Source organism: Nyctereutes procyonoides, unplaced genomic scaffold (assembly GCF_905146905.1).
Source record: "Nyctereutes procyonoides isolate TBG_1078 unplaced genomic scaffold, NYPRO_anot_genome, whole genome shotgun sequence".
Classification (NCBI taxonomy): Eukaryota; Metazoa; Chordata; class Mammalia; order Carnivora; family Canidae; genus Nyctereutes; species Nyctereutes procyonoides.
In genome coordinates this window covers 58,576,784-58,648,872 of record NW_026575142.1, presented here as the reverse complement: position 1 = coordinate 58,648,872, position 72,089 = coordinate 58,576,784, and the positions used below count along the sequence as shown (strand labels likewise).

Sequence of the window (72,089 nt, the reverse complement as noted above, 5' to 3'; positions counted from 1 at the left end):
AGGCACGGAATCAGGGGGCCTCAGATGCTAACACACTAGGTGGCTTACATGGAAAATTCTTATACTGCCCTTTAGTCAGGTCCTCAGCAACCTTACACTGAAACCTTGCACATTATCTGCTAAATAGGCTTATCCCACCACTGCCTGGAAACACGTGTTGCCCCACATTTCCCAGATATGACATGCATAATTTCCAAGACTCCAAGAGATCCGAGATGTCATTGAAGAATGCATCCTCAAAGGACAGGACCTCAGAGTATTGATGAGTTGTGTTATGGCTTCATGCCACCTTATTATCTATTTTAGAACATTGATAAATATGTTTAAGCTCCTTTAGGAGTTAGTTCACAGAGTATTCTCAACATTTTTTAAAGACAAGAACCAAACTACAGACTTTTTCTCCCCTATATATGGAATTCTATTTTTGTAGACTCACAGAGAGAATTTTATTTCTCCTTCTACGGGGAAGTAAAATATTCAAAGATCTGAACATAAAAGAATAAGCAGTTAGGGGTGGACAGAGCAGGAATAGGAAGAACAAAGTGGATTTTTCTTTGCTTTGGGTTTTTGATTTGGGATGCTGCAGGCCTCAGAAACTTCTTATACAACAGCTCCACACCAGGGCCTTGCCTGGGATTACAGGCCGGCCTTTCCCAGTCCACTTAACTCCCTTTCCCATTCCCTCCTTGTGTCCCAGGCTGTAATGCAGGCAGCCAACCCATTGCAAAATATATTTTAATTTTAGCCCATTTCTTTCCCTTTTTTAAAGTATAAAGAATTTCAAAACAGTATGCTCAGATGTTTGAAAAAAATGTGATTTTATTATTAATTAAAAGGTGTTGTTCTATCTTTTAAATGGCTTGAGTCAACTACTAACTATGTGCTGCTGGGTAAGTTCCAGCGACCTCCTTGGGTCCCACTTTCCCATCCACAAAATGGACAGATTGGTCTATAAATAGACACTGACCAGTACAGTAGTTAGTAGTCACAATGGTCATTTAAATTCAAATTCGATTAAATAGAAGTTCTGCCCCTGGGCCCCCTTGGCCATATTCCGAATGCTCAGTGACCACCTGTGGCTAGTGGGGCCTGAAGGGCTCAGGACACAGAAAGAGCATTCGCTTCTTGACAGAAAGTTCGATTGGCTGCCCCGCGGAGCTAATATTTAGGCTTCCTTCAACTGAATCTGCAGGCTCAGGCCAAAGACACTTCAGAGACCCATTGGGTCACAGTGAACCATACAAATCACAACCTGAAAGGCAAGCCAGAGAGGACGAGAAAGGAAAAGGAAAAGGCAATGAAGACGGAATTTGGGTCCTCGGCTCCCTGCCACATTCACTGCTGCTACCCCCAGGTCTTCCCTGCAGTCTTCAAACCAACCAGCCTGCAAAATGAGGAGAAATGAAGGGCCTGCGACCACAGCCAACACCACCACCAAGGGAAGACCTAACGCCCAGCCTCATCCTCACTCTGGAAAGAGCTTGTGGACAGGGCACAGCCCGCACCAGGCTGCCTGGTTGTCCGAGGACATCGTGGGGATTTTCTTTAAGATTTTATTTATTTGAGAGAGTAGAGAGAGAGAGGAGGGAGGGAGGGAGAGGAGAGGAGAGAAGAGAGAGAGAGAAGAGAGAGAGAGAGGAGAGGAGAGAGAGGGGGGAGAGAGGAGAGGGAGAGGGCTACGTGAAGCTGCTTATCCAGGTGGGGGGCCGGGGGGCGCTGCGGGCAGGCGGGGGCTGCTGTGCAGGTGGCAGGCCAGGACCTGGGGGAGGATGGAGGCAGGGGAGAGATGGGGAGGAGAGAGAAGAGAAGAGAGGAGAGCAGGAGGAGAGAGAGAGGAGAGACAGAAGAGACAGAGAGGAGAGGAGAGAGAAAGAAGAGAGAGGAGAGACAGAGAGGAGAGAGAAAGAAGAGAGAGGGGAGAGAGAGAGGAGAGGAGAGAAGAGAGAGGAGAAAGAAATGAGAGAGAAGAGAGAGGAGAGGGAGAGAGAGAGAAAAGAGAGAGGAGAGAGAAAGAGAGAGAGAGAGGAAAGAGAAGAGAGGAGGGGTCTGGGCCGGGGCTCCTTCCCTGTTGGAAAGCCATGGAGGGGGGGTGGGGGAATCCCTGGGTGGCCCAGTGGTTTGGCACCGCCTTGGGCCCAGGGCCTGATCCTGGAGGCCCAGGATTGAGTCCCACCTCCGGCTCCCTGCATGGAGCCTGCTCCTCCCTCTGTCTGTCTGTCTCTCTCTCTGTGTGTGTCTCTCATGAAAAATAAATAAAATATTAAAAAAAAAAAAAAAGGAAAAGCAAGCCATCGGGCCGCTCCCTGGCCTTCCTGGATGCAGGCCGGCTGGACACCGAGCTCCCCGCAGCACCAGGCCGACGTCGGGAGCGCAGAAGACACACTTCAAGGACCCCAGGCACAACCTTGGCCACCACAGCAATCGGAGGGAGGGGAGAGGGAAGCCCTTTCCAGCAGAGGCCCACGGCTGGGCTCCCCCAGGGCAGAGCAGGGGCCCTGCACTGCGGGCCCGGTCCCCCCCACCCTCCTCCAGACATGGAAAGAGCAGAGTCAGCGGGTGTGTTAGCATCGTCTCTAACACAAAAGACAACAATAGCCATTGAGGCCTACACAGAACTCCCCCCTTCAGACGCGCCCAGCTGAAACCATGACCTGCTAAACAGGGCAGCAGGTTCTTCTGAGGTTTTGTGCTCATCACTTGTTACCCAGATATTCCAAATCCTCCCCATGGGGGGAAAAATGAGTACCCTGTCCCCAGTAGAAGGGATGGGGTGAGCAGAGAATTGCAATGAAAAACAGTAACAGAAATGAGCTCAGGCCAGGTCTGGGGAAGGGCTGAATGTACTCTGTAAGGTCGGAAATCGAGGCCTGGAACTCCCGCTCCCCCCTGACCACATGGTGATGTGCCTTTTCCTAGCCTCACCAAGAGAGGACATCTCCCTAGAGCTGGGTTACATATAAATACAGCTGGGGAGCCGATGCTGAAGCAAAGCCAACCCAGAGCATTTCTCATATTCATTTATCAGGGACTCAGGGTATTTTGTTTTCCAAAAAAAAAAAAAAAAGAGGGGAAGCGTGAGCCTGGAGAATGTGTACACACACGAACACATACAACTGTGCACCCTCCTAATGACAAGAATTATGCCCTGCCTGGGCAGCAGTGTGAGCGTGGGGGTTAAAGCAGTGCAAGTCATGGCCGAGGATAAAGAGATAAAGGCCTAACGACCCCATTTGTCCAGGCTACAAGTGAATTCCCCTGCCATGCCTTCGTCTTGACATATGCGAACAAAGCAGGGATCACACGGCTGAAAGGTCATAAAATAGCCTTTGCTCCTGGCTCCGTTTTCTAATTCAGTGAGGAGGAGATAATGCAGGGATGTTTCCTAAGGCTTCATCACTTGTTTACACAACTGGTTTTGACAGAAAGTTCTCCCGAAACCCACCAGATCACTGAACTCTGTGAAATTAAAACAAAACAGAGGGGCAGTGTATTTAACATAGCCATTGATCACTTACTTTGATCCCTTACACTGATTACTCTGGCAGTTCTTTTGGGTCATCATGGCCATAATGTTCCTTTCCTCGGCTCTCATCCTCTTCTCTTTTTAAAAACCCCAATACAACACGGGCAAATAGTCTTCAAGGAAAATACTAGTCCATCTTACACCATTAGAGAGCATCCGTTGGAACCAGAAGGTTGAGTAGGAAATAATCCTCTGTTTCCATCTTCTCTGTCTACATTTGCCCCCAGTCAGTTGAGTGCTCACCTGGGAATAAAGGCTGTTATCGGGTCGTGATACTGAGCTACACGCTATCTATCCTAAAGACCATCCTAAGTGGGGTCCAGTGTAGGGAGATAGATGATGTGGGGCAGACCATGTAGAGCAGGAGAGAATCAGACACAGAAAAGCAGGCGTCCCTAGACCTTTCTGGTCTGAGCGGATTGAGCAGGGCGGCAAAGACATCTGAGACATTGAGAGTGGGACTGGAGAAAACCAGTCCTGATCTCTCAAACAACCCAGCTGAGTCTGGGTTTGGGATGAACGTGGTGTCCACCTCTGCTGTGATCGTTAACTGACTCCTGTCTGACTCACCTGACAAGAGAAGGTTTTAGGATGAGGGTTCCTGGCCTCTACCCCCAGATGACTCCATGAGATGTCTCAGGATGTCCATTACAGAACCTTGTTCAAAATGGCAGAAAGTGAAAGGCCTTTATCTCCCTCAAATAAATCTCTCAGCTTGTGACAGTGACAATCCACAATCGCTGCTATTCAAGTAAAGACCAGTTTGGCAAAACGCTATGTTTTTCTTCAAAAAATATATTTAGGTGCTAATCTGACATTTCTCTGCGTGTCCCCCTGTTATGCTCTTCTTTATCCAAGTGTAACACACACTCCTTGATGTAGTCCTTTCAAGTCAATCTTCATCTCTCAGCTGTTTATCCCTTCATTTTCCTTAGGCAGATAATCAGAGTACCTGTCAATCCACTAGGCGGGAAATCATTCAGAAGAAACATTGAAAATAGAGGTGTTGTCTGTTCTCCTGAGGGATGTGAAGAACAAAGGTTAAACAATGCCACCCCCGCCGTCCAGGCGTCCTGGGCTCATCTGTCTCCGCTAGGAGGACTGTGCCTCTGAGTGGCATTTGTGAGGGCTTAAATTGTGGAGTAGCACTTCCCCTGACACGGTAAATCCCACCACCTTTTCTTTCCACAGGGAAATCTGTGCCCATCTGTATCTTAAAAGCTCTTCCCTCCTATGTACAGATGAATATGTAAGACGAATGTAGTCATCTTCTTCGTTAAAATAAGTACCAGCGAGGAGATTGACACATCTGTTTTATTCTACAAAGAATGTTATTTATAAGCACGTCCTTTCATTTCTTCAGCTCATTTCTTCATGATTAAATGTGGTGGGCCGGACCAGAGGGGGTGGCTGAAAGGGTACAGAAAAGCTGCAGAAGCACTTAGTGGAATGCATAGCTTTCTGATTGGAGATGTCCTCCATGGATTTAGAGCCCGACTTTACATCTACAGAGGATGATACAGGCGCATTAGCTGTGCCCAAACTGCCAAACCTTGGTTTGTGCTCCTGCTGAATCTTCCCAAGGAGCAAAAGGAGGGCAGCAGCCCAGGAGGGGTAGTGTAAGTCCCCACACACACACACACACACACACTGTGAGTTGTTCTTCCACACTTGCCATTTTTCTCCTCCTTTTGGAGCTGTGTAAGGACCAAACACCCTCTTGCTGACAGTTGTTTCTGCCCATAGTCTGGGACCACATATTCCGGGGAGGCCCAGGCATTTATTGGGGTGAATCTGCACAGAAGGCAGTTGTGTGCCGTCTATAGCTAACCAGAGAATCCGAGTGGGAAAATTCAGTTGGAGCTTGCTGTGAAAGTGCCAGGAATTCTCTTGAGCTAGTTCTTTGGAAAAGAATCAGAGTGAAGTGAATAAAGATACAGGAAGACGTACCCTGTGTCTTTACAGTGTCTTCTCTGTACCTGTCATCCGTAGGTGACTTGCCTCAAAACCCAGTGCCTTTGTTCTCTGTTTCTTTTAGAGTTAGGTTATAAAGGGCTTCATTGTTGGGGGTTTTACCCCCAAATACAGATGGCTCAGAGAATTTACATCAAAACAATACTCTCCCCTGGTTTGTTTTTTGTTTTTTTTGTTCTGTTTTGTTTTGTTTTAGTTTATGGGCCCCATCCTATTTCAAATTATTTTGTGGGTCCTGATGATTCAATGAAAACAAAGCTAGATAAGCCTGTTTCCCTTTAAGAGGATTATTTTTTGTTTCTTGTTTCTAAATTACAATTAAGGTCAGCACGCAATTTATTGAGCACGTACTATCAGCCAAGCAATGCGCTAGACAGCATAAATTTGCAGCTATATTTGGTGTTCATAACAATTCTGTAAGATGAGAATAATCAGTGCAACTTCACAGATGGAAAAGCTGAGGCTCCTAGAAATTAAATTAATTGCTGAAGACTTTAGAGTTTCCTGGTGGGTATGGAAATTGAAAGCAGGTTGTCTGAGCTCACTATCCTACACAACCTCACCAAAATAGACAGAACAGACCGCTTGGGAAGCATGGAATGCCCACCCAGTCTCCCTTTCCTTCATCTCACAGAGATGGGCAGAGCAGAAACACAGGACTAGCTGCTTCAAAGTTTCTTTGCTCAAAATACCAAGATAGAAGGTAACTAGATCAATATTTCCCCAAACATCTGTATCATCATCATCAGGAAGTGTGTGCATGTGTGTTACATATTCACATGAGGGTACGAGCTCATGAGATCATCTCGCTCTGTGTCCGTGAAAAATCCAACCAAGAAACGCCCAGGCTACTGTGTTTTTCTGTTCCTTCCTTTAAATTCCAGTGGAAGAGCAAAAACTTATTTCAAAGTGCCAGAAGTGGATAGATTACACACAATTCAGCCCTAAGAGTCAGTCTAATCAATGTACTGGCCCGTATTTTTCACATTTTATGGGACAGCAGGGAAAATTGTTGAGAAGAGCCAATTTGCAGCTGTGTTCTTAATTACGCCTTCTATGTGAAAGGAGGCGAATTTTTCAGCAAGAGACTGCAGCTGCATTCATAAGGCAGGAAGACCCAGTGTTTACCGCAGATAATTGAATGCCATAAGGGTCCCAGATCCCAAGGTGGACCGAGCAGCCGCCTCCCTGTGTGGCCCGGGCAAGCCACTTGACTCCTTTGTGCCTCAGTCAAGCCTGCTGCCAATGTGTGTTCAAGCAGCAGGAGCTGACTGAAAAACCAGATGCTCTATGTGGGTAGAACTATCCTGGCTAATTATATTCCCCCCAAGTCACTGTCACTTGCAAAATAGTGGAGTTCAAAAGTTCCTGCCTGCATTGAGTGTCTTTGAGCTGTTACACTGCTGAGTCAGAATGGTCCCTTTCACACATTGGGCAGTTTATTCGGGGCCGTCTGGAAAGAAAAGCATAAAACCCTGGTGTATCTGTACTGGTCAGTACTGGGTGTCGAGGGCAAGAACAGCAGACCACCAACTCAGATGCGCAAGAAATGTACCTTTATTTTTTCCATAACCGAACTTAATTTCTACTAAGATCCTCCTTCCCAGAGAGGATCCCCATTTTCCCTGGGATGGCATGTAGCTCTCAGATTGTTTGTAATGCTTACAGCGAGGCGTTGGGATGATCATTGTGGGTGAGTCATCATGTCTGTGGCTTGCCATCCCCTCAGACATTGTCATTCCGATCATGTGTTATAGGACATTGTTGAGTTGTCCCCTGTTCCCTAATGCAAGGCTCTTCATAATTCCCATGTCCTCTCTGGAAGAGAGGCAGTTCAAGGAGGCTGTCTGAGGCTTTTCACCTCCCCTGGGCATCTTTTAGGAACTAGGAAATCATTTCACTTCCACTATCAACGAAGCATGAGGGGAAACTGAGGGTCCCTCTGAGTAAGCAGGCACAAGTCCCCTCTCCTCTCAGGTCCCCCAATCCAATCTGAACTTCTGTCCTCTGCCCTACCCTTAGAGTAAGGTGGGATGGCAAAGAGCAGATGACTCATCTTTCAGGAACATGCCTCAGTCTAATATCATTTCATTTCCCTGCCTGTTCTCTTTCTCTCTCTTTTTTTTTTAAGATTTTATTTATTTATTCATGAGAGACACACAGAGAGAAAGAGGCAGAGACACAGGCAGAGGGAGCAGCAGGCTCCTGCAGGGAGCCCGACGTGGGACTCGATCCGGGGACTCCAGGATCACACCCTGGCCTAACGGCGGCTCTAAACCACTGAGCCACCTGGGCTGCCCTCTGTTCTCTTATTCTAAAGTTAGGAGCACTTTATCCAGACTTAGGTAGAAGAAAACTACTCAGAGTGTCATCTACGCCCTGAGGTCCATAAAAACCCGGGATTTCTTTGTTTCTGCTATAACCTTCCTAACAAAGGCAGTGGATGTCTCCTGACCAGATAGGAAGAAACAAGGAACAACAGCAAACACATGAGGTAATATCTCAAACGTTCCTATCCTAGCAGTAAGTTTATTGATTATTTACACCAAATATACTGAGTTTGTCTACTTCCTTCCTTTCCCAAACCCTGCCAAGTAAAAGGATTAATAATAATGTGTGTCTCAGCAAGTAGAAGATGGATTTCCATCCGGCCATGCTGATGGTTAGAATATTAACATTGCTCCATATTCATTGGTAAGTAATGACCGCAACTTTTGCCACTACTATCCCATAAGCTCCAGCCTCCCCATCAGCAATCTCCTGAACCTCCTAAGGAATAAAACCTGGCCCACGGTGGGTGGGGGAGCTGGATGAGTAGGGCAGGGGGGTCTAGAGGATTCTTGCTCTAGCACAATAACCAATGTCCATTCTTACTGGCCAGTCCTTGTACCTGACCAGTTGTTGAATGTTCTGATTTTCACTCTGAGCTATTTCCTTCAAATTTAAAGAAAGCAGGGTGATTGTCTCTGAGGTAATCCTGGCACTTGGGAGTATGTATCTGTCCTTCAAGCTGAGTTATCTAGACATATGTTACTGCCAAGCTGCTAGATGGAACCATTAATAAACTAGAGAACCCTGTTTCAATATCAGGGCAAATCCTAACATAAAGGCACTGGAGCTGGTATCAGAATGACCTAAATTTAGCTGGAGTTCCCAAAGTCATGACTTCAAGCAAACAATCTTGGTATGTCCTAAGCTCTGCAAGGTGTGGTAACAACTCCTATATCATAGAGAACAAATAAAAATATCAAAATAATGCTCTTCCTTCCATCATGGATGACTGAAACCAAAAAATATTTAGGCAGGGCAGGCCAAAGTGTGATGTGCAAAGTGGGGAGGAGTGGAAGTGAGCACAGCCCTATTCAGAGTGTCAGAGCCTGAGCAGTGTGGTGGGCAATCATGATGCCTGGCAGCCTGTGAACCAGTGTTCCAGCAGGTGATGGCAGTGGCCCACTCTGAGGTTTGGAGCCTGAATAGGGTGGGAAGTATATTCTGGCAGGGCTGAGAATGGGGGAGGGAGGACAATGATTCTATATAAGGGGCTGATCAAATTTTAAAGTTTATAATAAAGATGTGTCCATCGAAAGATTAATGGATAAAGAAGATGTGGTTTATGTATACAGTGGAATATTCCTCAGCCATTAGAAATGACAAATACCCACCATTTGCTTCGACGTGGATGGAACTGGACGGTATTATGCTGAGTGAAATAAGTCAATCAGAGAAGGACAAACATTATATGTTCTCATTCATTTGGGGAATATAAAAATAGTGAAAGAGAATAAAGGGGAAATGAGAAAAAATAAGTGGGAAATATTAGAAAGGGAGACAGAACATAAAGACTCCCAACTCTGGGAAACGAACTAGGGGTGGTGGAAGGGGAGGTGGGTGGGGGGTGGGGTGACTGAGTGACGGGCACTGAGGGGGGCACTTGATGGGATGAGCACTGGGTGTTATTCTATATGTTGGAAAATTGAACACCAATAAAAAATAAATTTATATAAATAAATAAATAAAGATCAATGGAAGTCCAATGTTTCAGTGATGGAGAACACAGTTGCAAAAATGGAAAGAGACAAAACTGGAATAAACCTCATAATGTTAGATCAGAATTGGAAATATAATTCATGGTTCTCAGTTACATTGATATAGAAATAAATACATGTGTATATATTCTCACATATCATCAAACACATATAAAATAGCTCTGTACAATGAGAGGTTCTAAGAGCAAGACACTCTAAGAGCACTGAGGACATTTAGTGCCAGATCTTGGTTTCTAAATACTGTTCTCTACTAAAAGAAAGCAAGGTTCCCTGGAGACATAGCTGAAGGAAGGAAAGTACAAAACAATCCCAGAATCCTGTGCCAAAAAGTTAAAAAAAAAAAAAAGGCTGGAAAAAAAAGGACAGAGACATTTTAAGATAACGGAGAAGTCAGCCTGAAGTAACCCCACTGACCAAAGCTGGGTCAATTTGAGCTTCAAAATAGTGATAGAAACAGTTTTCAACTCATCAAATAACATAGGAATTCAGGAGATTATTGCTGTAAATAAATAAATGGAGGGAAGGGAAAGGTTTTTCTTAGAATACCAACTGATAAACATAGAAAAAAATCATAGAGTTAGGAAAATCATCACTTGGTAATGTCATAGTAATAATCTAACTATGAATTGAATAGTAATAGATGTTGAACCAGTTGATGAAATTTAAGAAGTGGGATATTTGTAAAGTCTCAAAGAACCTGCCCACAAAATACATATTAACTACAAAGCAACAAAGAGCAACTCTACAGTGCGAGCATTTGACAATCACCACCTCAGTGAACTGATTAAGGGTAACATCGCAGGTAAAGGAGCAAACAGAAGTTGTGTAACACCTGACAGAAGGAACACAAAAATCATGTCTCTGATATCCCTACCAAAAATACATAAAATACACATAATGAACTTTTTTATTTTTTACAAACATCAAAAAATCCAAATGACTGAAACCACCTGTCTGAAATCTTGAAAAATGCAAGGTCAACATAGACTGAGGATTCCAGGTGAAAGTGAACTAAAGGAACATAATTAAATGCAATGTATGATTTTGAACTAGATCTTTTTGTTATAAAGGATGCTATTAGGACAAGTAATGAAACTTCGAAGGGGTCAGAGAATTAGATGGGAGTAATATATCAATGTCAATTTCCTGATCTTGTGATTACACTGTGGTTATGTAGAGGAATATCCTTCTTGTAGGAAATATAAACTACCTTAGGATGGTGAAGCATCATGTCAGCAACTTGCTCTGAAAATCGAGGGAAAAGGTTCCTTGATTCTTGCAGCCATTTCTATAAATTTGGAATTATTTTAAAATAAGAAAAACTAAGTAAAAGAGAAAAATAAGAATGTATATAATTAGCAGAACTATCCTGAGCATAGGAGAAAGCTAGAACTGGCCTATAAAAGACAAAGACAGATACTGTATGATCTCACTTTTATGTGGAATCCAAAAATAGGTAAACCTGTAGAAGCAGAGGGTCGGATGGTGGTTGCCAGGGGACAGGGGAGAGGGAATAGGAAGGTGAGGGTCCAAAGTACAAAGTTTCAATTACCTAAGATGAAGAAGTTCTGGAAATCTACCATGCAGGATAGTGCCTATAGTTAATACTTACTGCATAGATCTCATGTTAATTGTTCTAACCACCAAAATAACTCAAAAAATAAAGACAATAAAGGGGACATGAGAAAACTTTAGGAGGTGATGACTACGTCTATGCCCTTACGGGTGATGATGGTTTCCAGGGTGTATCCTTATCCCCAAAATCACCAAGTTGTACACATTAAATATGTACAGTGTTTTACATGTCAATTATATCTCAATAAAGTGGTTTAAAAAAAAAAACTAGAACTGCCCCTAGTTGTGAAAAGTCAATTGTCCCCTGCTGTTATGTAAGAATAGAAAGAGACTTAGGGGCATGTTGCCTGACCCAACTAAATATTAAAAAAAGAAAGATCTGGAGAACCAAGGACAAAAGAAAGTTATTGATAGTGCTTACGGGACACACCACTATATTATTTTAAATAGTTCTAATGGACCTACCCAGCACTGTGTATTATAAATACAAACCATGGAGATGTATCTTTAAATCTAAAATATTAAAATGTGCTCTAATAATGGCTCAAATCATTATCACTGTTAGCTCTCAACCAGAAACAAAATCAATTAAAAATGATTTTAATATCTCTCATTCCTTTAGCCAAATAAAAGCAACAAAATTAGTTATAATGGAGTTAATTACCTTTTTATCAAAGTACTGGCAGTGGCAACCTGACTTCTACTTACTTGTACAACCCCTGCGTCTGAAAGATTCCTTAATTACACACATAGCTTATGCAAGCCAAAACCCACCCCAATTCTCACATCTATTACCACAGAAAGAACTCCAAATTACTTTCTATGGCTGAATAGGGAAACTGCCTGAAAAATGCTGACCCAAACTTTTTTTTTTTTCCCCTAATGGTAAAGAAATTGAAACAAGATCCAGTAGAGTTGTCAAGGAGACAGGAAAATAAGTTACCAAAGGTTAGTGTAGTAGTTAGGAGCACAAAGCCTAGAGCCAGACTTCCTACCCACAAATCCTGCCTCTACCACTATAGACCTATGTGATCTTGGGGAAGTTTACTTAACGTCTCTGTGCTTCAGCCTTCTCATCTGCAAAATGAGAGTAACCATAGTGTCTACTTGATTAGCTGCTGCAGGATTTAATGGATTGGTTCATGCGAAGTGTTTCAAACATAACTGGTGCATGATAAGTGATCAGTGAGTGTCGGTCACTATTTAAATTATTACTATTTATCACTTTCTTTTATGGTAGGACCATTGGTCCTAAAACAGAGACTTAAGAGTTATTCAGATTCTTTCACACTTCGTTGCCAAGTATGTCAACAGATACAGTAAAACCAAATGATAACCCGAAGCAGGCCAATATCACTGCCTTAACTGATTCGACTAGTTGTGACAAAGCAAAGAAACCAAGTTGTTCTAGCTAGAGAAAAACATATACAAGTTGTTAAACTAAACCATTCAAATTACACTGTTATTACTAGCGAGTCTGACTACTGTCTGACTCGTTTGACCAATAAAGTCAGTAAAAACAGACTATTCCATCTGTACATACAGAAAAACAGCAGTAGTTTAAGTTTCCTGGAGCACTTTAACATTGATCTGAGATACTGGTGGGAACAACCATTTTACATTCAACAGCAGATACGCTCTCCCACACCACCACCTGAAAGGGACGTTGAGAGAATGAAAAGAATGACAGAAGCTTTTCTCCTTTTATTAACACAAGACTGTAATGACAACGTAGCCATTACTCTAAAAAATAAATTAATTAATTAAAAAGCAAAAATAAAAAACTAAACTAGGGGCACCTCGGAGGCTCAGTGGTTGAGCATCTGCTTTGGCTCACGTCATGATCCTGGGGTCCTAGGACCGAGTCTCATGTCGGGCTCCCCGCAGGGACCCTGCTTCTCCCTCTGCCTATGTCTTTGCCTCTCTCTGTGTGTCTCTCATGAATAAATAAAGTCTTAAAAATAAAAAAACTAAACTAAAAATAATCTTTAAGGTGAGTCTCTTTATTATGTCAATGAAAGCAAGAGAGGAAATCAAGAAATCAAAAGGAGACGAGGCAGTTTATTACAATAGAATTAAAATAATTTTCTGGGGCAAAATATTATTATTATTATTATTATTATTATTATTATTATTATTATAGAGGGGAAAAGGCAACAAAAAACTTTTAAAGGGAAAAGATAAACAGAAAAAAAATAGTTGTAACCCATAGAATAGGTTAAGGATCATCCCCAAAGTACATAGAGTTTCTATCAGTTTATAACAAAAGGTTAAGTTAGTGTTTAAAAAACTTAGTGGTCAAAAGTTCCTCTGCTTCTGTCATCATATCTTTTCTGATTTCTTGACTCCCTCTTATGAAAACTCTTAGCGATTACACTGGGCCCACCTGGATAATCCAGAATCATCTCCAGTAGCAAGATCATTACTTAATCGTGTCTGCAAAGTCTCTTTTACCATGTAAGAGAACATATTCACAGGTTTCAGAGATTAAGTTACAGATATCTTCGGAGGTCATTATTCTGCCTTCTATATTTATACACACACTCGCAATTCAGAAATTCTACTGGGCAATCAGCTCTCCATAAAAAAGAAATTAAAGTCAGACTCCTACCATACACCACAACCAAAAATAAATTCTGAAGAAATTGAATGCAGGAATGCAGAAAATAAAACTCTAAATCTATCAGGAAAAAGAGGGAAATACTGTAATAAAAATTTGTTTACAGAAGGGATTTTCAAGCCAGACACAAAATGATCCAACATTTGCACTTGGGAATAGATCCTAAAGGATTCTGACGTGTGTACAAGAGGACATTTGCCATTTTATTTATTGTGGCGAGATTTCTAGTGACCAAAAATTGTAAACAACCTAAAAATGCATTAATAGGGTGATGGATGAATCAAATGTGATATAGCATATGGTGAAACATACCTCGGCAACTACATTTTTTTAAAACTTTCTATAACTAGTCCTTGAAAACAATGTTGAATGACAAAACCATTTTATTCTTCTGCACAAAACCCAGAAATGATTCTCTGTTTAATTCAAAATAGCTGTAGACTCTGGTGGCCCATAAGGCCCTATGCAATCCAGTTCTCCTATCACTTCTCTGGACATATGTACCGTGCAAATATCCAGCCACACTGGCATCCTGGCTGCCTCAAGTACACTGGGCACACTCTGGCCGCAGGGCTTTTGGACTGGCCTGATCCCTCCATCCAAACTGTCCTCCCTCCACCCCATTTCCCTCATCTCCTTAAAATTTTGGTCAAACTCCTTCTAATCAAAGAGGCCTGTCTTAACTACCCAAACTAAAACTGCAACTCGATTTTTTAAAATAATAAAATTGCAACTCACTTCACCTCAACCCAAGATACTCCAAAATTCCTTTCAATGTTCCACTTTTTCTTTCTTCCTGAACACTTATCACTTCCTAATATTCCCCAAAATCTGGTTTTTATCGTGTTTATTGTTCACTGGCTGCCTCCCCTGGCTTTAACATAAGCTTCATGAGGACTGGGATTTTGTTTTGTCCATAAGTGTTTCCTAAGAGCTGGAACAGTACCTGACACATAGTAGATGCTCAATAAGTATGTGCCCAATAAGTGAATACAAGGCTATTTATTGCAGCATTGTTGTAGTGGTGGGCAGGGAGGACCTTGGAGAAACACTAAACACCAACAGAAGGGAGATAATAGAATAAATGCCTTATTATGGAATATCATACATCTATTTAAAAATCATGACTTAAACCTAGGTCTGCTGATTTCAAAGAGATTCATGATGGAGAAGGGATAGAATGACAAATACTAGTCTGCTTACATTGGTTACCTTGAGGAAGAGACGAGAAAAAATTTTAAATAATAAAAGATTAATAACAGAGGAACAAGTATGATGTAATATTAAGTAAAAATAAAAACTACAAAGTTCTATCTGTACTATTACTGTAGAATGTAAAAAATTGTAAACGGGTATGATCAACGAATAAAAAAATAACAGACCCAGAACAATGTTGACTGGGTTTCTACAGGCATTTTTTGTCTCCAATTTCTTGCTATTTGAATAGGTTTCATAATAAAGTGACATTTTTAAAAGAACATAAAGAAATCCTGACCTATCATATTTCCACAAAAAAAAAAAAAAACTTCTATAAGGAAGTATTTTCACTGATTTTTGAAGCAGAAAAGACTCCCCGGTTAATGAATCTTTTTCCACATACAAATTCCAGTCCTGGAATCTCATTCAGTCTTTCCCAGGCATTATTAAGAAATGAATATTTCCCAAAATAAATCTCTAATAAGCAGCATAAATCTGCCACTTAAACCTACTTAGCATTGGAAACAGTAAAAGTAAATTCACTGTTTTCTTTTCACTAATGTTATTATGCTACTTCACAGGAGCAGGATACTTTATAATTACTTTTCAAATTCCTTTCATGTCATTTTCTCTTATGATCGTTTAAAAAAAGAAGTGATAAGAAACTGGTGGAGGAGATATTCTTAGCCTGATCTTATAAATAAAAAGGAGAAAGTTTGAATGACTACCCAAGGTCACTCCGCTAGTTAAGTAGGAACAGTGCCCAGTTACCCTGACTTGACTTCAGTGTTTTTCCATTTTTATCAGTAAAAATCTGGCAGTCACATTCTCACAGTAGTTTCTTAAAGTACTAATGAAGTATTTTATCAAGTTTCTCCTGTCTTCAGCTGAGGTGATCACTCACCAATTGCTTTTCCTTTGGGATAGAAGAAAAATTGGATTTTATAACCACGGCTCATGGTTACCTCCCAAGAGTCACCAGGGAGAATAAAGATCAGATTATTTAGAATGGGATCTCCATCACCGCTTATAATTCATAACCACCAGGAGAAAGAAAGTTGATGGCAAACTAAATAAAATAACACAATATATGTTGTGAATAAGGGGGCCAAAATTAGTTATGATATTAAGTAAAAATTTTTACCAATGTAGGTTAAAGATGCCCAATTGCTTTTTCATTTATTTTTCAGTTGACAGAAATACATGCAATTGACATATAAATGTAATTTTTGTCCTTTTTCCCCAGAGGAAACTTACAGAAAGAACAGATCACTGGGAAAGGCTAGGAATAAAAGGATAGGAATACACAAAGAGAATGAACAAGTAGGGTTAGAAAATATTTTGCCCTTAGGGTTGTGTTGTCCTGATCCAACTAACCCAGTCCTTTTGGGTCACTTTTCCCTTTGGAAGGGAATGATTTGTGCTGATGCTTTATACCCTCTGTTTCTACCATTGAAGAACAGCCCACATTTGTAAGATGGACGACTTGTCATAGAACCACTCCCTGTGGTCATGTAAAGAATGAAGAAGCCTCCTCTTCTTGTGATAAAGCCTTCATTGTCGATTGACTTCATTACTACTGTTTGCTCCTGTGCCCACAAATTAAGGAGAAGAGGGGAAATAGAGACGGGAGGGAGAGAAGAGAGGAGAGCCTTGGACTACAGCAGGTGGGTGGCAGGAGTACTTAGAACTTCTCTCCTTATCTTCTACCGAGACCAAACAGAAATGTCACCCATGTTCCAGTGTTCCAAACAAAAAATTGGTTCCTTCTGGGAAATTAGGTTGGGGCATTTATAATAAACCTATGAGGGATAAAAAGACAGGGATGTGGAAACTAGAGGACAGAAAGCTCCAGCAAATCAAGAATGATGAAGTATATGTTAAAAGTATTCTTCCAAATGTAGATTTTTCAAGATGGCTATAAAATGGCACATCCCTGCTCCCCACAACACACGCACACTGAACAGCTGGTAGCTGCCTATGGTACAGTAGTGGTGACTGTTTTAGATGAGTTGGTTTATTCTGGTTTTGCTTTCATCTTGTATCAAGAGTTTTATATTTTTAGAGATTTTATTTATTTATTCATGAGAGACACAGAGAGAGGCAGAGACATAGGCAGAGGGAAAAACAGGTTCCCTGCACAGAGCCCAATGCGGGACTGGATCCCAGGACCCCGGGATCACGACCTGAGCTAAAGGCAGAGATACTCAACCACTGAACCACCCAGGCACCCCAAGAGCTGGAATTTTAAAACATCTTTAAACACCTTATGTTATTATGAACAAGATATTTAGGCAGATACATTATAAATATAACAAATATATTAAGTAGCTTTGAAAAGTAAACGTGATGGATTCTTGGGATATAGTCTGACACTGGTCAATGTTTTTGTATCACATGATTCCATATCACCAAAAATTCTCCAAAAAGTCTTCAGCTGAATAAAATAGGACATCTTGCAAAGGTGGCCCCTATTAAGGATTGTTCTGACAATTACTCTGAATAAACTTGAAATGAACACATAATAAGATCAATAAGCTACAGTGACTTCTCTGGAAAATGACCACACTGAGACTGGGGAGACAGAGGACACCATCCTAGCCCAGGAATAGCCGTGTCTGGCCATCCCCCCAGGCACTCTGCCGTCCTATCTGAACATTGATGTCTCCATTTGTCCAATGACAGAGTAACCAGACAGCACTCCTGGGAAGGCTGTAAGGTTAAAAATAAAAGAGTTTGGTAAAAATTGCTTAGAGATTTATGAATTTGTAGGTCACCATTTATTATTTATTAAAATTATTAAAGAGAAAAATCATTTTTAAGATCTGTAGGTTATTGAATACTAGAGAAAATAAAGGAGCAAGGACTGTCATTAGATGCTATGTTTTTATCATATTACCAGCTGTAAAATAAACTAAGACAAAGTACTCCGGTAAACTAGAGTGTTTCAGAAAATACAGTAATAACAAGAATAATAAGCTTGGCATCTGCCTGTATGCCAACTTGCAACTTAAAAACTCACTGAAACTTCTCAATGTGGATATTACTATTCCTGATTTAAAAAAAAAGCAACATTAAGTGACTAACCCAAAGTAACCCAGCTCAAAACCACAGAGCCAAGACTGAAATACAGCACCCTGCCTTCTCTTCATATGCTTTCACATAAGTGCTACTTAGCAAGCAGATTTGCTAATGAAGATAGATACTGCTGTTCAGTGATTGAATTCCAGTAAAAAGTCCTTGAGGAAAAATAACAGAAGGGGTGCCTGGGTCGCTCAGTCAGTTAAGGGTCTGCCTTCAGCTCAGGTCATGATCTCAGGGTCCTGGGATGGAGCCCCACATCAGGCTCAGCGAGGAGTCTGCTTCTCCCTCTCCCTTTGGCCCTCCCCCGCGCCCCCTGGCCCCAGCTCTTGCTTTCTCTCTCAAATAAAAAAAAAAAAAAAAACGGAAAACAGAAAACAGCACGTGTTGGCACGGATGTGGAGAAATTGGAACCCTCATGCACTGCTGGTGGGATGTAAATTGGTGCAGTTGCTGTGGAAAACAGTATGGAGGCTCCTCAAAAAATTAAACATAGAATTACATGTTCTGAGTAGTTTTGCCAGAAACATCTTTGCCTCAAGCATTTTTGCTACAAGCACTTTGACCACTAATTTTAACAAATATTTTCACCACCTAACTAATTCTATTTGGAAAAAAGGATAAAATCATGAAAGATAAAAGGAGATAATTAAATATGAAAATGAATTTAAAAATTAAAAAGACAATTTCAAAATAAAAATATTTGAATACATTCAAGATGTATAACAGATTCATGGCAATACTAGGCAAATAACAGATTTGATTTTGTGACTTATACCTAAGTACTTATCTTCAAAGTCTTTTATTCACATTATACATTTTTGTTTGTTTCCTTGTTCATTCATCTCATTTGGTATTGCACTTTTTTTTTTCATTTCTTTCATTAGGAGAAGTATCAGTTTCCATATACTAGGGTGCTTATTTGTAACTGAGCTTTGTATTGCACTATAAAGCCTTCTACATTGTTCTTTGTTCTTGGCATATTGTCACATTTATTAATACATGTTCCAAAATTATATAGGAAATGTGGGCTCAAAACTCTGTCACTGTACAGACCATTACGAGGCTAAGATTTATACAATATAAAAATCAGAATACTCCATCGATAGAAAAATAAAACCAAATGCAATCCCCACCACCACCACCACCACCACCAGCCTGGCCGCCTTTTCCCCAGCACCAAGGCTGCAGGCCGGTCCCTTCAAGCCTGGCTAGTTGGCCACCTCCAAGCCTGTGGGATTGGCAGAGGAGATCCAGCCCCTTGGGCACAGTGAGCCAGGCACCCCGCAAGTCAGGCACAGATGCAAGTGAGCAACGCTGAGAGTCTCCACCAGATGCACAGCTTGCACTTAGCAATGTTCTCCACATCTGTCTGGTCAGTGAGGATGTGCTACAGCCTCTCCATGAGTAGGAGAGCCTTGTGGTAACGTTGGACACAGTCCTCCCCACCGTGGAACATTTCATCCAAGGTGGTCAACTGCACTGCCCGGATGGCATGGCTGGAGATGAACTTCTCAGCATTGAATATTTTTATCTTTTATGGCAAAATTGCCTTACAGCCAAATAGCTACGTGGCAAAAACATGTGGCAAAAATGCTTGCAGCAATGATCTGTGGCAGAGACGCTTATGGTGAAAAATGCCAGATACAAGAATTACCATGTGAACCAAAAATATCATTTCTGAATTGAAAGCAGAGATGTGAACAGATATTTGCACACTCATATTCATAGGAGTGTTATTCACAATAGCTAAAGGTGAAAGCGACCTAAGTATCCACCAACAGATGACTGAATAAACCAAGTGTGGTCTGAACATCATAGGTTATTATTCAGCCCTAAAAAGGGAAGAAATCCTCACACATTCTACAACATGGGTAAATCTTGAAGACATTACGTTGAGTGAAATGAACCAGTCATGAAAGGCCAAATGCTGTGTGATTCCACTTCCATGAGCTGCCCAGTGTAGTCAAATTCAGAGAGACAAAGAATTGTGGTGACAAGTGACAAGATTGCATAGAGTTATACATATATGATGCCTATACAATAGATGAAATCTGAATAATCTTTATGGATTGTGTCAATGTCATATTCTTCATTATAATATTGTCCCATGGTTCTGTGGCATATTGGCATTAAAGAGTTAGGAAGGAATGCATGGGACTTCTTTGCACATTTCTTTGTAACTTTCTATGAATCTGTAATTATTTCAAAATAAAAAACTAAACAATTTCATTTTTAATATTAATGTGAACTTTATTTCTGTAGGTGATTAAACTATTCTAAATAAATTCTCTTATTCTAGATTTTTTAAATATTTTATTTATTCATATATAAATATTTATTTATTTATATATAAATATTTATTTATTTATATGAGAGCGCACACACGAGCATAAGCAGGGACCAGGGGCAGAGGGAGAGGGAGAAGCAGACTTCCTGCTGAGCAGGGAGCCAGACTCTGGACTTGACCTCCAAACCCTGAGATCATGTGCTGAAGGCAGACACTGAACCGACTAAGCCACCCAGGCACCACTAGAATTTCTTTAATAAAAATGCATTTTTTCCTGATCTACTCTAAGACCAATTTTTTTGCCCATTTCATTTGCCAATGATTTATTTCCCAAACAGTAAATGCCTGTGTAATGAAATAAAATTAAGAGGCAAACTTCCATCTATTAAGGCTGTTAACAGATTTGTGAAATGTAGCTACACAAAAGACATCAGGCCTAATGAACAAAATAGCCATTTCCACTCATATAAATGTGATGCTGTTATTTTAACAGTTTACGGCCCCCTGTAAGAGAAATAAGCTTTGAGATTAGGAATTCCAAAGGCTATTCCACCATCGGATATTTTTATCAACTGAGTTGGTGCCCTTTCAATACCAAATTGATGAGCAATCATGGAAGACTATCTTATTAAGGTAGTTTGCATATTTATGAAGACCCTGTAGCTTAATAAACTGTTATAGAGCAATGAAAGTTTATGGAGATCACTAGAAATGTCAGGATAGTACTCCAAAGACACAATAAAATTTAGTAATTCACATTTAAATCCCAACCCATCTAAAATAGAAACCAGTAGCTTTTTTTTTAATTATTATTAGCCCTGTCTCACTCATAACAAAACCCAATTTTCTTTTGTAGTGTACTTGTTTACCTAATAGTTAGTTGACCATATTGAAGTCCTACCATAGTCTAGAACGTAATAAATTTAAGGCATTTGAGTTTAATTTCATGAAGCTTGACTGCTATATTCCGTAGCTAAACATGTAAAAGTGGGATGAATAGAGAAAAGGAGAATGGTAGCTGAGATTATAAATAATACACCATATCAATAAAATTGCAACAGCACTACCACTAAAGCTAAAATATTCTACTAGTACACTGAAGTCTGGGACTGGAGGATGAATCACATGCTCTTGATAAAACAGAGCATTTATCAGCTTAAAGTTTATCTCCACAGTGGTGACGATTACTGTTCGAACTGGAATTATAGTTTTTATGTATTATATAAACTAAAAGCAATAGATCGTTTTATACTGACAATAGCCTTTAACAGCAGGATTCAGTACGTTACTTGTCAAAATCCAGTTCCAGCCCCAACCTTTTTCTCTCAGCTGCAGCACCCACCAACCTTCTCCTATTCCTAAGTCTGGACTCATTTTCATGGCTGGCTGAGAAAGATGCAACAGTGCCCAAAGCTATACTGTATATCCCAACCCACCAAAGCATATAGGATTACTAAAATGATTTCTACAAAAATCTAAGAAGAAATGTTTCTAAAATGTATTTGTTTAGGGGCACCTGGGTGGCTCAGTGGGTTAAGTATCTGCCTTTGATGCAGATCATGATCTTAGGGTCCTGGGATTGAACCCTGTGCCAATAGGGCTCCCTACTGAGCTTTTCCCTCTCCTTCTGCCTCTACCCCTCCGTGCCCCACTCATGTTCGTTCTCTCTCTGAAATAAAAATCGTTTTTAAAAAAGTATTTAATTTTAAGTAACTCACAGATTATTCCTGAGAAACTCCTAGAATTAAAATCCCTGACAAACCAAGCTTAGATGGTAAGTTTATCTTTTTTAACTAAGCTACTGAGTACTTTTTCAAAAAGATTCTCTGTATAGATCCAGCCAAAATTATCTATACTTATAAGCCAGACTCCAACTAGTATCTTTTCTACATCTCTATCAGTCAATGGGTGTTTGAGACAGCTAAGAGTAGAGAGAAAAAATCTGGATCACAACCAAACCAGAAAGAAAACGGGCACTAGATTTTGTGTCCTTTAATTTACAGCCAAATTAAGTAACTTTTGAGAAGATTCAGTTGACAGTTAATATTAGAGGGAAGCTTTTCTTCTCTGTGTCAAGGTTTCTTCACCAAACCATGAAATTGCATCAAATTGTCCTTAAAAGAGATTGTTCACAAAAAAAACCTTAACTTCACTTTCTTGCTGATACAGTTGTGTGGTTTTTGTTTTTTTGACTTAACACATTTCCATTTTCTTCTTTCTCCTTCAATCATTTCAAACAGAGTAAGCAAATTTAGTACCATATAAAGTTGAATGCACTGTTAAGATTAATAGTTCCCATTTAAATTCTACTTAAACAAGTTGGGCCCTTTAGACTCCATTAAATCCCTTTAAAATAATTATCGTAACACCTTTATAAGCTACACAGAGCCAATATCATTGTCTTCATTTTACAGATGAAGAAACTGAGGCTCATAAGGATTGATTTCCCCAAATCACACAACTAATTAACAAAAGAATTAATAATAAAGGCTTCCTTCCACTTTCACTTTGCTTACTCAGGAGTAGTTACAGTTTCCAAATATATTTTTAAATAAACTTCACTCTAATTTGAAAAAAAAATGTTTTTGGATTAAAACACAGAAATCCATAGCATACATCATTTACTTTCCTTTTAAATTTCAATTGGATAACCCCATATGCTGTTATTACTGTCAGTAACTGCAATATAATCTTAAATTTATCTTCAATTAATTCAAAGTAGGAAATCTTTGAACAGACACCTTTTTAATGACTTTAATTGATTCCGAAGCCAATTATGCCTTATTTTTAGTCTCCCGCAGAGACCAATTCTTAATAATCTTCCTTTTGCGCAACTTAATAATTTGCATGAATCTTTTCTGCCTTTTACGAAACTCAACATGCATGCTCAGTGGAGGGAGTTTAAGCACATAGCTACAGGAGACGCCACAAATATGGAGGTACCATTTACATACAGAAATGGGAGAGTTGAGTATTTATTAGAAAATATTTCTAAAAGATGGCATTCAAGTGGCTCACTCTAACAAAATCATTATGACTTGCTAATTTTCTACCAGATGGAAGTAAAATGTTTTGCAGAAGGATGACTTTTTTATTTCACAAAAAGATGTCTTATGGGCTAGCAGTGGTCCTACAGAAATCAAATATCTATAAAATATTAGCCAGGCAAGGCAACTATATAAGAATCTTTAAACGTCTCTAAAATGGGAGCTTTCAAAACTATAAGGAAAATGGGAAATGGGCAACAGATGTGACAAAGAGAGTTAATAGCTTTAATTTGAAAAAAAAAAGCACTTTTAAATGAATAAGAAAATAATTTTAAAAAGAAAACAAAGAATATAAATGGAAATTTTCTAGGAAAAATTATTAAATAGCACAAAGGTTCAACCTCATTAGTGTTCAAAGAATGTATGTTCAAAGTATCATAAAGGCATGCTGTGATGGCATTGTGAACCAGAAAGGTCTTCTGAAAAGAAATGTGCAAATACGTGGGATAAGAGAGAAAAAAGCCATAGCACCCTGACCTGATCATCCCCTTCTTGGGAGTGTACACCAGACATGACAGACTCTGTAGTCACTGACCTATCCTCAGCCCTTTTGTCCTGTGACAGCCCTTCTGCCCAGATGTGGCCACCTGTCATAGCAACAGTCAAGAGAATAAGAGTAACTCTGCTGGTATATTCCTTTTATTCTTCCTTCTTCCTGCTTTAAATGGGAAAGTGGTAGCTGCAGCTGTAGAAGCCCTGTTCTGAACATAAAAGACCAAAACTACTGCAGAAACATCGCCTTGAAATCAGCGAACCACCAGATCAACACCAACAATCACCATATAACCTCCAAACTTGTTATGTAGGAAAAACAGATCCTGGTTTATTTGAACCACTTGATGATACACAAAGGAATGAATTCAAAAGGAGAAAAAAAGTTATATGCTTATGAGAATTACAAGATTTTTCTCTAAGAGGGAGAAAAGGAAGGCAACCTATTACCTACTAGTTGGGAAAGATTTAGGAGTCATGATGCAAATGCATCAGATTTAAATGATCAACCTGAAGATCATGAGTGTGATAGATTGCTTATATTAGTGACCCCATTTTTTTTTACCTTTTCTTAGATTCATACTCTTTTTGCCATGAGACTTTGCAGTTATTCTCAACAGAAGCAAGTGTTTCTTCCAGCCCGATTCTGAATGTGGCCACAGGACTTGCCTTGGACAATGAGATGTGAGCGAACGTGGCCCAGGTGTTCTTGTCCCCACACTAGCATTATGGCCATCTCTATGAGAATAATTCCAGGTGTGCTTGCTGGAGGCCAGGCGTGTGGTGTGGAACTACGCATCCCCAGTTGTCTGAGGGTATTCTAAACTAATAGGCAGGCAACTCCCAAATACATGAGGAAGCCCAGCCAAGATCAGTGGAGCTGCCTACATGGCACACAGCTGCCACATGAGGATGCCCAGATGAGATCAGCTGAGCCTACTCAGACTAGCTGATTTCTACAGATTTGTGAAACAAGTATTTACTGTTGCTTGTCACACAGGTTTTATAGTTGTTACATAGTATTTATGTGGCAACAGATAACTGGTCAAATGGAAAAAACGAATTTTTTTTAAATATTTATTCATCCATTTAATATCCACTGCACATCTATAATATATCAGGCGTTATGTTCAACGAAGAGAGGCAGGACTCAGAATTGCATTACTCTATGAGGACAAAGTTATAAACAACATGACACATATGGAGAAAGACTCAGAAGAGTACTAATGCCATATGTGGTCTTTATTTTTTGTTGTTCGTTTTTACTTTCTTTAAAGTGGCCTTTCAAACACCATTTTTGTAGGTTGGTGGCATGCAAAGGATGAAGGAGTAAATGTGAATCGGAAGAGTGGAGAAGAGGAATGACAAGAATGATGTAGAAGTGGATGGGAAGGCTTTAGGATGAGGTGGAGAATATGAAAACATGTTAGCTCAAGCGAAAGCACTGTAAAAGATGGAGCATCGGAAAACGTGGGAGACAGGAAAACTGATGTGTACAGTCAGTGACAAGACAGGAGGACCAGGAAGCCCAGCACAGGTGAGGGCTTAGCTGAGGGGACAAGAGCTTCTCTCTCCCAAACAGTGAGAAAGGATGGACAGCTTTATGTGCTTGAACAGTAGTGGGGAAGAAAGGTGATAAAGCTTCGACCTCAACATCTCTATTTCCTTAAGCCCTGGTGCAGCAAAATTATGTACTAAGAGTAGAGACTGACATGAGGAGGGAGCAAAGGGTTTGAAAGAAATAGTAAACGACTGTGCAAAGGGGCTGAGTGTGGGTCACCCAAATGATTCCTGAATGATGTTCAAACTTATTGTTATCTATCTCATAACAGAAGTTATAGCTGACAAAAAAATTGAAAGGGATTTGGAAGTAACAGTAGAGAAAAACCCATATAAAAATAATGCCTTTTGGGACGCCTGGGTGGCTCAGCAGTTTAGCACCTGCCTTCAGCCCAGGGCATGATCCTGGAGTCCTGGGATTGAGTCCCACATCAGGCTCCCTGCATGGAGCCTCTCTCTCTCTCTCTCTCTCTCTCTCTCTCTCTCTCTCTCTCTCGAATAAATGAATAAAATCTTCTAAAAAATAAAAATAGTGCCTTTTTATTATCTTGATTATTGGGATTCTTGAAAAGTTTCATTTTTAAGATCCCTTGTTATTTAGGGTTCAGCATAGATTCAGTAAAACATGGAAATTTAAGTATAAAATATACAAAATTAAAATACAGAAAGATGCCCAGATGAGAAAAAATTTCAAGTTATCTTCATGCACTCAATTTACAATTATAACTAATTAGAACATCTTAACTACTCCATTACTTGGTGTGTGGTTTTTCCCCAATTCTATTTTTGCTGCCTTAATAGTTTCTGCCTTAAACTGCATTAAAAGATTCTATAGCTATAAATTCCTTAGTAGGATTTTGGAAATAAAATTTTAAAAAATGTGAATCTAACCAGAAATAAATATATGAGATAATGACGTTTTTGGTGAAAAACATGATTTAACTCCCCCTCCCCAATGGCCACCATATTACTTTATTTTAAAGCGTGTTGGAAGAAGCTGATGTAAATTATTTAAAAGCTCGCTTAACTTTGACAAGCAGGTAATTGAACATTTTAAGTTTCAAGGAAAGGAACAGAGTGGGACCCACAGTTCTTGACATCCACTCTTTCCAGGCCTTCACAAATTTGAGGAATAACCTGAGTAAGCAACAGGGCTACTCTTGTACTCATTGATGGCTGTATCCTCAGATTTGTATGGACAAACTCTGAAATATTTTTTCCAGACGTTCCTAGCCTATTTGGAGTCATAAACCGCCCCCCTCCCACCCCCAAAAAAACATATGTCTGCATACACACGTTGAAACTCATGCATCATTCCAGGAGGCTACAGATCCCACAAAGTCCATCCAGGGATCCTTGCTGAACCTCTTCTAGATCCGGATTTTGGAGGTTCCATCAGATGGAGGAGTACTGAACCAAACAGATGTTACTTTTGTCCTGTTCACTGCTGCATCAGCCTTACCGAGAGTGACAGTTGGTTGTTACCAAATTCTCCATGTCAACATGTGACAGCACACCAAAATACTGAGTTTGCAGAGAAAATTATGAAAACTGGTCCCCTGACTCTTAGGCCTGTCAGCCAGGCTAAGGATTTTTTTTTTAAAGGTCTGAGAAAGGATTTTTGTTAAAGGATTCCTTTGAACCAAAACCACAGGGTCAGTCCCAACTACCCCTCTCCTGATTGCTCCCTCACCCCAAGCTTAGTAAGGAGGGACTTCAATGAGCTACTTGGAGAGAGCCAGTCTACGTGATTTACATCTCCCTTCTTGGGAGGCAGAGTGGCCTGGGAGTTGACTCCTAGCCTGGGAAGTCCAGGGTGGCAGGCAAGTGATGGACTATCTTTGAGAGGAATTGCTGAGAAGAGTTGGAACTAGCCTGTGCTGCCAGAAATTGTCAGAGGAAAGGACACATAAGCATTCCCCTGTGCGTGCATTGACCATACACAAGTGAGAGCCAAGGTGAGGTCCGCATCGGTTTGGTCCAGGAGGCAGGAAAACACTTGAGCAACAAAAAGCTGAGGTGGATTTCAGACATCCTGGAGCTCACAGACCACAGACCAAGGCTCAAACACTCACTGATATTGATTTGCATTCTCTCCTCCTCCTGAGACAACTGCAAGTGAGAAATCCCCAGCAGTGGGAATCGTGGAGGGAACTATGAAAAAAAAAAAAACAAAAACAGTGAACCTAAGTACCCACTTGAGCCAGCTCACACTAGCACATTTCAGGGAGGAGCTTTATAAGTCTGTACCAACCGCCCCCCTTTCTTCCCTGCTAGAAGGATGACAGAAAGCTGTGAGTTGAGAGAAAACATCATTCTCTCCCATGCAGGGGGCCACGCTGAGGGACAGAAGATGTGTGACAAATCAATTAGGAATTAGGTATATTGTGGAGGACCAAAAATTCTAACTTCTAAACGGTTGTGACTTGAACCCATTGGACCTATGTCTTTTACCTAAGAAAAGTTCACTGACCCTGCTCACATTTTTAGTGGGAAAGCCTCTTCCACTAACTAATACTTTAGGGAGAAGGAGACAAAGACAAAACTGCATTTTGATCATGTCTCTCCAGACATGTGTTTGTTCAGTCTATACATTCATTCAATCTAGCGCATGAAAATTGAACAGCATTCAGGAGGTTGCAGACTCTTGGTGTGTGTGCCTGATAAAATGAGGAGATAAGTTTGTTTTGCTGCCAAAATGACTGTTTAAAGTCAATATGAATGTCTTTGGGCGAAATAGACATTCTCCAGTTCAGCCTCTGTGTGGTTTCTACTCCCTCCCGCCTACCCTTCAGAATCAGCCGTTTAAGTCCCTGCCTAATTGGTGAAGGCGTGTGAGTTGAGATAGGACTGCCTCCACCTTAGGGTAACAGAGATGGATTTTATTTTGATTCAAGCAACTCTGAGTCAAAATTCTAGCTCCATTATATATTGGCTTAGTGACCATGGACAAGATATTTAACATTTCTGAAAGTTCTTATCTATAAAATATAGCAAATGTCTGTACTGTGCGCAGTACAAGGCATCTAGCACACAGTGATGGTCCAGTGAATATTGGCTCCCTTCTTCGCCTTTATTTTTTATTGCTCAGTTCATTAGACAAGAAAATAGGGTTGTATAAATAACTGTTCATTACATATACTGCTAGCTTTTCTTTTAGCTGATTTGAAGCCTTTAGTGAAATTACATTAAGGGAAAATTCTACCTAATTATAAATAATAACCAAAAATTGAGTTGGCCTCAATTAAAACAATTTCATCCAAGATTCTTCAAAACATTAAAGTTAAAATACGTGGTAACAGTATAATTAAAAAGTCAAAAGTCTTGTAATAGCCTTGTTTTTGCAGTGAGGAAAGGTAAATGCATGAAATTTTTTAATTCTCTCCAAAGGACTGTGTTTACCTTTCACTTGGCCTCATCAATTTTTATTTGTTTTTTACTGTCACATTAAGGTCCTTTTCAATAACTACTTCAATAACTGTAACTTCAGGGTGATTAAGCTTTGTCTTTGAGCGAGTAGTTTTAACTGCTAGCTTTTCCGAGGAATTGCACATTCTGACTGGCATTGACAGCTCACCAAGTGAAGAGTTACAATGGCTTATTAATAGATCGAATTCTAAATGAAGGCTATATTTACGTTGACATGACTAGAAATTAAGGCATAGTCAAAGCAACTCAGAAGTAAGTAAAATCTAAGCAATTGCCTAGCCCAAACATGCATTCTGTATGGGAGCCTCTCGATCATATCTCTGATCAACAATTGTCGCCCGCTCTGCTTGGGAACCTCCAGGAAAACAATTCACCATGACCAGGAGCATCTAATTAAATTTTAAGACAGATATAATTTTTAGACCGTGTCTTTTAATTTATTTTTTTAAGATTTTATTTATTTATTCATGAAAGACACACAGAGAGAGAGAGGCAGAGACACAGGCAGAGGGAAAAGCAGTCTTCATGCCAGGAGCCTGATGTGGGACTCGATCCCAGGACTCCAGGATCACGCCCTGAGCCGAAGGCAGGCGCTAAACCGCTGAGCCACCCAGGGATCCCCTAGACCGTGTCTTTTTATACTGAAATAAAATCAACTGGCTCAAGCAGAGATCTTTCTAGTCCCTACATCAGATCCTTACATACGAAGCCATTGAAATTTTGTCTGCTCAGAGTCCTCAGTTGAATGTCATCTAAGATGAATGTTAAGCCAGTTGGCAATTATCTCTAATGGCATCAAAGTTGATCCCTTTCAAAGGTGTGTGTGTGTGTGTGTGTGTGTGTGTGTGTGTGTGTGTGACTTCTTTAGAAATGAAATCTGGGTTAAGCAAAATTTCTGGTCACTGTTGCTGAGGGATGGTATCTAGTAAAAATGAAATCCTCAACTTATGAGAGAAGCCTTTTTCATGTCATCTGAATGTTCTTCAAAATGAAGAAACAGCTAGAAAAAGAAGCTGGGGAACCCACATCCCGGGGCCGGGGGGGGGGAGGAAAAAGGAGGGGAAAGGAAGGGGAAGAAGAAAGCAGTGACTTCTGTGATGTTTGCTTTCCTATGTAACAGACCCTGTGCTAAATGGCCTTATTCTTATTTAAACCTCCAGTAACCCACAGGTAGGTACTATCGCTGCTGCCTTTAATAACGAGGAAACAGACATCGAGAGAGAACAATTGTCCGAATTCACACAAGTAGGAGGCAGGATTTTTATACTATCAGTTGGCTCCTAGAGCCCAATCCCTTCACCTCTGTGCTATCAGTGGCTTTATCAGCATCTAGTTACCCAAACAATTTCATGCCAGGTTCCTAATCTAATTCCGTCTTTTCTTCTTCAGAGACTACCTGTGCAATCATTGACCTACTTCTTCAGTCCTGTTTTTTTTTTTTTATAAGTTATACACACGTTAAGGTCTTGGCTGGGGATATGTGACATCCAGGAGAGTAGCTCAAGGTTTCCAGCAGTATAAATGCTGTCAATGCCAGGTAAAAACTGCAAAATTCACCCCTTCTCGCCATCTAGATAAGACTCTCCACCTTACTCTCAGAAGTTGGGTTAGAGCACTGGTGGGTAGTTGGTCAGTTGATGAGCTCTTAAACTATTTGGGCTGTTAGTGGACTGATCAACTATTGGAGATGATTTCTTTTATCTTCCCGAAGCCTGGTGGCAACAGTTCTAACTAACCCTCAGCTAACAAATCAAATAAGCCCTTCTCAGATGACAAGATCTAGAGGAAGGAGAACTTTACCCACCTCACCTGCATGTAACATGGATTACCCCTCCCAACACCCACATGCACACACATATTCATTCATTCACACGTGAATAAATGAAAACCAAACATGCAAAATCTGAAATAATATCCGACATTTAGGTTGTACTCTCCAGCCCAGGCGATATAAGCAGAATGGCCCCAGGATTATATCATAAGGGTGAACTACATTGGTCAACTTTTATTTTCTCAGACCATGGTCTGTTAGCTATGCCAATGAGAAGAGACATGTTTTTTTTTTATAAATTTATTTTTATTGGTGTTCAATTTGCCAACATATAGAGTAATACCCAGTGCTCATCCCGTCAGGTGCCCACCTCAGTGCCCATCACCCAGTCACCCCCACCCCCCGCCCACCTCCCCTTCCACCACCCCTAGTTCGTTTCCCAGAGTTAGGAGTCTTTCATGTTCTGAAGAGACATGTTTCTAATGGATCTTGCTGGATCTACTATTCCTCCTCTTCTCCTAATAGAAGCCCCAGTATGACCTAACCTCCAGTGACCCCACTAGGTTCCTGCTCCAGGAGTGACTCCTGAATAATCTTAACTAGTCACTATAATCCTGTCCCTCTTGGCCAATGATTAATTCAGCAACCTAGGTTTAAGCCAATTAATACACTCAATAGGTTCTCATGGAGACCATTTCTGGCCCAGGGATGAACACATGACTTAAAGGGATACAGAAGCCTGAGGAGTGGATTTTATTCCACTCTTCTGTTGGTGAGAATATCAGTTTAGGAAACTTAGTAACAAAGACTTGAAATCAAACCGATAGCTTATTATTCTCCAGTATAAAATTCAAGCTGGTAAGGTAGCTCTCCTCCACAAAGCTGTCCAATGTCCCAGTTCTATTTTACCATTCTGCCTTTTTCCATACCAGATCTCTATCTCAAGGGCTAAGCCCACCAACAAGCCTTCACTCCACTATGTAGAAGAGATTTATCATAGAAATTGGCTTACAAAAAAAGAAAAAAGAAACTGGCTTACATGTTTATAAAGGCCACGAAGTCCCACAATCTGTCACCGGCAAGCTGGAGAACAATGGTTTCATTCAATGGAGTCCAAAAGCCTGATAACCAGGGAAATCAATGGTGTAAGTCCCACTACGAATCCAAAAATCAGAAAATGGAGGGGGGTGCAACTGTGTAAGTCATGGTCTGAGTTTGTAGTCTCAAGAACCAGGAGCACCAACGTCTTACAGTATGCCAGCTCAGGCAAAGAGCAAATTTGCCTTTCCTCCTCCTTTTTATTCTCTTCAGGTCCTCAACAGATTGAATGATGCTCACCTGCACTGGGGAGGATGATTTACTTTATTCAGTCTACTGAACCAATGCTAATCTCTTCCAGAAACATCCTCACAGACACACCCAGAAATAATGTTTTACCAGCCATCTGGGCATCTCCTGGCCTGGTCAAGTTGACACATAAAATTATCCATCACACAATGTAACAAGGGAGAATAGATATTGAGTTAACAACTAAAGTTATGACATATTGGGGGAGCATTATATTCTTTGGGACAGGATCAAGGTAGCATGTTTCCTTGATGTTCCTGGCAACCATATTATCACAATGAGAGACACCAGCTTGAGAATAAAAATGATGCACAGCAGAATGAGACCCAAGAAAATAACAGAAATACAATGAGTATCCTGGTCTCCTCATGACTGGGGCCCACACTGCCTCTTGACCACCTGTTATGGGAGGTAATAAATTTCTTTATTGATTGAATTGGGCTTCCCCTTAGCAGCAGCTGAAAGAACTCAACTACTGTAATGGTCAAAAGATAAAAGGAGGAGGGAAGGAGAGAAGCAATTGGAACCCCAATGACCTCATAACAATTAAATGAGGGCTTCAATTTCTCTCTTTAGATAGAAGATCAAACTCCTTTACTGGTTTTTAGTCTATCCCCTCAACACATTTTCAGTGGCTTTAAGGATATTAATAAGTAAGGGCATCTGGATGGCTCAGTCAGTTAAATGTCTGACTCTCGATTTCAGCTCAGGTCTTGATCTTAGGGTCATGAGTTCAAGCCCTGCATTGGGCTCCATGCTGAACATGGAGCCTACTTAAAAAAAAAAAAATTAATAATACTAACAAGTAGTTTGCTACAGAAACATTTTATGTCATCTGCATTTAAAAGCAGAACTAATTGGATGCACATAACAAGATGGGCTGCCTTGTGCTGAATTTTGAGTTGTTCTAAGCATGATACACATGATACTTCTTAATTAGAGAAGTACATTGTGATCTCTACATCTATTGAAATTGCTCAATGGCCCAGTTTTAAGTAGTGGTCACTGAAGCTGTAGAAGTATGAAAAGTAATCTTAAATCATTATCATTACATGCTAAGAACAACACCTAATATCAGCATAAAATACAAAAGTACAAGAAGGAATGGAAAATGTGATGTTTCTATCACACTATGAAATGTCCTACAGTCACTTAAATATTCACGCAAAATGCACTGCATTTAAGCTCTTCTAAGTTTTAATCCATAATTCTATAACCAAGTTTAACTCATAAGTTCATACCTCAGACGGAGATTCACAGCCCCATTACAAAAACCGATTTATGCTTTTCCCACATACAGGGAAAATGACTACTTCTGTCACTTGTTAGAGCAGAAATCATGGCAATATACCACCTGGTTTTGCAGCGGAAAATCAGTTGGAAGTCACACTCTTTAACTAAACAAAACATAAAGACTCTATCAGTAACATAGTAATTATATATAGCTCAATCTACACTGTAAAACATTCACTATCTCTCCCACTCCATCCCAATCACTCCCCTAAAGAAATGTGTTGCCGTGTTTGAAGGCCCATGGGTCACTCTAATCCTGCCTGAAGAACTAGTATTATCACATCACTTCTAAATTAATGAATAACTGCACAGACATTTCTCCCAAATGAATACCTCCAAATTATGATAGCCTGAATTTGAATTTTTCCCACAGCAATCTCACCTCAAGCCACACATTTCAGATCATTACTATGTATGCACTTCTAACACCAACCTTTCTACTGCAGCATGAAAGAAAATCTCAGAACATTTCCTTTGAAATGTTGTATTTTCTAGTAGCTTCTGATCAGAACATTTCTGAGAGACATTTCAGTTTATCTGTAGAAATTAGTTTACAAAACAAGTACATAAATACATACATACATACATACATCGTGGTAGGTTGTTTTGCAGAGCAAACATTCACTTACCTTCTCTCACCCATGCCCTATGGAAAGAGTGTCCTTTTCAGCCTAGTTATGGGTTTGGTCAGATGATTTTCTTTGCAAATGGGATCTGAGTGAATAAAATTTATATCATGCCCTAGCAGAAACTTTTAGTAGAATTAAAAGTTTAAATCATTTTTTGAACCCTCCACCAAGAAGAAAACTTTCCCTAAGTGGTTGCTTCTTCCACTTGGCTCCCAGAATGAAAGGATATATGGGACAGACTTAAACCCAGTCCACAGCCTGAACCCAGACCAGCAGAGCTATGCAGAGCTGGGGAAAGCTACAACCAATCTGTAAACATATGAGTGAGAAATAAATGTTACAAGCCATTGAAATTTGGGGGCTGTTTGTTACTGCATAGAAAGCTCACTAACATACATATGCAATGCTTCTGAAAGACATTTAAGAGGTTATAACAAATGTAACCCTACATTGGCCCTTTTGGAGGTGCCTGGATGGCTCAGTTGCTTAAGTGTCCAACTCTTGATTTCGGCTCAGGTCATCATCCCAGGGTAGTGAGATTGAGCCCCACATTGGGCTCCATGCTCAGAGCATAGGGTGCTTGAGATTCTCTCTCTCCCTCCCCCTCTGTCCCTTCCACTGCTCCCTCACCTTCTCTCTCTTTTTCCCTCTAAAATAAATACATAAAATATTTTTTAAAATAAAATAAATAAATTGACCCTTTTGAATCTGATATTTACAGTTTATTTGACAAAAAAATAGTCATTAAAAACCCAAAGGGTGGGATACCTGGGTGGCTCAGCAGTTGAGTGTCTGCCTTTCACTCAGGATATGACGGTGGAGTTCCAGGATTGAGTCCTGCATCGGGCTCCTGCATGGAGCCTGCTTCTTCTCCCTCTGTCTATGTCCCTGTGTTTCTCATGAATAATTAAAATCTTAAAAAAAAAAGAGAAAGAAACCCAAAGGGCTATATTCCTTTGGATACTTTAATAGGTTTGTCTTTTGCTTGCTCTGATGCTTCTCGGTAGAGCCAAGTAGCTCAAAACTGCTACACAAGTCTTGGAACACCTGAGGCTAAAGGAAATCCCTATTAAAAAGTTCAACATGCTATCTTGATAATGATAGAATGAAGCCAAAATAAACCATGAGACTTCCATCTTAATCCACTTGTATTTCTCTCACCTTAATATCATTTGGACATGACGACATCCCTATGAACAAGTATAAGAACTTTTAAGGATAAGATAGGAACCCTGTCATATTCATCTCCAAAGGTAGCCCCCCAGTGTTTTTAAGTACCATCCACAGCATGGATCTTACTTACATAGATAAGATGATAAATAGAGTGATTGATCCAGCTATCCCAGCCTGTGGTAAATCTTAGCTGCAACATTTTGGGGACAATCTACTTCACTGGATTCTCATTAAATACACTCCACATGATTGCAGCCACATTCTGTTACTTGCACTTCTCCAAATTCACCAGCCTCTTTCTAAACTCTGCAGTTCTATCTCTAGGAGTCTCTGCCAGGAATGGCCTTCCTCACTTTTTCACCAGAAAAGTACTTCAAGACATAGTTTAATGACATCTCTGCTGTCTTTCCCACTAAACCGCCAGACTCCTCTTTCCTGTTCAAAGCTGTATCCTCGGCAGCTAGCATGATGCCTGGCATGAGGTAGACACTCAATAAAATACTTATTGTATGCAGAAATAAATTAGTGCAAAAGCTCCCCTAATCCTCACACACTGGCTTCCAATCTGTTTTCTGTTCTAATTAATAAATACTTTAATTAAAGAATTTACAAAATTGTATGATGATTGGCAGAGCACCTGATAGTAAATGACCAAGAAATATTTGAGGAGTGAAATGTTTATGGCAGAAACAGACTGGATTTTCAAATCTGTGCCCCCATTCTGTTTTTTTTTTTTTAGGATTTTATTTATTTATTCATAGAGACACAGAGAGAGAGAGAGGCAGAGACACAGGCAGAGGGAGAAGCAGGCTCCATGCAAGGAGCCCGACATGGGAGTCGATCCCGGGGCTCCAGGATCACACCCTGGGCTACAGGCGGCGCTAAACCACTAAGCCACCAGGGTTGCCCACCCCATTCTGTTTTTAACATACATAACTGAGAACTGGATCTACAGTGAGAGATTAAGTGGTTCAGTTTGCTTAGATTGGACATCTCAGAACCATGCTTCCTTTTCTGGCATAGTCTCACCCGAGGATGGGCAGAGACTGCTAGGGTCTACCAAGCACACTCATCTTTATCCTTTTTTAAAGAATTGTTTATTTATTTTAGAGAGAGAGCACATGTGAGCATGGGGCGGGGTGGGGGTAGGGGGTTAGAGGGAGAAAGAGAGATAATCCCAAACAGATTCCACACTGAGCTTGGAGCCTGATATGGGGCGGATCTCATGACCCTGGGATTATGATCAGAGCCAAAACCAAGAGTCTGACATTTAACTGACTGTGCCACCCAGGGACTCCCCACCACCACATAACAAACCATTTCTTTTAATTTGTTTTCACTGCTTTTGGTCCTCTTTCATATCACATAAATAGCCTTCATTGATATTTCTTTTTTATTTTTTCTGAGTTTTTAACCCTTATTTTCAAGGTCGTGTTGAATCAGCCTCCTCCCTATAAGGTGTTAGACTGTATTTCCCAATCTAATGTCACTAACTTCATAAGATCACTTTGTAATCTCCTGGAAAAACATTACTGCAATATTAGCACTAGTTTCTAAGAAAACAGTCTCCCTGAAACACCATACCATAGGGTCCCCAGGCTGGCAGTCAGCCACTGATGGTCAATCTTTGAAAATGGTCCTGAAACCAGCGATCCTGGTCTAGCCCCATATTTTTTCCTGTTTTTAAATGAAGCAATTATTTGTTGATATTTTTTTTCCTTTGTCCAACATTTCTTAAAGCTATTTGGTCCAAATTCAAAGAAAATGCTAAGAAATTATAGCATTGTTGGATTTCAGAGATAAAAAAAAATGTCTCTCGTTGGTCATTCTTGCCCCTTATCTCCCTCCAAAAAAGTCCCCATCGACTTTCTAGTTTCTGAAATCTCACTATTAGATATTCTGTTGGTTGGTTTCATTTCCTTTGAAGAGACAAATATCTAGGGGTGAAAGTAATAAGCAAAGGACTTCATCATTTACATCTAAGCATTAATTTGCTGTTTTGGAAGAAACTTTAGTCCTACAAAGATATAGAACTATCAGGGGAGATTTTGAGAGTTTGTGAACCCTAAGAGGAATGAACAAAAGAGAGGAGGGGGCCTCAGAAAACAAACTGGCCCATTTGTAGAAAAAAAAGAAGTCAATTAAAACTCAAGAGTCTTGTATACAAACAAGGGCGTCCTTATATCCTACAGGGGTGCCTGAGTGGCTAGAAGGTTAAGTGTCTGATTCTTGGTTTCTGCTCAGGTCATGACCTCAGGGTTGTGAGAATAAACCCACATCAGACTCCAGGCTGGGTGTGAATCCTGCTTAAGATTCTCTCTCCCTCTGCCCCTCTTTCTCTCCCTCTCTTAAAAAAAGAAGGAAAGAGAAAGAAAGAAAGGAGAAAGAAAGAAAGAAAGAAAGAAAGAAAGAAAGAAAGAAAGAAAGAAAGAAAGAAAGAAAGAAAAAGAATAAAAAGAACTCCTATAGAAAACCCACTAAAATTTGGCAAAAAAGAAAAAAAATTGAATAAGCACTTCACAAGAGGGTATATACAAATGGCCAGTCATCATATATTTTAAGTGCTACTGATACATTCAACAGCATGGATAATCTCCCAGACAGAATGTTGAGGGGAAAAGCCAAACATGAAAGATTATAAACTGCGTGATTCCATTTATATGTAATCCAGGAACATGCAAAATTAATCCATGGCAATAGAAATTAGGGTAGTGGTTATGTTTGTGCAGTGAGGTGATGTGCTTGGAAGCAAGCATAAGGAAGCCTGCCAGGTTCTGGAAATTTTCTATATCATGACTTGGTGGCAGTTTCATAATTAGCCATCTGTTGAAGCTCATCAAGCCATACATTCCACATATGTGCACTTACCTGCAGGCATATCATATCCCAGTAATTTTTCTTTCTGTTTTAAATCAGAAACCTTTGGTTGGAATATGAATGCTATAATCTGTGGATCCTTGGGTCCCATGTTTTGAGTTACAGAATTCAGGCTTTGGATTCTTTCCCTCAGGAGAAGCTGGTGACATGATTATCAAGATTCCTTCTAAGCTCAAGCGAATGTCTCTGACACCTTTGTTTTTTGTTTTGTTTTGTTTTTTTCTTACTCTGCCAGGTCCACTTCTGATTTCCCCAGAGAGTTCTCTAGTCCTTCCTTGCTTGTCAATCCAAGAGCTTAGAAACAAGATTTAGGATCCCATGTGGTTAACACCCAACTGTGAAAATGTTGTTCTTGGATTTTTCTTTGTTTACATTTTTCTCCTGCTGAGGCTGAACCTTTTGAAATAAATTGCTTACCTAGTACTCGGTGGGGTAGTTAAATAAGAACATCAATCAACCAACTTGCTGGATTAAGTGTTTTCTCAATTTCCCCTATAATAGTCCTGACATTTAGGTCCTTGGCCATCCCCGAGACAAAAAAGATGGAACATCCATTGTCCTCACTTAGTCGCCTCTTCCATTCGACTGTGACTTCCTTGAAGACAAGAAATTATCTCATTCATCTTCGTATCCCTGGCATGGAGCCCAGTGCCTGGTACATAGTAGGTGCTCATTAATTTTTCTTGAATTAAAACGAATGAATAAGACCTTCACAAAACCTTTTGCCAGAGGCAATTTTAACTTGCATTCAACATCCAAGGAGAGTGGGCGTGCTGCTTTGGCAATAACTTTGACATTGAATAATCTGGATGTTCCAAATTTCTTGTTGCTCATTTATCCTCAAGGGGGAAAAAAGGTGGGGGGAAGCACGGAGGATGGTGTTTGTGGGCCTGGCAGACACATCTCAGACTCATCAGCCTGCAAGATGGATCAGATGAGGTAGCAGCAAGACCAAGGCCACCTGCCCTGCTGCTGTCTTCTGACTGCTGATGTTGCTTTAATCACTGAGCCGATGCAATTTCCTGCCACTAACCCTCGCTATGGTCCACTAGGAGGTCTCATTTGTCATTGTCATTACCTTTCAGATCAGCAAAATATCCATCTTTAGTGGAGCCCTCCTTCAGTCCCTTGTTCAGGTGTGTAGGAAGCTTATGGTCAGCATGACAATCCAAAACAGTGGTCCTGGGTGCCTCGATATGAAAGCTAATCCATGCACTTTGGTATATTAACCCTTTCAATAGTGATTTTGAAGAAAGGGTGAACCTCAATCTCATTTCAAAGGAAAAACATTTTATGTATCCTTTATAAAACACACTTTTTTGATACTTTCTTAAGTAACTCAGATATTTCATGGGAAGGCCTCAATTAAATACATAGCTCCAAATCTATCAACACTATCAACCCTGATATTACACTGAGCCCAAACTAGTCCTGATTTCATCTCTAAGCCCATCAGCTGAAAAATTAATACATATCAGACCCTAAAAAGGAGCCTGAACCCTGAACCATACACAAAATCTACCCTCTCACGTTTGACTTTGAGAGCTGGCTTTCTTACTGTGCCAGACACATTCTAAGAGTTTTGCAAATATAAATCCATTTATAAAGGAAAATCCCATTTTTGAGAGGAGAAAACCAAGGCATGGACTAAGTGTCTTTCCCAAGGTCACATGGTGAGTAAATGAAATTCTAACCCAGTACATCCAGTTTCTGAGTCTGTGCACTTAATCACTAGAGTCAGCCAGCAGAGGTTTTTTGAACGTAAATGTTAGGCCTGAAGCTTTCAATAGTGCTCTAAAATGTTAACTAATTAATCCTTCAGCCCTGGCCTAGAACAAAGGAGAAAAGTGTGTAGGCATATATATGCTCATGTGCAAGTGCACAGTGAACAAATGGTCCACAAATTCTGTTCTCTACCACTTTCTCTCACAGTTTACATCTCATGGTTCCCCGCTGGGTCTCTAGAACCAGGTGTGCAGAGCAAGTTTTAGGTGCAAGATGCTTATTAGAAATCAACTCCCGGGGATCCCGGGGTGGCTCAGCGGTTTGGCACCTGCCTTCAGCCCAGGGCGTGATCCTGGAGTCACAGGATCAAGTCCCACATCGGGCTCCCTGTGTGGAGCCTGCTTCTCCCTCTGCCTGTGTCTCTGCCTGTCTCTCTCTCACTCTCTCTCTCTCTCCCTCTCTCTCTGTCTCCAATGAGTAAATAAATAAAATCTTAAAAAGAAAAACAAAAGAAATCAACTCCCGTAAAGTGAGGGAGGAGGCAGAACTGGACAGGCAAGAGCAGAAACATCACGAAGGCCCAGCAAAACCTCAGTCACCCACAGAAAGCTCTGGAATGAGTGTAGCTCATCTGGGTGGCCATGAAGGGCTCCACCTTGCTTGGTGACCAGATTTGGTCTGCCCTGGGGAAAGGCATAACCTCGAAAGAGGCAGTTCTGCAATTCAGGTAGACCCTGAAGGAGCTGACAGCCAGAGCCTGTCTGCTGAATCTAGTCCCCTTAGTGGGGCATCTAATCCTTCCTCGATGAGGATCTGAGTGGTGTACCTCTGTGTCTACCAAACTCTGTGTCTACCAAGCTTAAAGCTTCACAATAGCTTAAAAGTCCTACACAGTCTGTGACTCCATTACTTCTCTGACCTCACCCCCTACTTCCTACAGTCCCACTGGCCTCCTCACCAAGCAAACTCCTACCTTAGGGATTTTGTTCTTGCACAACCCCTGCTCTCTCAGATATTCTTGACATGCTCTTTTGCCTTCTTGATATCTTGACTCAAATAGTCCATCTCAATGAGGTCTTTTCTGACCTCTATTCTAAATCCCTCTCACCCCTACCACCCGACTGTAATACTCCTAGCCCTCTATCCTGTCCTGTTTTTCTCCATAGCACTGACAGACAATAAAACTAATAGCCTATCAATTTTTCATTCTTTCTCTTCACAAGCTCTATGAAGACAGGGTTTTTTTCTGCCTGTTGTGCTCACTGACTTATCCTCGGAACCTCAGCCAGGCACACAGAAACCCTAAACAAACGAATGGCTATGCAGAGAGCGCAGGAGCCTTTGCCTTGTCAGCTCTTTGCCACCAGCTCAAGACAAGAGAAGCTTCCATGCATTTTCCTACTTCAGAAGGAAGGACCCTGAATATACAAATCTCTCACACCATTTTGATTAGACGCAACATAATTCTTATAATTCAATCAACAATTAATTATGCTTTAATCCTAGCTCCTAGACCCAGGATCGAATCCCACATCGGGCTCCCGGTGCATGGAGCCTGCTTCTCCCTCTGCCTGTGTCTCTGTCTGTCTCTCTCTCTCTGTGTGTGTGTGTGACTATCATAAATATAAAATAAATAAATAAATAAATAAAAAATCCTAGCTCCTAGAACAATCAAGCACTCCTACTAAATTTTTCCACCAAATTCACATGGATTATACACTAGGCTGGTCAGAGCACTCAACGATAGTCTCAATTATCAGTAAAGTCCTTGGTTTCACCTGCAGTTTTACAACAAGCCCACTCTTGCACCTCATGCTGAGATGTCAGTAGATTTTCGTTCCCCTTCTCATTCCCTTTTCCATGTGGGGTGCTCGCCTTTAGAAACTAGGCTACTAATTTTCTTTTTCCCATTATACCAGGTTTCACCAGCCAAGCTTTTTAGAAAATTGCCCTGCTTCATTGGTTGAGTGGCTTCATGGATCCTTCACCTAACAGATGGGTGTCATTTGGGACATGGCCTAATCATCCCACACTTCAATCACTTCATGCGTTAACATATCACTTAAGACATTATAGACACACAAAGCTCTGTGGTTGGCACATTGGTAGGACCTAGGAAACAGTAGTTATTATGGCTCCATAATTCCTATCATTTCTCTCTCCTGCCTGCCCCACCCATCTTGGTCATGGGCAGATACACGGCTCTCAATTTTTCCTTCTCCCTACATCCTTCTTCCAGGTCTTACAGCATTCTTAAACCTTCTAATTTAGGGTCACCTGGGTGGCTCAGTCAGTTAAGCATCTGACTCCTGATTTTGGCTCAGGTCATGATCTCAGGATCTTGAGTTCAAGCCCTGTGAAGGGCTCTGCACTCAGTGGGGAGTCTGCTTAAGATTCTCTCCCTCTCCCTCTCTCTCTACCCCTCCTCCTGTCATGAACTCTCTCTCTAAAATAAACAAATCCTTTTTTAAAAATAAATAAATAAATAATCCTTCAAGTTTATCATCCCCTTGCCTCATTTTAAACTTTTTTGTGAGTTTGCAGCTACAGAATATATTAATTCCCAGGACACAAAATGGAATCCTTTTGGGCTGGAGTGGGAGATAAAAATGGATCAGGCCCTCACTCAGAAGGAACATCACATCCAGACAACAGAAGACACATTCCCCTTTCATAGCTGTAAGTCTCTCACTACTGCCCCAGAGAATGGCCCAGAGTCCAATGTCCCAACAGAGAAAGAAAATGTGTGGCTCTCTGAAACATAATGAAACATAAAATATGGTATTTCAGGAAGCTAGTGTCTTAATTATGAAATCTATGTCACCATTGTATTTGCTTTGCAACAGTTTGTTGTTTTTTTTTTTTTTTTTTAAAAAAAAGGGCACAATCCAAAAGAAAAATAATCTGTGAGCACCACCTTGTGGAGAGATCTACAACAACCACATCAATCTATCCACAGAATGTGTATTAAGTGTGCTGGTGCTGGGGAGGGAGCAATAAGTAGACACAAATCCCTGGCCTCGTGGAACTTACTCTCTAGTGGGAAGACAGAAAATAAACAAGATCAGTAAGTGAAATACATGGTTTATTAGAGGGTGCGGAGTGCTGTGGAGGAAAACAAAGCAGGGAAGAAGATCAGGGTATGTTCTTCATACCCTGATGGGTATGATTGGATTGGATTTTAAAACTCCAATTAAAAATCTCATGGCCTATGGGGAAAAAACTGAGGGTTCCTGGAAGGGAAGGAGTTAGGCAGATGGGGTTGCTGGGTGATGGGCATTAAGGAGGGCATGTGATGTAATGAGCATTGGGTGTTATATGCAACTGATGAACCACGAAATTACTCTGAAACTAGTAATATACTATATGTTGATTAAACTTTAAAAATTAAAAAAAGAATATCCTTGATGAAACAGTAAAAAAAAAACTTTATTAGCTTTTACCCTTAAGTACATGTCTTTTTAATAATCCATGTGAATAAATTGGAGTACAGAAAAAGCACTTCAGCTGTGTATAAAAATAAGGTGATTGTCTAAGAAATGCATTTGGGTGAATTTGACTTGCAAACTGATCTACATGTTTTGTTTTGTTTTCATGGAACACCATTTTTTAAAAAGATTTTATTTATTTATTCATGAGAGACACAGAGAGAAAGAGAGGCAGAGACACAGGCAGAGGGAGAAGCAGGCTCCAAGCAGGGAGCCCGACATGGGACTCGATCCCGGGTCTCCAGGATCACACCCTGGGCTGAAGGTGGTGTTAAACTGCTGAGCCACCCGGGCTGCCCTGGAACACCATTTTTATTTGAAAGAATAAATGGTAGACAAAACTAAACAAAAATAAATAAATAAATAAATAAATAAATAAATAAATAAATAAATAAATAAATAAAACAAACCTCATGGCCAAAGAAGGCCTTACTGAAAAAGCAGTATTTGAACAAAAGCTTGAGAGAAAGGAAGGGGCCAGTCATGCAATTACCTGGGATAAGAGCTGTGTAGACAGAAAGGCATTTGCAAAGCCATAAGTGGAAATATGCTTGGTGAATTTGAGGAATTAGCATTGAAGGCAACACCCAGAGCATGTGCAGAATAAATGGCAGGAGAGTTAGAGAGAAAGCAGGGGCCACATCACATGAGGCCTCTCTGGTCATAGTAAGGATTCAGCTTCAACTCCAGATGAGACAGGACCCTCAAGAGGCTGTGAGCAAAGAAGTAAGATGATCCAACTTTTTTTTTTTTTTAACAGGATTGCTTTGATTGAAGGAGACAAGGGCAGAAATGGGGAATACTGCCTTTAGATCCAAGCAAAAATGGCCCCTGACCCGGGCCCCATGCTTTAGAAGAGTCTGCATAAAAGAAAAGACACACAACATATAAATTTACCATAGTACCCAAGGCACCTTGATTAGAGATCAAGGTTCAATTCTAGGACAGAACAGCCCTCAGTCTTCAATATGTATTCCTATTACTACCACTTGCAGGCCCTGGGAAACTCTTCTCCATAGCTCTGGCCTATTGTGCATCAAATAAAAGGTGACTGTCTCCCAATGTCATCAACACTAATGGGTTGTACTGCCGTGGACATAGGAGATGGACACTGCTTTGGGGTGTGAGGAGCCTTTGAGCAATGAATGTGCTTAATTAAGAGAAGTGCAGCTTAATTTATCGACTTCCCAAGATTTTGTCTCAATTGTACTGAGCATCCATTTCCTTGCTCTCATTGTGTTTCAGTTCATCATTCTTCAGGTACTCATGAATTACCTGGTGTCTGCAACAGTTGTATGCTTGGCAGCTGGAAATATTAAACAATTACGGCAATTCATGAATTAAGATCTTCCTTTCACTACTCATCCAAATATCACCCTCCCATTAATGGACCAGCCAGACACACACAATAGCAATGCAGTCATATTTGATGTTGAAGTGTCAGTCATAATAACTACAGCTTTTCCTTTCACTTTCAACATAAAAATATACATTAAAGCAAGAAGATAGAGCATAGTTTAAATGGATTTATAAATCTAAAAGGAAATCACGTTTTTCAAAGTTTATTTGTCTAGTAGGGCAAGATCATCATCCACTTCCCATTTAACTCACTAAGGTTTGTGAATCTTTGTAACTATCTGCCTTCATTGAACCAAATTCAATCTGGAGTCAATAAATTAGTTCCTTTGAAAAATGAAGCTGCTAAATTACTACATATTCATAATTATTAAATATTCTCATTGCAAGTGAATTCCCAAATACCCACCTGTTCACTGAATAACCAGAATTAATTATTATAGACATGATGATAATGAAGCCAAAGAATTTATCCAAATTAAATGTTCCTCCATGAAGAAAGGAAGACTGGAAATTTAGATCAATAGTGATTTAATTTTACTCTTGAATCTTTGGGGGACATTTAGTTTTTCTAAGTACAATAATTTGATGAATGGCTGGATCTTTGTTATGACTGAGCAATATCTTTATCAACTGTCTTCTTTTTTCTTTTTTTTTTTTATCAACTTTCTTTTTACCTTTTACCCAACACACAAGTCCATCTAATACCGAGTTTTTTTTATGGCCAAAGCTTTACACTGATTCATCTTAAAGATAGTTTAGTCCTTCGTATTCTTTTTGTGTATTTTCCCTGAATTAAATAAGCATGGGAATAGTTCCATTTTGTTGGAAGACAATCCTGACAGTTTCTAAACTTTTGAGAGATACCAGCCCATCATGTGTCACTTGTTAGACTCATATCCACACAGAAAAGAGTTGCACACATTTATATGAGATATAGAAGATATTTAGTAAGAATATATTTATTAATTACAGATGTCAATCATATTTTCCACATACAGATATTATCTAAATGGCATGAAAAATGCCATTAGAATGCTCAATGGAAGAAAAGCTAGTTACAAAGTTAATAGACATGTGTTTTGAAATACATATAAATATATTCTTCTAAAAAGGTGATGTCTGAAGGGGCACCTGGGTGCTCAGTTGGTTAAGAATCCGACTCTTTATTTTAGCTCAGGTCATGATCTCAGGGTCATGAGATCCAGCCTCATCTAGGGCTCTGCACTGAGTGTGGAGCCTAATTAAGATTCTTTCTCTCTCCCTTTTCTTCTGCCCCCTCTGTTCTCCCTCTCTTGTTCGATAAAATATATTTTTTTAATTTTTAAGAAAAGGTGATGTCTTAAAATAGGCATAGTAATTTACTCTGGGTGATATCATTTTTTCTGCATTATTTTTATATCCATGAAAAAAAAATAATGAGTTATTCTTTTTTAATCGTGCTACCTTACATTGCCTGACTTATTCCACTGAAGCCAAACTACAAACGGTTCAAGGCACCAAGTTTATGGTGAAATTCCAGAATCTTCCTCTGGGTACAAAAGGAACCCAGTAAAAATGCTGTCATCCTCAGGACTGACATATAGCCCATTCCAATCTTTTGACACTTCCAACCAGACTTGGTCCCCCGCACTTAATTTCAGGATGATGAGGAGAGAGGCCTGGTCTATTTCATGACCAGAGAGCATTTCTCTGGACTTGAACCTCTTCTTCTTCCAGGCCACCAGGCTGATGCGAGCGGGGCGGCCCCTCACAGTGACATGATAAGAAAAAACATAGGCCCCAGGAATACTGCAGTTAAATTTGCCAGTGACAGGGCTGTAATTCCCCGGGTCATTATAGAGAACCTTGTCGAATTTGATGGGGATGTTGGGAGGCGGGAAAGGCTTGGATAAGGCAGCGCTGAAAGCTGCCCTCACAACTCTGGCCACCTCGCCCTTGGAGCCCCGGAGACCCCGAGAGCCCTTCTTGCCAACAGATCCTCGGCCCCCCTTGCTTCCAACCTCACCTTTTGGCCCCGTGGGTCCCACAAGACCAGGGGGTCCTAACTCTCCCTTTTCTCCCTTCTTGCCTGGATCACCTGGGGCCCCAGGCAGGCCAGCTGGGCCACCTTTGCCCTCCATTCCAGGGTCTCCTTTGCTACCTTTTTCTCCTTTAAGACCCTCCTGGCCTTTCTCTCCCTTTCCTCCCATCTCCCCCGACTCTCCACAGTCACCCTTCTCCCCCTTGGCCCCAGGCTCTCCCTTCAAGCCGGGGGAGCCCACGGCGCCCTGGTCTCCTTTATCTCCTTGGGTACCATTTGCACATGTGTCCCCCTTGGACCCTTTTTGTCCTTTCTCTCCCGCCAGTCCGATGTTTCCCCTCTCCCCCTTAGGTCCAAGGCCACCTGCAACAGAAAATTAAAATAATCTGTAAGGATCTGTACACTTTGCATTTAGCCCCCCCACACACATATTCTCCTAAATCTCCCTTGCCCACCCCCAAACCCAAAATCTTACCCGCAAAGAAACTGAAACCCAGAACGATTTGGGGATCTTTTCCCCCAAAGTCATCTAGACTGAGGACAGGAGCTCAGATGATTGTATCTAGCCCCCAAACTACCAGACCAGTGATTGTTACACTCCAGCAATCAGTACACTGAATTATGAGAATAAGTAAGAGCAACTCATGTCTCCCTCCTAACCCCCCTCTTACCTCCCGCATGACTCTAAGCACAAACAGGAAGGAAATTATGGACTATGCTGCAGACATGACAGTACCTGACAGATACAGTTTATTCTCTACCTGGTTCGCCAGGTTTCCCTGGGTATCCTGGAACTCCACTTGTTCCTTGATCCCCACGTTCTCCCTTCAGTCCTGAAATGATACCAAGATTAGCTTCCTTCCGACCATATTAGTTATGATATAACTAAAATCCATTTTGCAACCACGTCACATTCCAGTGCTTCCTTTACCAAAATGCAAAAAGGTAAAACAACATGGAAAGAGAATATATTGAGCCTTGTTAGGAATACTGTGTTCCAATCGATGGTAAACCATTTAAATGAGATTTGGGAATAGTGCCAATCTCTTCAAACAGAATTCAGCTTTCCCCTCCCACAGTCCCATAGTTCTTCAAATCTCTCATGAAATTCATGACATTTTGCCTTGTGTTATTTATGTATGTGTCTGTGTTTTTCCTCTCATGAATTCTGAATGACGCTGAAAATGCCCCCTTCTTTATAGTCCCCACAGTGCCTAAAAAAGAGCATCACCACCATATAAGTTTAAACACAGAGTGTGACATTCTGCAGTTAGCTAAAACTAATCATATCAAAAACCTTTCCAAGACAGTAAGTATAAATATAGATATAGATATAAATATAAAGTCCTTGACATAGAGCATGAACGAGAAGCCAATTTTCTTTTTTTTTTGGAAAATTTTTTATACACACTTTGGACAAGTCGTAGAATCGTGAGAATTCACATTTGAAAAAAAATCTAAAGATGCAGGTTTTTAGATATTCACCATAGTACCATAAACTGGATTTCCATATTGGGCCTAGCTAAAATTCCATCCCACTAAAGTATAGCCACACTAAATTCATTTTAACTATAATTAATAATAGTAATAGTAATACCTAACTTTTTTTTTTAAGATTCTCTTTATTTATTCATGAGAGACAGAGAGAGAGAGGCAGAGACACAGGCAGAGGGAGAAGCAGGCTCCACTCAGGGAGCCCAGTGTGGGACTCGATCCCAGGACCCCAGGATCACGCCCTGAGCCAAAGGCAGACACTCAACCACTGAGCCACCCAGGCGTCCCAATAATACCTCTTATTGAGGATTTCCTTTGACCAGGCAACGTTCTAAGCTCTTAACATAATTTTTTTAAATTTAATTCATCCTTTCAAATTCAAAATTAATTCTTATTTGATATTAATACAGCCTCTTGTATAACAGAGAGGCTCATATAACAGAGCACATTTTATAAATTGGAATATTTTTCACTTCCAAAAGTTTATAGCATCTCCCTTCAAGAAAAGTAGAGCGGATAATTTTTTTTAAGATTCATTCATTCATTCATTCATTCACTCATGAGAGACACAGAGAAAGAGAGAGAGACCTAGGCAGAGGGAAATGCAGGCTCCCTGCGGGGAACCCAATGCGGGACTCGATCCTGGAACTCTATGATCATATCCTGAGCTGAAGGCATATGCTCAACTGCTGAGCCACCCAGGCGTCCCTAGAGCAGATACTTTTATCATCATTGTTTATCACAGAAGAAATTGAGGTATGAAAGTTTACAAATTTGTATAGAATCAAACATGTCTGCATATAACATTGGTTGACATCAATTTGTCAACCACATGCTTTATGACATAACTAATTTTTTTATTTATTTTTGCTAGGAAAAAGAAATTCTAAGTCAAATTACAAGTCATGAGAAAAGACTATCCCATGTTTCACAAGACCAATTAGAAAAATTCTACCATAAGCTGCTCAGCAGTTTTCTAAGTAGCTAACCCCCTCCCGTTACCATTCTACATGAAATTTACAATTTGAAAATTAACCCATAGGCCATCAGGAAAATGTTAGGATCCCTTAGGAGAGAATCCAACTCTGATTGGAAGTGAGGGACCAATTCTATTCCCCATCCTTGTCAATATTCATATGCCAACCATCACTGCACAGTTACTCTGGTTCTCAAGTTCATTTAAGGAATTTAACTGCTTGCACTGAATGTACTTAATCAGGTTGTGGTTAACTGGAATGCAGTCAGTCAACTCCTTTATTTTTTTAACTTTCAATCTTAACCAAGAGTCCAAGCGAAGTCTGGAAGTAAAAGGAAAGTAGATTTGCCACTCTATAGAGACTGGCTGAATGAATTTCTACTTTTGATCCTTAATCAAAGCATATTCTTAAGAAACTTATCTTATGATACTTCCCTGTTTTTTCTTCTACTTCCAGAAGTCTAGCTTCCGGAATGTATGAATCACTGGGGAGGTTCATCATTCATCTGTATTTCACAGGGTTTTCTGCTAACATAATTCAGCCACAAAAGGATTAAATGTTTCCGAGAATGAAAATCGCATAACTGACAAGTGTGAAGTAGTTCTCTCACCTTAGCATCTTTTTTGAGTAATTACTTCACTGAATGTTCTACCAGAAATGAGCTAGACAGTTCCTGAGCCATGTGGAGGGTGATGTATAGATGATATTAGGTCTTTTGACATGTGACACTGAGGCTAAAACATTTAACTTGATGGATAGATGGTATTTCTACAGGCTGGCAGTATTCACTGAGGAATTTCTAAATGTCCCAGTGAATCTGCAACCTTCCCTCAATGTCTCAAAGCACTTAGAGAACCAGGGATTTCCCAGGGCAGGACACCGTCCTGGTTGATACATCTATAGAGTTATAGAATTTCTGAGCTGGAAAAGATCTATGAAAGTACATATAATGACAAATCTTCTTTGATAGCAAGTAGGGTATAAATACATACCTAGTCTATTCCCCCTTGATTTCCAGATGAGGTGAAGTGACTGGTCCAAGGTCATTGTTACAAGCTCAATTTCTTTCATTTTATTTTGTTTTAAGATTTTATTTATTTATTCATGAGAGACACACAGAGAGAGGCAGAGACACAGGCAGAGGGAGAAGCAGCTCCACACAGGGAGCCCGACGTGGGACTCGATCCTGGGATTCCAGGTGGCGCTAAACCGCTGAGCCACCCAGGGATCCCAATTTCTTTCATTTTAATTCAGTTCTCTTTCCACCATAGACATTGCCCAGATTTGACCAAGCCAAAGAACATGTCATAGTCTCCCTAGCAGGGATGCTATTCATCTAAATAGAATATTCTATAGGATTGTCTACTCTAGTTCGTTCTATCTAATACAAAACTAATAGGTATCATAAGGAAGAGCTCACTCAGGAGTATGTAGGAAAGGATACTCCCCCAGAGACTATGCCCAATGGCTTCCAGTCACTAGGTCAACTATGTGGCTAGGGAAGGAGAGAAAAGAGGCAGGAGAGCCTCTGTATGTGCAGAGGGAGGGGGATGGAGAGAAAGAAATGTTACTGGGAAAGTGTAAAAATTTTCAATGGGCTATTTATAAAGTTAACATTTTTATATCAAATATAACTTATAACATGCTTTACCAAATTTTTGTATTTTTGAAAATTATTCCACCTATGGGGTGCCTGGGTGGCTCAGTCAGTTAAACATCTGTCTTTGACTCTGGTCATGATCTCAGAGGTCCTGGGATCCAGCCCCATGTCCACCCCCCTGCTCAGTGGGAGGCTGCTTCTTCCTCCCCCTCTGCACCTCCCTCTGCTCGTGCTCATGCTCGCACTCTCTCTCTCTCTCAAATAAATAAATAATCTTTTTAAAAAATTGTTCCACCTGCAAGAATATGGTATTTGCTTAGCAAGTTGTTCTACTGAAAAAGGATGCAGAATACATCTTGAGTTTTGACATGAAATCAATATAACTACCTACCCTTCTCTCCTTTTTGGCCTTTTGGACCTTGGGGTCCAACAACTCCTGGTGGCCCTGGGATCCCCATATCACCAGCCTCTCCCTTAAGACCTGGAAATGAGATTTAAAAACCATCAGGATAAAAAAAAAAATCTCTTTTGAAATGCATTAGTTCTGGAAAAAAAAAATTTTAGGCACTCATTTTATTGAGACCAATGACTGTCAGTGTCCTAATAATAAAATCTGGGTAAGAATAGACTACTACATAATTCTCAAGACAATATTTTCATCTGATTTGTAATTTTGTACTACCTGAATAGATAAATTGAGCCCATTAGTACTTGTCACTGGATTCATGGCAGCAATCAAATGATTTGGGGAAGCAGTGCAATATCGAACAACAAGAACAAAATGATTATCTAGCTCTTAACCTCATGTGGACAACACTTTCAAATTGGAAGTAAAACTACAATACGTAGCACTTTTGGTTTTCCCATTTATTCACTTATGTAATTCTTCGGGAACTATTGCTGAGGCTCCTAGACACCAGCACCCTTGCCAGGTGTTCGGCATTAGCCATCAACATCCCAGCCATCCTTTTCCTCAGGAAGCTGAGAGCCCAAGAAAGATACATTGAACAATAACCACAAAAATACACAGAAGTTATCACATTGTAGTTAGTGATGTGAAGAAAAATAGGCAGGTCCTATTACAGATTGTGGTAAATGAACCTGATTTACGGGATCAGCAGAGACATCCCTGAGAAAATGGCATTAAGCTAAGACCCAATGAACAAATTACGATTTTCCAAGGAAAAAAACAAAACAAAACACCCATAAATGAGTATTCCAGGCAAAACAAGTGTGGAAAAAAACCACGGTGTTTTTAAGAAACTAAAAGAAGTGTACGGTGGGTGGAGCTAGTAATAGGATGAAGGAGGCTGAGAGGCAGGCTAGGGTCAGATGGTGCACGGCTCAGATTTCAAGGGTATCCTGTCTTACTCCTGATTGGAGTAATTAATAGCCAGGTTCTTTGGAAGTTAACCATAAAGATAAGTGAACTCAATGAAATAGTAATATTTCATCTTAACTTCATCTTAATTTGTGTAACTGGAGTTGATGGGATGGAGAAAATTATATTCAACAGAATTTTTTCTTTGAAAAAAAACACTACATTTATTTGGAAGAAAGTGCTTGCGGCGGAGGTTAAAGCTAAAAGCAAACTCAAATAAACAAAGGTGGTAATTACATTCTAGAAAAGAAAGGAGAGCAGAGATTAAAGGAATGGAGAAGGAATGGGCAGTGTGGGTAGAAGCAAGTAAGATGGCCAGTTGCGGTCCACTGTGCAATGTCTCCCTTCCTCATGAGCCCTAAATGCCCGGTATGGTTATACTATTGAGGGAAATAATAAAGAGCAGTGCCCAGGTTGGCACAGGGAGCACATGGAAACTGCATGAGAGGACACAGAGGCAGGAAGTCCATCTAAGTGACACATACATGTAGGAGAAATTAGTATAAATACTGTAAGGCTGGACATAATGGGAAGAGCTGGGGCTTGGTGGTGCACCCAGATCTGACTCCATGTTTTACACTTCCTGGTGGTATTACCTCTAGAGTTACTAAAACTCTTGGAAATGTGATTAAGTCATCCATTGAAATGTAATGATTCTTTAACAATTTGTGTAAAGATTAGAAACAGCATAAAGTGCTTCATGGTTCTTAGCACATAGTAGGTAACTATAATTATAACTCAACTAAATGAGAGAAGTTGGAGATAAAATTTCAGGTGGAATCTTTCCTTTGCTAGCTATTAGCTATATCTGTACACTTTAAGACATTTTCATTCATAAACTATAAAATTAGGCTTGTGACTTTTAAAGTCTACCTTTGCTATCTGCATTACAGTGGATAATGTAAAAGTCATGTATGCAGTGTGTTTATGTGTGTGTATGTGTGTGTGTGTTCATGTGTCCAAGAACTGAAAGATAACGAAGAAAAATTAAAATAGTCCTATTTCAGTAGGTTCTTTTTCATTTTCCAGTTTGATTAATGTCCCTCTTCTGCTGGATCTCTGATTGCTTAACAAAACAGTAATTCTGAAACACTGGAAAAGGTAGAACAAATGTCTATGAATCTCAGAAAAAAGACCCTATAAGGCTGAGAATTTCCCAAGCTAGGAAAAGACTCCTACTACAGCTAACTGGAAAAAGAAACACCATTTTTTGAGCATTTATCCTATCCCAGGTACCACACTGAGCCTACACACACACACACACACACACACACACACACAGACACACATTACCTCATTCCATCTCTTGATGACTCCATGAAGTTGGTATTATTCTTATCTCATTTTACTACTTTGAAAACTGAAATGTAGGTAATGAAGCTTCCCCAAGTTTCAGGATGGTGAGAGACAAGATAAGACATTCTGAGCTCTTAAACACTCTGCTCTGTACAGAACCAGTCAGACTAAAACATATGAGCACTCCAGGCAGGCAAAGAATTTGGCACATCTCCAAAATCTCCAAAATATCTGTCCTATGTATTTACAGGAGAGACTGAGCTCTGAGAACAGCCCGGTTAATCCATCACTGGGTAAAACAAACGCTCTGATGGGACAGACCCATGGCCTTAGAAGACAATTTAGCAACCAGCTGTGTTTACTTGACCATGCCCTTGGGGGTCTTCACCCCCAAGCAGCTCACCAGCCAGATATGATACTAAGAGAAATTCTGGTAAATGTAATTTTCTCAGTATCATTGCATTTCCAATAATGTTTTAGCAACCCAGTAATCTTCATGCCCTGACCACTGCCCAGCAACTGTACCCTCTAATTCCAGCTCTGCATGAATATTGATCACATTTCCCAAAAGTTTCCTATTATAAGATGAAATGAATGAAAAGCTTAATGAGGATGCACAATTCCTGATTTTATAACTTTAAGTTCTCCAAGCAAGACACAACAAATATATCCATACAGTCATTTTTTCCCCCAGGGGATAGCAAATTTGAAATTGACATTCTGATCTCAATTTTACCTGAATTCTCTGCTATATGACACGTGAAAGCTGAAATGTATTACAGTAAAACTCAGTGTATGAGTAATGTATGTATTAAAGGTATCTGGAATATTGAAATATGTAACCATGATGTTCAATGGAGAAAATTGTGGGGCAAGGACAGTGTTGCCTTGGAATTTCAATGAAGAGCAAACTGAACACTGCCCCTTATTCTCCACCTCACAGACATGCCATTTCTAATCCAAACTACAAATAGCACTCCAGAAACCCATCAGTCCACACACCTTCTACCTAGACAGCAGGATTTTCCTTTACCCTTTTTACATCAGCCGCTGATGAAAAAACCATATTGGTAGGAAATGTGTAATTTGAAGAACCGCGTGCCAGGGCTGGGGTTGGTAGCCCCGTTTCTGCTCTAACCAGCACTTTCTAGTAGAACTTTCTGTAATGATGGAAGTGCTTTAAAAAAAAAATTATGGAAGGACTTATATCTGTACAGCCCAGTACTGGAGTCATTGGCCACATGTAGCTATTGAGTGTTTGAAATGTGGCTAGTATGACTGAGGAACTGAATTCTTTTTTCTTTTTTTTTTTTTTGAACTGAATTCTTAATATTAATCCTTAGGTTTATTTTTGTTAATAGCCACACATGCGGCTAATGGGCAACATAGCACCCATTTGCATTTGTCACCGTGTTCCACCCAGGCCTGTCACCATTTGCAAAACCACGTAGAACCCCTGCAGGCAGTTCTGCTTCCCATCTACCTCTCAACTCCAAGGACATCCAGGTAACAAATATGGCTTTGGGTATTTGCAAGTACCTGTCTTTCCAGTCTCTCCGGGGTCTCCTTTCTGCCCTGGTACAGAAGAACAGCAATCACAGCAGTTCAAAAAGAAATCGGCCGCATCAAGAGTGAAGTTTTCAAAGGGGAAGAGAGTGGCAGCACCGAAGGCTGACTCTAGGGCTGGGGGCCTGGGGGTGGGTTCTGCTTTTTCAGCTGCTTCTGTGAAAAGAATCTCCTCTTCTTCTGGAGCTGGGCCACTGGATGGCTTGAAACCCTTTGGCATCTCTTTCCCCTCAGATTTCTTCGTAAATTTGGTATGTGGTGTGGTCTTTGCTACTGTGTCCATACCAGCGATTGCCAAAAAAATTAAAATGGTACAAAGCCAAGAAAACATCCACATATTTGAAGCTGGAAGAAAGATATAATGGGAATAGAGACACCTATTACACAAGATCCCAATGTAATTAGTAAGTGATATAAACATATAGGAAGGAAATATAGATACATATATAAGCCCTAAGAATAAACAGTATGCATAATATTGAATGATATTTTAATGTATTTTAATGCAAATAGATGCCTGAATCACAATAGAATATTTTATTTACTTAAAGTATTTATTATAAGGAACAGTTTGCTTCAATCCTCCTTTCTGGTTGTTTTCCTAGTGTTACATGTTCTAAAATATTGTTCTCAATCATTCAAATTATCTTGCCAACAAGTAAACATGATCTATAATAAATGCAACATAACTTAATAGCTTATACACCCTGTGGAAAACAAATATGTATAATTTCCTGACTGACCTCACTCAGATTTATAGGAATCAAATACATTTGTATTAGAGGGAGATGAAAAATATTGAGCTGAGTAATTTCTTCCAGCAAACTCAATTATTTCAAGAAAAAATACTGGTGAAAGAGTCCTTAAATCTACTAGGGCTAATGGTCCTGTTGTGAGAGCAATTTTTTTAGAATCTATTGTAATAAATGGGGAGAGAAAGAGAATAAAAAAATCATAAACTTGAATGTATGCTGTGTCCTTAGATTCTTCACATGTCATTTAACTCTCCAACTCTTTGCTTTATAATTTGAGGAGTTTTTCTGAAAAGTCACATTTATCCTTGTTTTATTTTAATGGGGCAAAGAATAGTGATTCTTATTAAGGCGTTTATTAATCAGAGTGATATGATATAAAGTTCCCAATGAAGTGAAATGGTGAAGCTCATAGTGGGGTGGTCTCCAGCAATTCACAGCAGTCCGGAGACTGCTAACAGATGGCCAGCATTAGAAATGCATGTTTTCTGGTTGGAAAAAGGAGTACAAGGGTAAAGAGAATGGAAATAAGGACAGTGACAACATCTACTATTTCTAGAGCCCCTACTATGACTAGGTGCCTTACAGTCCTCAAGCCAATCAGTTCTCAAAACAGCTCTGCCAGATAGAAGACAAACTAGTTAATTACCTTCTCTTCACCAACAAAGACAGAGGGACCAAGAGGTCACATGCCTACTCAAGATCACACAATCAGGAAGTTGTGGATTCAGAACTGAAATCAGGGTCTGTTTAATTTCAAAGCCTCAACCTTGTCCCACAAATCACGTGGCATTTATAAGGATGAGATTAAAGGACAGTAAATCCAAGCATAGGATCAATGGAAGAGCTAGAGAGGAGACAGAATGAATCAGACTAGATGAGAATGGACAGTGATAGGATGCTGCATTTCTAAAATCATGTAAAAATCCAAAAATGCTAACTTTCCTTCAAGCTGTCTTTGCTACTATATTCATCCACTCAACCAGTTTTACTGAATATCAACAATGTGACAAGTACTGAGAAATCAAACATGAGCCATGGTCTCTGTCCTCAGGGAGAGTACAATCTACTAGGAAAGATGAAAAAAAAACAAAAGCAAAGAGAAAAGTATGAAAGGTAAATGATCACATTGCATTTCCCGAAATATAAACCCCAGGCCCCTCTCCCCTGTGACCCTGGCATGAGTGAGCACATAAACCATGGTTACCAAGCATCAGTCAGCTAAATTCAGCCCCAGCAAAAACTAGACAACAGAAATATTCTATTTAGTTATAAAATAGTTCAACTTTCACTAGTTCACACAATTGCATTCCATGAAACATTCATTTATTTGTTCAACAAACATTTATTTGAGCATCTCAGAAGTCTCAAGTCCTGTGCTGGGTCACAGAGTATAAAGACAAAATCCTGCACCATCCCTAAGGATCTTGTCTGCACCAAACATAGCAAATATCCAAAGTGCAAAGTATCTGAAGTGAAATATTGGTATCTTTTAATTCTCTAAACACTTTGCTATACGAAAAATTTGAGTTTCCAGAATGCTGAGTGTTAATGCCTTATGATGTCTTAAACAAATGGGAAAATAACCCTTTTTTCTCACTAAAACATGTCTGTCTGTATTATTCTTTCATTCATACAAAGTATTTTTGACATGTTATGATGGCCTTTTGGGAAACAAACCCCAAATTGGCAAATAAGAGTTAGCTGTTAGGAGCAGGAGGGGAAGGGATATAACACAAAGAACATGACAGTCAAGTCCAGGCACCTTATAATTGTTGTGGCAATTACATCACACACAAACCATGCAAGATAAGATTTCCTATGTCCATACAATTGATTATAGAATTCAGGCACAACAAAAATAGATATATAGATCAATATAACAAAATAGAAAACCCAGAAATGAACCCACAATTATATGTCAATTAATCTTCAACAAAGCAGGAACGAGTATCCAATTGGAAAAGACAGTCTCTTCAACAAATGGTTCTGGGAAAACTGGACAGCAACGTGCAAAAGAATGAAACTGGACTGGGGCACCTGAGTGGGACAGTAGGTTAAGTGTCCACCTCTTGGTTTTGGCTTGGGTCAGGATCTCAGGGTGGTGAGATCGAGCCTTAAGTCAGGCTCCGTGCTCAGCGTGGAGTCTGCCTAAGACTCTCTCTCACTTTCTCTTGCCTCTCCCCACCCTCAAAATAAATAAATCTTTAAAAAAAGGAAAAAGGAATGAAACTGGACCACTTTCTTACAGCATACATAAAAATAAACTTAAAATGGATTAAAGATCTGAAACGTGAAACCTGAAACCATAAAAATCCTAGAAAAGAACACAGGCAGTAATTTCTTTGAACATTTGCCATAGCAACTTCTTTCTAGATATGTCTCCTGATGCAAGGGACACAAAAGCAAAAATAAACTATTGTGACTATATCAAAATTAAAAAGTTTCCGCACAGTGAAGGAAACAATCAACAAAACTGAAAGGCAACCTACGGAATGGGAGAAGATATTTGCAAATGACATATCTGATAAAGTCTTAGTATCCAAAATATACAAAGAACCTATAAAACTCAACATCCAAAAAACAAATAATCCAGTTAAAAATGGGCAGAAGACACGAATAGATATTTTTCCAAAGAAGACACACAGATGGCCAACAGACCAAAGATACTCAACATCACTCATCATCAGGGAAATGCAAATCAAAACTACAATAAGATATCACCTCGCACCTGTCAGAATGGCTAAAATCAACAAAGAAACAACAGGTGTTGGCGAGGATGTAGAGAGGGGGAAACACTTCTGAACTGTTGGTGGGAATGCAAACTGGTGCAGCCACTCTGGAGAACAGTACCGAGACTCCTCAAAAAATTAAAAATAAAACTACCCTAGGACCCAGCAACTGCAGTTAGGTATTTACCCAAAGGATACAAAAATATTTTTTAAGATTTTATTTATTAATTCATGAGAGACACAGAGAGAGGCAGAGATATAGACAGAGGGAGAAGCAGGATCCCTGCAGGGAACCTGATGTGGGACTCCATCCCAGGACCCTGGGATCACACCCTGAGCCATAGGCAGATGCTCAACCACTAAACCACCTAGGTGCCCCTCAAAGGATACTAAAATACTAATCCAAAGGGATACAGGGGTACCTCGGTGGCTCAGCTGGTTGAGCATCTGACTCTTGATCTCAGCTCAGGTCCTGATCTCAGGGTCGTGAGTTCGAGCCCCACATTGGGTTCCACATTCAGTGTAGAGCCTACTTTTAAAAAAGGGATCATGCACTCTGACATTTATAGCGGCATTATCTACAATACCCATATTATGGAAATAGCCCAAGTGTCCACCAATTCATGAATGAATAAAGAAGATATGAGATATATAATACACACATATATATATAATGGAATATTACTCAGTCATAAAAAAGAATGAAATCCTGCCATTTGTAACTACATGGATGGACTAGATAGTATTTATGCTAAGTGAAATAAGCTAGTCAGAAAAAGACAAATACTGTATGATTTCACTCATATGTGGAATTTAAGAAACAAAACAAATGAGCAAAAGGGAAAAAAGAGAGAGAGACACAAACCAAGAAACAGATACTTAAATATAGAGAATAAACTGATAGTTACCAGAGTGGAGGTGGGTGGGGAAGATGGGTTAAATAGATGATGGAGATTAATGAGGGCACTTGCTGTGATGAGCATGGGTGATGTACGTAAGTGCTGAATCACTGTATTATACACCTGAAACTAACATTATACTGTATGTTACTAGCTGGAATTTAAATAAAAACTTTAAAACTCAGGCACAGAGAAGTTAAGAAGCTTGCCTGAGATCACAGTGTTAGTAAGCAACAGAGCTAGGATTAAAATCTAGGTGCTTGGGGATCCCTGGGTGGCTCAGCAGTTTAGCGCCTGCCTTTGGCCCAGGGCGTGGTCTTGGAGACCTGGGATTGAGTCCTGTGTTGGGCTCCCTGCATGGAGCCTGCTTCTCCCTCTGCCTGTGTCTCTCTCTATCATGAATAAATTAATAAAAAAAATCTTTAAAAATAAAAATATAAAATTAAAATAAAATAAATAAAATAAAATAAAATCTAGGTCCTTTGACTCCAAAATCAGCCCATGCACTTTCCACTGGGCCCTACTGCCTGGGGATTAATGAGTGGTCATTGATGCTGCAGAAGGAACTAAGATGAATCTTTCATGGAGCTCAGTTCTAGATCTGTCAGTAGAAGAAAGTGGTTTCCCACAGAGAAGAAACAGGAACTCAATGGGAGACATGAAGAAGACGAGAGATGAGAAGTCTGGTTCTGACAGTGGAACATACTGGTGTGGAGCACACAACGTTACAGAGGGAAACAAAGCCCATCCAAACAGAAACCAAAGAGCTACAGAAAAGAATGAGCAGAGCAAACAATATAAGGAAGGTGCTCAGTGCCCTATTTGGGAGTGTGACTTATATTCATATATGTTTTCCCTCCATTGTGGCTTCCTGCTTCCCAATTTAAATAGAGATGTTAAAGGGTAATATAGTTGGTACTTTAAGACTATGATGAGGCTCCCCAAGAATTGGAGATGAGGAAAACATAAAAACAGCAGAGCAAGAGTTGATAGCAAGCTGATGGTACATATATACAATTTCCTTTTAATTGGATTTTTTTCATGTTTATGCAAAAACATAAAAACCTAATCAAACAAAATGTCCACAGTGAGCTAAGCAAGTAAGGGCTTCTAACCAAATTTTAAGTCACTGAAACAATAAAACATAACTCAAATGCTAACTCTAAAGTTTAATGCAGGTATAAATCTTTATGGAGGGATTAGAGGTAAAGATTTAAAAGGAGGTTGAAGTCCCCAGTAAGCATAAATACTGTGAGCCTTTTTACTTATCCTGAAGATCACCTGGGCTATAAGCATTTCCAGAGCAGAAGTTGGGTCTCTTTTTTTTCCCTGTGTGCCCAGTGCCTAGCATAATGTTTGCAAATAACAGGTATACCATCGGTATTTGCTGAACAGAAGTGAAGTAAATGGTGTAGATTGCATTATTTTCTCCAATTTTCCACTCTTCCCCGTTTTCAGACTCTCTGATACAAGGGATTTTACACCATTTCCCACAAAAGAAATAAGGTCTATACTCTAAACCCTTGACTTTAAGTGTTCAGCCCAGTGACCTCAGCCAGTAGAATGAGGTGGAAGTGACAGGACGCCATTTCCAAGCCTAGGTCTCAAGAGCTCTTCTATGCTTCCACTTGCTCTCTCGCACCTTTTAGCCATTGCCATGAGACACATACATGGCCAAGCTTGCTGGTCACGGAGAAGGATGAGAGACACATGGAGCAGAGCTGCCTCAAGGAAGCTGCCATAGCCAAGCACAATCTGGATAACTGTCCCCAACTGATCCATAGATATGTATGTGAGCCCAGGTGAGGCCAAGTGAGGCCAATCTATATCAGACTGTCCTCATGAATCCAGTAGACATATGCCTGAGATTGTGCAACAAAGTACCTCAAACTCGGTGCCTGAAAAGAACTATTTTATCATACTCATAATCTTGTAGGTCAGGAATTTGGGCCTGATCAGCTGGGTGATTCTTCTGCCCCATGAGACATCAACTTAGAATCACTTAGCAGTATTCAGTTAATGTATGGGCTAGTCTGGAAAGTCTTCACTGAAAGTCCAGTGCCTCAGTGGAAATGGGGGGGGGGGGAAACTTGGGATCTTCAACCACCTAGGCTCTCTAGCATGCCAATCTCAAGATTGTCAAATTTCTTCAATCATGCCTTAGGGCTCTCAAAGAGAACATTCCAAGAACATGGAAGTGGCCAATCCATTTAGGCTATACCTAAGAATGACACAACACTTTCGTTAAGTTCTAAAAATCACAGTCGTCACAGAGGCCAGCCAGATCCAAAGGAAGGGGCACAGGCTCTCATTCTCAATGGGAGGAGTTCCAGTCTCTGGCCATCTTGAATCCACCATCGACACTCAAGCTATAAATTGTAAGCCATGGAATTTTGACAAGGTTGGCAGCAAAAGCTAACTAGTACCAATAGTTCCAGCCTCTAGCCTAACACCATACTTGCTGTCACTGAGACAAAACTGAGTAAGCAGCCTCCAGGCAGCACCATCTTATCTTCGCCCAGCAGCAGACCACATGTGTGCTCTTCCTTCTCATCAATCAGCCTCCATAGTCCTGGAAGTTGTACCCATTGACGGTTCCTAACAGAAGCTGTTATCAACCCTTGTTGAGATGCTATCAGAAGGGATCTTGAAGATTCTTCAACCTTGAATGCGCTTTCTAACCCTGAGATTCTATGATGTGCTTTTATAGACACTTCATCAAAAAATTAAAATTTGTTCATAATCTATAATTTCACTCTAAATATACATTACATTTCTTCGGCTGATAAACTTTTCTCTCTCATAAATATATTGCCCATGCTTGAGAGGAAGTTCTTTGGAAATCTGCTAGTTCTTTTTCCCATAGAAATAAGGTATTTACGCTACGAGTCAACATTTGTGAAATGACTTGGCGAGTTTCATGTTGAGTCTAGGGCCATGAATTATAAAGAATTTTAATAACCGACTAGCAAGTACTAAACAATAATTATTAAAAGCCACTAGCTTTGTAGACAGTCATCCTGAGTAAGGTTCAGCTCTTCTAGGTTCTAGTCGTTTCATTTGGAGAGGGTTACCGTACATCTCTAAGTCTTGATTCCACCATTCTAAAATGGGGATAATAGTAGCTGCGTTTTGTGTGGTTGTGAAACTTAATGAGATAATGCATGAATAGCTAGCTTTTAGCATAGTGCCCTCAGCAACTGTGAGCTATTATTTTTAGTGAGGATTAGAGCTAATGAAATTAACTAGCCAGAAATAGTATTTCAAAGCAGCGACAAGTATTTCCTGTTCTCAGATTGTGTCATACTGGCATTTGGCCCTCTTTCCATATTCTTTTATGTACTCCTCTATATCTCAAGGACTCAAAGCCTGAGAACTACTTCTCCCAGAATCTCTTGTCATCAGGGTTCCAGTTTAGTTTCTGCCAGTGAGAGACACTTGCAGAGGACGTAGAAGACAGAAAAATAGCAGAAGCCATTGTTCTTCTGCTGGCTGCAGCTGGAATGCATGGACTTGGGTAGAGGTGCAGTTTGGCACACCAACATCATTTCCTGTCTCGGCTCCGTGGGTGGCTGTGACCACTGGCAGCAGTCTTCTGCAGTTCCTACCTGGGCGTTAATAGCAAAGTCCCAACTCTTCTGAAGGTTAGAAGCAAACCTGGCTGCTAGTGGCAGCCCTGGGCCCCTTCCTCCTTCAATGACTGCATCAGCACCTAATTACCTGTATTAAATCCCAAATTTAATCCTGTACTTAATCCTGAATCCTGTTTTATTCTTCTTCTCCATTTACTTTTTCTCTACTTTCTTTATTATAAATATCCAGCCTGTTTTATCCTATCCTATATCCAATCCTATGTTCTCTTTTTTCTTATCCCATTCATTCCTTGGCCACCCATAACATCTTAGTCTCTTAGAAACTAGCTGGATCCAATTATATCCCAAAAAGTTTTGTCAAAAGATCCTCCTGTAGGGGTTCCTGAGTGGCTTAGTGGGTAAAGCATTTGGCTCTTGAATTTGCCCCAGTCATGATCTCAGGATCATGAGATCAGGCCCTTCATTGGGCTCCATGCTCGGTGGGGAGTCTGCTTGACATTCTCTCTCTCTCTCTCTGCCCTTCCCCCACAAAATAAAAAATAAAATCTTAAAAAAAAAGATCTTCTCACAATGTTCTGAGTCTACAAATACATAATCCACATCAATGTTGTATTCCAGGTGCATTCTTGAATACTGATTTAAGTATAAATGTACAGACTTTGAAATAATTTGAAGCACATGGATATATCAGGCTACAAAAATGATGACCTTTCTGAATTTATACAGAGCAATCTTTCCTCAACCCCTGTATAGTTATATAAAATTATAAGATGAACTTCTATGTATACAGCATTCCTTTCTTATCTTAATAGTTACTTTTAATTTCTCCCATTTCAAAAATAATAATAATAATAATTTCTCCCATTTCATTGTGACCAATATTCCATGCTGTGTTCCTTCTCATACCCAAGTTTCGCATTATTCTTTCCTTCTTTCATCAACAAATGCTTGTTAAACGCCTCCTCTGAGGCAGCCATTGTATTATATGCAGGAGTTAGAGCAAAAAATATCTGCTGTCATAGAGCTTACCTTCTAATGGCAGTGACAAATATCAGATGGTAAAAATGATCAATATTTCACACTGTAATAAGCGCTATGGAGGAAATAAATAGGGGCATTTGATAAAGAGTGACAAAGAAAGATTGTTTCAGACAGGTTCTTAGAGAAAGCCTATCTGAGGAAGGAGCACTTAGCTGTTAGGAAGTCCTGAGGAGGAACGCTGACGAATCAGAAGGAGCTAGTCTCCGGAGAAGCAAGAAGAGATTTCCAAGCATCAGGAGCCAAATGCACCCTGGCACAGAGAGAACAGGGAGCCCTAAGGCTTGGAATGTACGGGGTGAGAGAGGGGGAGCCTGGCATGTTCTTTCAAAACACACCGTGCAGCTGCTATAGACCATCACAAGGATTTGGGTTTTGTTCTACAGACTACAAGAAGTCACTGAATGTTCAAGCAGGGGAGAGACCCTGGCTGCTGTGTGGAGGGTGGTTGCAGTTGAGACAAAACAGGAAGCAGTAAAAGCAAATGGGAGCGGTCATAGTCCAGACAACAAGAGACCAGGGAGGCTCAGAAGTTTGTGGCCATTACTTCACAAATTGAAAGATCAACCCATTGAAGAAAATAATCATTATTTTATTTAAAATCCATCTGAAAAGTGCATTTTCAACTTAAATTAGAACTTGACTTTAGGGCAGCCCTGGTGGCCCAGCGGTTTAGCACCACCTTCAGCCTGGGGTGTGATTCTGGAGACCCAGGATGGAGTCCCACATTGGGCTCCCTGCATGGAGCCTGCTTCTCCCTCCGCCTGTGTCTCTGCCTCTCTCTCTCCCTCTCTCTCTGTCATGAATAAATAAATAAAATCTTTAAAAAAAAAAGAATTTAACTTTACAGTTTGAGTCTAGAAGACTCCATAGAACTGTGGTTTTAACATATATCACCTTGAGAAAATGAAGATAAAGAGAGCAAAGTATAAGTCTATATGTGAGAAAATTCTCAAAGGATATAATTAATAATTATTTTCTTTTAGAAACATGAGATGAGGTCCAGTCATGGGTCAAGGTTTTAGTTTAAAATGCACAATGAATCTGAGATAATTTTGCACCAGACAGCACAACCTAGACACACAAATGTTTGCATAGAAATAATGCTTGTTAACTTGTACCTCCCTAAGACCAGAGTAATGAATCCCTAGTTTCTCTGAGTGGATTTTAGGAGCAAAGTGAGATCTTAGCCCCAACTGCTGATATAACAGCTTGAGTGAGATGGATTGGGTTGGGCTGAGAGGATTTCCTAGTGCTCGGGTTTAGAAGGAGAAGAGGCAGGGTTGTAAGACTCCTGAGCTCCAGTCAAGACAAGGGATGACCTCAGGGCTTGCTCATCCTGCAGGGATGTCAGCCTCCCCGCTAACTTCACCTCTTCAGTAAGTAACAGGAGGTGGAGTGGAGAGTTAGAGGCAGCAGCTACAAGGGATGACCACGGTCAAGCACACTTCTGTGCATTTACCCTCAGGAGGCAGGTCCCACAACATGGGTGTGGTAGAGAGGGTGTGAGGAAAAGGAAAACAGGGAAGGACAGTTGGTACCATGACTTCCTTCTCTTTCCTGGAGAGCTGTATCCATCCATCAAAGGATCCTCCTTTCCCATGTAACATGCCTGGTGTTGAGCCTTCAGTGCTAAGCAACCTGGAGGGAGGATTTCTGATAAGCTGTTTCCTCCCACCTCGTTCTTCCAGCGAACTAGGCCTTCTAAGACTCAGGCTTTGGGTTCATTCACAAATGTAATGCCATCAAAGGGAAGAAGGAAAAATTTTGTAACTGCAGATTCTTATTTCTCACTTTATTTGTTTAAGGGCAATTCCAGAGTACTTGTAATCAGCTCTGATAAGCTTTGCTCATCCCTTTGTGTTGATAGATGCAGCAAAAGCACCATAATTTCTATTATCCGATGGGAGACGACTTCTCCCAGAGTGTCTAAATAAGTGAATGCATTACAATTTTATTAAGCACAATGAATATAATATTACATTCCACCACACTAAATGCTTCTTGTATTTAACAAGGATGCAGTAAAATAAAAACATTCTCAGCATTTTTCTGTTAGATAAAAGGGATTGGCTTTGGTTTAGGACCTGACACTGTAAAAAAAAAAAAAAAAAAAAAAAAAAAAAGCCCAGCAGCAAATGTGGATACTTTTTTTTTTTTCTCAATACATGCCACCACTTTCTCAGTTATTCCTCTTCTCCTCCCACCTTGTCTTAAATCAAGGCAGTATGACAGGAAGCAGAATGTTCCAAATGGCACACGAGGCCGGTGGTACAGGACTGGGTGCAGAGAAGGAATTGCACTCAGCAGAGCTGGGAGCAATCAAAACAGGGCGGGACAAAGTAACTATTCAGGGGACCGGTTGGTGGAAAAGCGAGCTCACCCACATGGATGAGTAGACAGGTTAAAAATACACATTAAATTTAGACATAAAAATAAGCCCTCATCCCACATCTCCAAAATCTAAAAGAAACCTTTAAGGATGGGATTAGGCAAAGCCAAGAACAAAATTATTACAACTCTATTTCATCTTTTTTTTTTTTTTTTTCATTTCCTTCTCAGGAACTCTGGATTTGTCTGCTGAACTAGTTTGCCTACTTTAGGGATGGAAGGGAGGTGGGGAAAGCACAGTGTGAACATCTTCAGGCTGATGGGTCTGCTGGTTGTAAGACAGCAGGGGGACAGTGGCGAAAGGTAGGGGAGGGGAAGGAGATGGGAACTGGCTGTGCTTCCTGCTCCAATTTTCTATAAACCTAGAGCTAGTCTAAACACTAAAGTCCATTAATTGAAAAAAGAAAAAGAAGCAATGGAGTCTGAACATGATTGATTTGTTCACTTATTTGTTTATTAGTTGGTCCCGGTAGCAGTTAATGATCTATCAAAGTTGTTGTTGGAAAACTGAATTTAAAATTTACGTGTGCTCACAATACCCTTTTGTTAATAAAAGGATCATGGCATATTAATAAGAATCTATGATGAAGCCAAACCGAGTTCGGTGTCAGAAACTTCCTCCATGAAGCAGAGGTTTCAAGGAGACTTTCCTACTTCCTTGATACATATTATTTATATGCCATTAAATAAGTGTATACAAACCTAAGTAAACCACTTTACCTTTCTGGAGACCATGCAGAATGCCTGTTGTAGGATTCCTCTGTAGGGAATCACTACAGAAAAGGGGTAGGAGGTCCTTATTCCTGCTCCATCGGGTCCACCAACAATTAGCCAGAGGTTCCCTGAAGGGGAGGTTCTGGGGAAGCTTCAGAATCTAACAGATTGGAGCATTCTAAAGAAAAGGATTTGGTCTTTGAAGGAAAAGCTTGTTTGCAGATGACACGCTAGATTCAGAATTTTCATCACTAGCAACTTACCGTCCATTGATAGCCTTGCTCCTTGGTGTTGACGGATGTGTGTTGCTCCTTTCATCAGCCTACTCACATGCTCAGATGTAGGGAACTCAAATATGAGGTAAAACTACCAAAGATACGTCATGAAAGAAATGCTTTATTATAAAAATATTTCCAATTACCAAACTTCCATTTGTCTTTAATTTCTGAAGTGTTTAAGATCCTTCTCCCTTTTTCTTCAATCCAGGGTTCTGAACCTACTCCAGGGCTCTGCCTCATAAACGAACATTTGGAAAGTCAGAAGTTTCTCAACAGACATTGTGTACATCCCAAAATGTTATCAGGCTCTCCTGCCCATTGGAATCTGAACTAGTTTCAGAGCCGATAAACAACTTAAATCAAGCTCAGAGTGGGCACCATAGAAACATTTTAATCAGAAGTTACCAAAAGAAATCAATCCAGACCTACAGGTATTGAAGTTAGTTCCTACGCTGTCTCTAGTTCTCAAAAATTTTTTGAAAAACCCTTAATTGTTCCTCAGCACTCAAAAGGCCATCATCTCCGACCTGTACCAACACTTTAAAAAGGCCGAAACATGGAAGGATATAGGCCACACTGTATTTATCCGGGCTGTGCTGACATGCTGCTCCTAGCACCTTCCTCCTTTGCTCAAACTCTGTAATTTGGCCTTAGGCTCATGGATCTGGGTTCTGCAAAGTCCATGAAAGGGAGCCCTGAGCCTGGGTCACTAGCAACTGCATAGACATGGGCCAAGTCACTTTGCCACCTAGGGCTCAGGGTCCCTATGTTATAAACAGTAAGTTTGGACTAGATGAGCCAGAAATAGAGCCTTTTCTAGGTCTAAAGTAGTTACACTCTTTTCCCAACCAATTCTAAATAGAGTACTCGGTAATTAAATGGTATTCTATCTTTATTTTGTCACCTGCTCCAGGGTCTATGCCAGGACTTCAGAATGAGGTCATGGAAAGCTCTACCTGTAGTAGTGGCTCCAGAAGACCCTGCAGAGGTCAAGTGCTCTCCCAGGGAGAATGGAGAATCCCAGAATAACGGTTTCTCTGATAAATATCAGGTTTGGTATCAACCCCAGAGAAGAACAGAAGGCAGTCTGTCCCTGAAAAAGCTACCAAGATGTTAATGGTTCACATGAAAACCAGCAGTCACTTTCTCTTTCAGGACAGCCTTGCTATTTAATACCCCAAAAGACCAAGGACAAAGAATGGCATTGTATAAGCTCTGTAACTCAAGCAATTAGCCAGGTAATGGTCTGTGGGGTTCATTATAGCGGAATGTCAATTAAAACACCAGGAAGGAAATTATGCAAAGCCCTTAGATTTCAAATCTTATAAACTACCCAGTAAGACTAAATTATAGTAAATGTCATATCACTACAGTAGGTATCACACAAATGAAAATAAAGTTTTTCTAATATGGACTCTTGCTTAATATCTCATAAATCCCAGAAATTGAAAAGAGCGACCAAGTGTCTAGTCTTTATTCAACAATAAAGGAAATGAGATCAAAGATGTCATGTTTGAATTGAATTTCTTCTTTCCTACCTTTGGCCTAATTAAGTCATACTTTGTATATCGCTAGTTAATTGTTTTTTAAGGATTAAAAAATATAGCTAGTAGTTTTAATTTGGGTTTCTGCCAATGGACTTTAAGCAGGAAGACTAGAAGAGGAAGGGATAAAATGTGAATTTCAGAAAGAATGCTATTTCTCAGAAAGATCTTTAGATAAGATTTCTGTTTAATGACTTGTCTGACTTCATTCCTACATTTAGCACACATTTTCTGCATATGTGCAGATATGCCATCAGAAAAATGGGCTTCTGGGATCCCTGGGTGGCGCAGTGGTTTAGCGCCTGCCTTTGGCCCAGGGCGTGATCCTGGAGGCCCAGGATCAAATCCCACGTTGGGCTCCTGGTGCATGGAGCCTGCTTCTCCCTCTGCCTGTGTCTCTGCCTCTCTCTCTCTCTCTCTCTCTCTCTCTCTGACTATCATAAATAAATAAAAAAAATTTAAAAAAAAAAAAAGAAAGAAAAATGGGCTTCTACAAAATAGAAAATAAATGCTAGAGTTCTTTATGAAATTTCAAAAATGCAAATAGCATTCGGCATCCAATAGTGATTTTAGTGATTTAGTTAGTGATTTTTCCTAAACACTGGCAGCAAGAACATGATATATAAAAATTAGTTTCTGTCCCGAAAACCCTCAAGTCAAGTTTAAGCCAGCAGTTAATTTTTATTCGTGAATTATAGATCCTTTAGAGAAGAGGGGGAAAATAAAATGACTAATAGATCTGGAAATGTAATGTTCCACTAATTCTATCATAGAAAGCTAAATGCATGTTTAAATTTGTGTTTTTATTCATAATTGTTCTGTAAAATACCACAGGCATAACACATTTTTAAAGCAAAATGTCTTTTCTCCTTACCAGATAATTGTTATGATAGAAACCATATTTTTCATGCAACTACCTACATCATCTTAACTGAAGATATACCACACTATTATAACCTAAACAAAAGCTGATTGTTTAAGACCTTCATTGCACATCATATCTGAAAGGGGATTAAATAGTGCATGGAAACAAAAATATGTAGTTCTATCCCAGTAATCTCAATATATTGCCATCTCCCTTTAGAATTTATTTATTCTACTTATCTCACAGATATGCATAAACTTAGGGGCTTTAAAATTAAAAATGATTCTATACTCCAGACCACAACCTTCCACATTTCAAAAATCAATGCAAAAAATAGATTTAATACAGTAGAGGATAGACTGCCTTCTATCAGTTGCATGCTTTTATCATTTCTATTCATATTCTTATTTCCTTGAGGCAAATTATATCAACGGGACTTTTTTAAGCCTGGGATCTTATTGCAAGAGGCCTGATGGAAGATAAAATAAATCAATGTTTGTAATCATCACCTACCTTATGGATGTTTCCTTATCAGTAATCCCTCTCCTAGAAGGCACATTGGAAAATTCAATCTCATTTATCATTAGACAGGGGTCTGTTTTATTTCTTTCAAGATTTGCCCCTGCCCAATGAGAGGTGAGTGCCCTTGATGAGGGGAGTGGTGACTTTTTCTGACTCTGAAAAAGGCTCTGAAATCTGATGAAAGGCAAATGCCTCGGGAACACTGAAGTCTCAGCTCTTCACTGGCCTGACCTTGTCTGCCAGTCCCCTTGGTTTAAGGGATTATCTTTCATCCTAATACTTTAAGGTCATGACATCATAACGTCAAACAACTCTCCTGTTTAGTAAATACTATATTTTTCGGAAGGATGTCCACTGGAATCTTTTATTCAGACAGCAATTGGGTATACAGAGGCATCTGCTTCCATTGCTGAGTGAGCCCTCAATGCTAGAGAACAACCACTTGGGTAACACTTCTGAACAAATACACTCACCACCACTGTCCCTATTACTGCATGGGCCTGCCACCCACTGAAAATTGACCAAGACTTATAGATTCTTGCCCAGGTTCATTTCTAGGAAGATACCTGTGTCATCCTGGTTGGGACTACAATAAGATGTCCCCAAGAACCTAAAAATTACAAAAGCACTATCAGCCTCTTGATAGATCACTCATTCAGCCAGCCAGCATGCAAACAAGCATACCAGAATTCACAAGAACCTGCCAAGTACCTGCTCTACGTGTTGGGCACAGAGCAGGAGAAAGATTGACAGGGCTCCTACTTTCATGGAGGTTATATCCTAATGGGAGAGACAAAATTTAAAACAAAAAGACGCAAACAGTAAATATCAGATACTAATAAGCTAGCAAGCATTATGCACAAACTAAAATAAAATGAAGTAATGGAGAATGACTCAGTGGCTTCTTTAAACTAGATGCTCACAGAAGACCTTTCTGACAAGCTGACATTTAAACTGCTGCAACCTGAATGAAAAAGAACCGTGGAGGTGGAGGAAACCAGAAGATAGGCAAGAGCATCCCAAATGGAGAGATTCTGAGATGGCAACAAGCATTAGGCTGTCAGGGTGACACAAAATGGATCAGAACACAGTTCCAAAGACAACCAAATTAAATCCCAGACAAGCAAAATGGTGATGTGATCAAGTATATTAACATATCTAAGACTGGACCTATAGACGAGGACTGCTCAATCATCAAAACATAGAAAAAGGAGTCCGTAAGGCACAAAAGGAATTAGTACCCATCCAGACAGTCCCAAGGAACTGAAGCCAATGGGACTTAAGTATCACAGTCCCATTAGTAAGTTGATCCCCATTATGAACTGGATGCAGCTGATTAGCTTAACCAGAAGCCATGAAATATTTGATTAATGTAAATCCTCTCATCCTGATTCCACACTTACCAAGTGCTTCCTGTCTCTGCCCTCAGAGAGAATATGCTGTCATAAGACTTCAAATAATTCGACAGTGATTGCTCAGGGTAAGTTACAGTGGGTTTCTAATTACCATTTGGCCTCCCTTACAACTTGCTGGCTTGGAGAAAATGCTACAGACAAACTGATGCGAGTATAGTGGCCCATGTGGTTATATTTTTCATTGTAAATTAATGGGCATTAGGAAAGCTATCTGCCTCCTCCTCATTTTAATGTTTCTGGGGTCCTGATCACTGCTGGACCCCCAAAATGCAAATTTAATCAAGCCTCTACCTAGAGTATCCCAGCCAACCTCTAGCTTGCCTTTCCTTAGCAGCCACTGCCCCTTGATGCTGAGGAGATATATGTATACATATGTCTGTGGCTCCCACATCTTCATCTAAATTGCCTCATAAATTTAAGTTCAACCGGGCATGAGGAAGAAAGCTCATGCCCTGGAATAAGCAATCAAGCTCACTGAAGTCCATCTTTGAGTTTATCATGCTATCTGAGATCCTT

The 72,089-nt window shown here is 40.2% G+C and overlaps 1 protein-coding gene across 1 annotated transcript; it reads right to left on the bottom strand.

The window, feature by feature from the left end:
* Nucleotides 1–45,906: 45,906 nt before the first annotated feature.
* Nucleotides 45,907–55,167, bottom strand: OTOL1 (otolin 1). Its single transcript, XM_055308480.1, has 4 exons — nt 54,804–55,167; nt 50,979–51,068; nt 47,278–47,349; nt 45,907–46,879 (listed from the first exon to the last, which is right to left on the bottom strand). Exons 1-4 carry the CDS (start codon nt 55,165–55,167, stop codon nt 45,999–46,001), a joined length of 1,407 nt encoding a protein of 468 aa, XP_055164455.1. The 3' UTR covers nt 45,907–45,998.
* Between the last annotated feature and the right edge of the window lie 16,922 nt (nt 55,168–72,089).

What these genes read in the sequence shown, in the direction of transcription:
- OTOL1 (XM_055308480.1), bottom strand. Translation starts at nt 55,167, where the DNA reads ATGTGGATGTTTTCTTGGCTTTGTACCATTTTAATTTTTTTGGCAATC. An exon ending in AGGCCAAAAAGGAGAGAAGG is followed by an intron (nt 47,350 to 50,978) that starts GTAGGTAGTTAT and finishes GTATCATTTCAG; the next exon opens with GACTGAAGGGAGAACGTGGG. An exon ending in AGGGAAACCTGGCGAACCAG is followed by an intron (nt 46,880 to 47,277) that starts GTAGAGAATAAA and finishes TTTCTGTTGCAG; the next exon opens with GTGGCCTTGGACCTAAGGGG.